General features: G+C 34.3%; 2 protein-coding genes across 5 annotated transcripts; one reads left to right on the forward strand and one right to left on the reverse strand.

Moving 5' to 3' along the window:
- The first annotated feature begins 17,260 nt into the window (after positions 1-17,260).
- LOC107948596 (uncharacterized) lies at positions 17,261-30,046 on the forward strand. Of its 3 annotated transcripts, none has more exons than XR_001697478.2 (20): positions 17,261-17,519; positions 17,634-17,703; positions 17,943-17,985; positions 18,547-18,624; positions 18,757-18,841; positions 18,934-19,016; positions 19,889-19,946; positions 20,331-20,441; positions 20,992-21,049; positions 21,280-21,376; positions 22,069-22,104; positions 23,975-24,111; positions 24,297-24,367; positions 24,467-24,520; positions 25,658-25,800; positions 26,397-26,537; positions 27,601-27,831; positions 28,039-28,098; positions 28,229-28,365; positions 28,485-28,558. XR_001697478.2 is itself a non-coding variant. In XM_016883210.2 (20 exons), exons 1-20 carry the CDS (start codon positions 17,399-17,401, stop codon positions 29,583-29,585), a joined length of 1,947 nt encoding a protein of 648 aa, XP_016738699.1. In that variant the 5' UTR covers positions 17,261-17,398; the 3' UTR covers positions 29,586-30,046. The 3 variants fall into 3 exon arrangements, 2 of the variants coding, with proteins under 2 accessions (XP_016738699.1, XP_016738698.1); XM_016883210.2 differs by lacking the exon at positions 28,229-28,365 and adding an exon at positions 29,581-30,046 and having other exon boundaries at positions 28,485-28,749; XM_016883209.2 differs by lacking the exon at positions 28,229-28,365 and adding an exon at positions 29,581-30,046 and having other exon boundaries at positions 28,485-28,745.
- A 3,002-nt stretch (positions 30,047-33,048) lies between these two features.
- Positions 33,049-36,458, reverse strand: LOC107886149 (pentatricopeptide repeat-containing protein At5g61400). 2 transcript variants are annotated; one of them, XM_041096799.1, is made up of 2 exons: positions 33,923-36,458; positions 33,654-33,789 (listed from the first exon to the last, which is right to left on the reverse strand). In XM_041096799.1, exons 1-2 carry the CDS (start codon positions 35,624-35,626, stop codon positions 33,784-33,786), a joined length of 1,710 nt encoding a protein of 569 aa, XP_040952733.1. In that variant the 5' UTR covers positions 35,627-36,458; the 3' UTR covers positions 33,654-33,783. The 2 variants fall into 2 exon arrangements, with proteins under 2 accessions (XP_016665481.2, XP_040952733.1); XM_016809992.2 differs by having other exon boundaries at positions 33,049-36,342.
- Between the last annotated feature and the right edge of the window lie 35,631 nt (positions 36,459-72,089).

Raw genomic sequence — 72,089 nt, forward strand, 5'->3', positions numbered from 1 at the left:
TCTTTTAGTTCTGATTCATGTTTAGTTTGGATTTTGTTATTTATATAATTATTATTGACCTTCTACATAGAGTCACTTTATGAAGTTTGCTTACTTTTCTATCGAATATTCTGTTTTAGGAGTAAAATTTTATTTTAGGATTATTTACTTTTATTTGGCGATACATTCGTTATTGATACGCTCTTTTATTATTGCAGATCTATTATGACAAACACTCGAGGCAAATCTAAAATCACCGTCCCTGCTTCAAAAAGTGGAAAGGTCCTGGCGCAACCTCCTCGAGTGCATCGATCGAAGCTCGCCACTCTTTACTTCGATTCTCATCAAGCTCACAATACGACTTGTTTCAGATTCTGCGCGTGCAACTGCTGGGTGTGGGCCGATGTATTGACTGGGCCGATTTGGAGCAGATCCACCTTGCTCACCTTGTTCATTTCCATCTAGATATTGCCCCGTAGGATTGGTTCTTTTCAATTATCGAGCCTACCTATGCAGAGCTGACATTGGAATTCTGCACTACTTTCCACCTACAGCACGTGATGAATACACATGACGAGGCTGGTACTATCGTTTTTAGACTTGGTGAACTTGTCAGGCATATGAGTGTACCTGAGTTTGGAGCTGCTTTGGGCCTCTACACGGAGGAATTCATGGCTTAAGAGAATTTTCTACAGCTTCACCGTCACATACAATATTTTCCATCTTGCTGTTGGATTGATCTTACGGCGAGTACGATTCCCTATGATGTAAGTCACTCGAAGGCGACTTCACTCCCTTTAGCACTACGCTATATCCATGCCATCTTGGCTCACACTTTGACTGGGAAGAGAGAGAGCACAGGAGTAGTTAGCACCATTGACGCATACTTCCTATGGAGCATGGTGACTGGCCATGTATTTGACTTAGCATATTTTATCGCCCTCGCCTTTCGCCACCGGACGGATCACCATAAGAGGGGCCTCATCTGCCTTGGCCTTTACGTGACTCGCCTCGCTCGACAGTTCGGCCTCTTCGACACTCCAGAGATGTCATCGACACTCACATTAGTCGGCCAGATGTCTCTGCCGGAATTTTCAGCATGATCCACATGCAAATGATAGAGTGACATCGTAGAGTCGACCCTCCTTAGTACAAACTCGTCCGCTCTACTAACCAGGATGAGCCAGAGGACATTACTGACGATGTCCCTCCCCCTCACGAGGACCCACCCCACCACCACCAAGTCACCGACCTCCTGCTGCCATTTTGATATATTTATCTGAACAATTCACTCGCTTTAAGTAGCAGTGTTTCGAGCGATTCGACAGCATCGATGCCATTCTCCGATAGATTTGCCACAACCTCCATATCTCTTCTCCAGCGACACCGGCTCACGACTCTAATGATGAGGACCTTTGAGTCCCTTTTATTATTTTTATTTTTATTTTTATTTTTATTTTCCTTTATTTATTTTTGAAGACTTATGTTTTATGTTCTAGACTCTACTTATATTTATGGTTATTATCGAATTATCCCTTAATTCTCTTCCACAGTGGTGTTTATTTTCTTATTAGTAACTCAAAATCTTGCATTTCATTAGCCTTAACTACAATTTTCACTCTCGCTAATCCGAGGATTTCATCCATAATTTTAGGGCAATTTCACTTCTCTCCCTCTCTTCTGATATTATATTCATATTGCTATTATATATCTTTGTACATTGAGGACATTGTACATCTTAAGTGTGGGGAGGTTATTTATGTGATTATTAGAAATCCCTGAATTTTTATCTTATTCTCAAATAATCTTCTCATATCATTATTAGAGTAAATTTTGATTGATTTATGATTTTTATTAATATATTTCTAAATTAAATCATAGGTAACTGTGCATTGATTGTTTAAACTTTAAGACATTAGAGAATCAAGTATGATAAGTTGAAACTTTTGAGAAGTAAAATTGCTAGGTTGTTTCCCTGAATTGAGGTATTATCTTCAAGTTTTGAATTTACAGGATTGACATCAAATACCCATAATTTTCGTGAGATTTTGAGCCTTTTAGAGCATATATCTTTCTTGCTCACTGATTTTATTGATTATGAGTGTGTCAACATTGATTTGTTATTCTAGAACTTGCATCGATTATACATGTCAAGGCCACATCTTTGATTTGATATACGAAAATGATAAAGGCACTTAGGTTTTAACCCATTTTTCCCATAAAAAGCCTACCTACACAATTGACCCTTAGTAAACCCCTTTGAGCTTAACAAACTATTTTTTTTAATTTACCCTAAATTTTAACCCTTTTATCATAATTTTTGATTCGCTGAGAATTTTTCTAATTTATTGAGTCCTTTTTTGTCGAGATTTGATTTGGTTGATTACCTAACTATATTCTTTCATTTGAATCTTATAATTCTCTCTTATACTTGTACTTATTCTTATTCTTTAAAAAAAACATACATACATACATAGTGGTAGTAATTCTTTATTTTTGAGCTTAAGTATTTAATTCCATACTATGAGAAGAAGCTCATGTTTCTTCAATTGATGTTAGTTATTTTTTTAGTTAGATAATTTATCAATTTAATCTTGATTCTAACTGTCTTTTTCAGCCTGTATCCACACCTTTAACCTAAAGCCCCGTTACAACCCTTCAAAGACCTTTTGATTTGTGTATCATCTCATTTATAGTGGTGGGGATTTGATTTTCATGCAAGCCTATGGCAATAACTTTTCATGTTTGACTAATGAGTGCTTAATCATTGAATCTTAAACACATTGAGTAATTTGAGTGAACCTTTAGTGAGGATGACAACCACTGTCAATTTGGAATTAAAGATAATTACTTAGATAAAGGGGGATGCCTATAATTTTATGATTAAAATGCTCAACTTTGACTATTTGAAACTTTAATGTTTTTTTAGTTAAATTTTCAATGTATGACTACTTGTGAATTATTTCGAACATTATTGATGAGAATTATAAGTTGAGAAGAATTTATTTTAATTGTGAGTTGAGGATTTTGCTTGAGGATAAGCAAATGCTTAAGTGTGGAGATATTTGATAAACCGTAATATATAAATATTTTTACCCCATGCTTGACATATTTATGAATTAATTTTCCTTGGTTTAAGTGAATTTGATGCTCCTAATCCTTTAATTTCATGTTTTATACTCAGGAGAGCTTAGGATAGCAAAAAGAGCAAGAAACGGGCCAAAAATGAACAAATTGGGCTTAAATCAGTGTTTCACACGGCCTAAGCACTTCCACACGGGTTATCCATACACCCGTGTGAGGCACACAGACAAACCACACACCCGTGTGTCATGACCGTGTCGACTAGAAACCAACTCAGAATTACACACGGCTTGAGCACCTGCACACGGGCGTGGCACACAGTCGTGTCCCTGTCAAGCCCAAGTCTAGTTCTACATAGAAAAGGGCACCTTTGAGGGTTTGGAATCATTTTAAAGCTTATATAAACACCCTATAAAGAGGATTAAAGGGGACACACAAAGTTGGAGGCAGAATATACTCAAAAACAGCCATCGGAATCACTTCGGAGCTAGGATCTACATCAAGACTGAAGATTTCCATCCAATTTCCTAGAAGTTCTTTGGGTTTCTTTATGTTTTGTTGTTCTCCAAACTTTGAAATGTTTTCCATTATTATTATGAATTAAACTCCCTAAATACCTAAGGGAGATGAAACCTAAGAGGAATCTCATTACTCTTTGATTTATATGATAAATATTTGTTCTTATTCTTAATTGTGAATTTTAATCATTGCTTTAATATTCCAGGATATTAATTTAGGTTTTGATGTGCTTATTCTGTGGAGGAAAAGTCCCTATTTAAGAGTAGATCATTCATAATTAAGCGGAGTTGCATGCCATCCTAGAGATAGGATGACATAAATCTGTCGGATTAGAGTCAAATCTAATAAAGGAATCCATAGATCGAGTTAATGCGACAATAGGGGTTTTAATTAGAAAGAAATTTCAATTAATCAACCTAGAGTCAGTTGTTTTTAGTCTCGAAGGGGGTATTAACATAAATTAGGGATTTCTACGGAATAAGTCAAATGAATAAATCATCCAAGTCAAAGGTAATAAGTGAAGTCTAGGTGGATTCTTCCTTGGGTATTGTCTTCCCCATTGGTTTTCCTAAAGTATTTTCCAACTTTAATCTCTGTCGTAATCTTAGTTAATTAGATAATGAGTTTAGTTTAAAAACATTCTCTTAAATTTTAGGCTAGATAATAAAAAGATAGTAATTACTAGTACTTTTAGTCCTCGTGGATACGATATTTTCGGTCTCACCATAACTATACTACTGTTCGATAGGTGCGCTTGCCTTAAGTCTAATTTTTAGTTAGTTTCACGACCATCAAGACTATTAGCATTTAATGTCTATTTCAGTGACCGTTAAAGTTAGTTTACAATTATACTAAAGATATTTTACCGATACTTGGTAAAAGGTATTGATACTTTTCGAAAATGTGTCGATACTTTTTATAATTTTTTGAAAAATCGTCAAGTTAGAATGCAAAAATGGTATCGATAAAAATACGATAGGTATCGATACTTTTTAAAAGGTATCGATTGTTACAGCTCATTTTTCAGTGGTATTGGAGACGGTGGTTTCAAAACTCCGTATTCCAATAATTAAGTCAGTAAATATTATTTAATAAATTTTACTAGTTATTATAGTGTTTTATTGAATTTCGAACAAATAATTTTTGTTAATTGGTCAGTTTGTCAATGTACAAGTGGTGTGTACTGAAAGTTAGTGGTTTTAAAAAATAAGGTATTGGGACCTCATTTTCATAAACCAAGCTCATAAATATTAGTGTTGAATGTCTATAGAGCTATTATATAAGTGGATTAAAATTTGGTTCAGTAATTTTGATGTTTGGGTAGTTAATTAAGGTAAAACTACTAAATCGTAAAAATTGCAAAAGTTAATTACTATTGGTTTATATGTGTTAAATGGTTATAAAAACATGAAATGAGGGTCTTAAAAGGAAATTCAACCATGATATATTATAGGACGGTATTGTGGTGAATTATAAGTTAAAATAATGTTTAATTTAGAAAGAAAAAATTAAATTAATATAAGTTAAATAATAAAATAATATAAGTGATAAAAATAAAGGAAAAGGTACCATCTTTTTTTTTATCATCTTCAACCAAAGCACTAGAAGAAAAGTTTGGAAGCCATGTTTGAATGCTTCAAAGGTTAGGCCATTTGTATGTAAGTACTATTCGGGTCCATTTTTCGTAAATTTTATATTTTCGAGATCGTTGTAATTTAATCTAGCTAACCTAGGGTCTAATTTGTGAAACTGTGTTATTCAAAGTTTTTGGATGTTAATGATAAGTTTATAAGATTGGTTGTTAAATAGGATTATTTTGTAAAGTGAATTTTGTTAGTTTTGAACTTAGGGACTAAAATGAAAATATTTTGAAATTTACACAAAAATTTATGTAATTTTTGAATGTAGAGGGCTGCAAATGAATAAAGATAAATTTGGGTAACATGTTTTCGGCTAAATTGTGATAAATGTATAAGTTTCAATTTTAGGGACTAAATTGAATAAAAGGTAAAAAGTTAAAGAAAAATGTAAAATATTATTAAAGGGTAAAATGCGTGTATTTAGATATTTTAAGGTATTTGAAATGGTTAATTGAGTTAAATTATAATATAGATTAAGAAACGGATCAACTAATCAATAAACACAGAAAAAGGGAAAATTCCCTAAAAATCTTTGGTGTAGTATTCGTTGTCGATTTTGATTAGGTAAGTTTCGTATGAGACTTAATTTGTTAATGACTATTTATTATTGTATTATTTATTTGATTGATAGTTAATTGTTGTGATATGATTATTGTTGGTATCGAAAGAACTATAGTGTAAAATACAAAATATGTTCTAATACGAATAGATATATGATATGAAATGATTATGAAATATTAATTTGTTAAGTTACAAATATAAGGTTATTTGATACGTGAATGGAAATAAGTAAGTGTATGGTTATTTGATATATGTGTGAAAATATTCAAAAGAATGGAAAGATTAAATACGTGATACAAGGCCCGTGTGAACTTAGTGAATAATTAGGATACAAATGACATGTTATTAGGGTCTTTTATAATAGGTACTATGTACTAGTGGTGGATACCTTACCGATGGCTAAGATCTTGCATATATTGCGGATTCTTCATAGCTCGTGTGAGCAGCATTGTGTAACAGTTAATGTCGCGATTTATTGGATACCTTATCGATGGCTAAGATCCTGCATATATTGCGGATTCTTCACAGCTCGTGTGAATAGTATTGTGTAACGGTTAATGTTTCGATTTAGTGGATACCTTGCCAATGGCTAAGATTCTGGATGTACTACGATTCTTCATAGCTTGTGTGAGCAGCACCATGTAATGGTTAATATCTGATTCACATCTTGTGTGAGCACTTTCATTCACAGCTTGTGTGAGCATTATTATCCCGTGGATCCAAGGTATATTCGCTATAGCTCTCCAAGTGATAAAATTAAATGTGATATAAAATGAAATTGTTTAAATAATGTAAATACTAAATCGAAAATGGACACATGAGAATGAAATGATTTAAATGTTGTACTTGTTGAACGCTTTTTATATAGATGAAATTGTATCGTTGAAAATGTTATTTGATTCATATGTGATAATCTCACCTATTTTTATTAAATTGTGATAACAGAGAATTGTTAAATAGCTAGTCCATTTAATTAAATGTGAACTAGGGTAAGTTATAATGTTTTAAGTTGTGATTGATAAATAAGCAAAAAAAATTTTGAGTTATAATTGGACAAATGTGTTTTGGATCGTATTAAAGATAAATGACCATATTATAAGATTGTGCAATCTAATGTATTAACCTTTTGAAGTGTTAAGTGATTTATGTGTGAATGAATAGGATGGCAAATGATATCCATACTTGTTACATTAGGTTTTCATAATTTAATTGTAAACTTATCAAGATAGGTTAAATGAATTTCATTCAAGCTTACTAGGCATTTGTAATGCTTATCTTGGTTACTTTTCTATCTTTGAATAGGTTATTTTTAGAACGCATAGATCGAATCAACTCGAAGCTCACACTATCCAATATTTGATTCGATAATCTTTATTTATTCCAGATTCGGTTATGTGACATGTATATAGGGTTGTATTTATGTTTAAGTTACTTTGGATGTTCATGATCTTGGTATAACGATGTTGATGATGTTGGATGATTGTGAATTATTATGAGAAATGAAGTGGTAAGTGAGTAGCTTCTTGAAATGTGTTTTACTCAAGGCAATGGATATGCACATGTAGTTGGTGTTTTAAAAGTTCATATGTATATATATTTATGTTGTGTTATGTTTTGGCTATGTAAATATTGTTGTGGTGCTTTGTTTAATTAGTACTTTTAGCTTATAAATATGTACAAGTATATGTAAGTGGTTTTGGTCATTTTTGTAAGCTTGGTTTGGAATGTGATGAGGTGCAATGGCTTTATTGATAGGCTTATGTTTGTGGGTTGGTGATTGATGAATCTGAACTTGTATATGTTTGATTTGATATGTCAATTATGGCATATTGGTTAGGCACTTAAGATTTATGAATATGTGATGATTTTGATATGTTTTGATGAGTTTTGAATAGGTTTGAACACAACACGGCCATATCCTATGGTTACGCATAGCTTCGAGCTATCATACGGCCATTAACCCTTTGTTTTACATCTTCACCCCAATTTTCTAACATGTTATAATTAAGACTCTGCTTCATTTTTAATTGTTTTATATTTATAATATGTTTTATTTAACACCGTTAGGACATGAATGACATGATTTTAATTGTGTTTAATTTAATTAATAATTGTATATGAATATTTTGATTCGATATAGCATGATTTTGTTTTGTTGTATTGTAGCATCTCGTAACCTTAATTCGGTGATCGAAATAGTAAGGGGTGTTACATAGATACTTTTTGTAGGAAACAGTTTTTCAATCGATTTTAAAATGTTTGAATTGAGTTAAAAGAGTTTAAACTATTTTTGAATTTGTCCAAAATTTTTCTTAGTGTTCAAAACATTTTCTAAGATGTTTGGAAGTCTTGAAATGATTTTTATAATTTGAATTTTATTATTTCTTTGTCTAAAAACATACTTTATTCAAAAATATTTTTATTTGTTATATCGAAACAATTCATCAAATAGAGTTAGTTCAACAGAAGTCGAATTGCATAAACAGCCTTGATGTTCTTTGTTTTTTTTATTGTTTTCACACTTTTTGTTTTGTGGTTGATACTGTGGTCACAATTCCAAACACCATTTTAGCCACAATTTCAGTTTGCCAAGCAAGTATACCCCTTCCTTTCCACAATTATTTGTATAAATTTTAAAAATAAATCCAAAATGAATCTAAATAAATAATCTTCCATGATCATTTGAATCTAGACCCTTTCTATCTAGATTCATTGTGAAATTATAGAAAAACAAAAAAAAAATAAAAAAATCATTAAAAATTATTGAATATTAGTTAAAATCATAAAATTATAAAAATATATATAAATTAATTAAAATCCTATAAATTAATAAATTGCATCATTTCCTATGATTTGGTTATTAATGAGTTAATTAAAACTAAACAAATGAAAAGAGTTATTATGTTTGGTCTCTTCTATTGTTTATTTATTTTCTTCTTTCAAAAACACGTTTATAAAAGAAATTATTTAGCAAATATGTTTATTGGTATTTCAAATTAATTAATTTTTCATATAAATATATTTAAAATTAAGATATAACATTTTTAATTGAAATATAAGAATATGAAACGTATAAATTAATGGAATGTATAAATTAATGGCATGTGAGTACATGTCACTATAAGAAAAACCAAATTTAAAATATGGGGAAATAATTAAGTGAAAAAAAAACATGAGTAAACTACATCTAAGGTTATTCTAAAATAGGGTTTATTCTATTTTGGTCACTTTAAAATTTTTTTATGAATTTAGTCACTCTAGATAAGATAATTATTTGAACTAATCGCTACCTTTAAAAATTCCATTAATCTACTAACGAATTGTTGGCGTGACATATTAGATAATTAAATGACAATACTTGTCACATTTTTTTTACTTTTAATTAAAGCTTAGAAACTTCTCTGTAATTACGGGAATAGGCCGTTTTTGATAAAATACTTTCAGCTGGTGTTGTTTTCAGGGAAAACTCAGAAAAACGCTTCCCGCTGAAAGCATTTTTCCCCTCTGACTAGTAAAGTGCTTCTAGCTAAGAGTGTTTCCCCTTCCCCAATAGTCACTTCCAATGACTATTTTAAATAGTTGTTGCCCCCTCCCAATCGATAAAAAAAAACTATAAACCCCTTACTAATTTCTCATATTTCCCTCTTAAATCTCTCAAATCCACTTTCACCATCGATAGTATTCTGTCCGCGATCATATCTGAATCCAACTTCGGATGATCCAATGATACACCTTCAACCCCACGAGTACGTTAAATTAAGTGGAACTATACCTTAAACCTTAATTAATAAAACCTTAAAAACCCTAAACAACCAGAAAACCCTAATAAAACACGGGAGAAAACACATCCATCGATAGTATTATGCCCGTGATACTATACCAGTGGCAAAACATGTATGTTAACCGGTAAACTTCTTTATCGTCCACAACCTCTTCTTTTTATTTACAAAAGCCATGATTTTCCATGCGAATCTATCGTCTCGTATTGCACACTTGGCCTTGAACTTCTCAGATTTGGATTTAACCATGTGAAAGTTAACCCTGTTCTTGATGTTGTATCGTTTCACTACGACTAGAAAACTATCTTTAGTGGAAAACTCCCTGCCCACTGCCAATTCACCCGAACCAAACGAAGAACTTGGGTGGCCCGGCCTCCTGTGTGGTAAATCTGCAAACTCCTACCCATCCTCTACCAATAGCTTGACATTATGCATGTGGGCTGGAGGCGAGTACGTCGTGAATCGTGGATCTTTTTCTTCTTCATCTTTACTCCATTCATCGTCTTCTAGTTCAATTGGAAAAGGCTCTAGTTTAGAAAATAATACAACTGCTGAATCGCCAACACTGGGTTCCCGAACTAGATTCATTTCAGATTCATTACCATTTTCATTCTCGAACCCACCAACATCTGCAGTGTTGGATGTCCCATCGCCGGTGGATATTGTAGGGAGTACATCATCCTTTCTTGTGTACGTGTCGAAACATCCAAAATCACATGTCGATTGCCAACCATTGGAAGTTACTGCCATTCCCCAGTAAGTATTCCCAGCGTTGAACATCAACTCACCGAGGTTCATGTCCCACCCACATCGTGTAGGGTTCATGTATTCTATTCTACAACCAAAACCTAATTGTTCAGTGTTTTGCCTCCAACGGTTAAAGTCTAATGTCGAGATGAATGAGTGCCTTCCCATTGATGATTTCAAGATATCATAATGGGAACTTTCTAACAAAGTGGTTGGACTATCGGTATTTTCAACTGTTCTCGCCTCTCAAACAAGAAGAGATGTTGACGACCGAATGCCCTTATCTGGCCTTAAAAATTCCACATATAACTCGAGAAATGGTGATCCATTATCGATGCGCGTCTGCACCATTGCCTCCAAGCCTCGAGCACCTTTAATATTGAAAGCGTCATATCTCACGGGATTGATCAAAGCACAAAACTGATACTTAATATACGATACTCTCTGTAACAGCCGTTTTTAGTCAAATCAAAATAGTGGTTTAGGAACCACAAATTCGAGGTTGAAATATTTATTTTATTAATATTTTGAGGTCTACAACATGATAGTATAATTGTGTAAAAAAATTTGTTAAGAGATTTTATCATTTGAATGCTTAATTCGATAAAAAGGACTAAATCGCATAACATGTAAAACTTGAGTTCTATATGATAAAAGGATCTAATGACTATGATATTAAATGATTTGAGGGTTTATGAGGTAATTAGACCATTTGAAATTTGAGTGGACATTTATGGACATTATACAGGTGTTTTCAAAGGTTAATTAAAAGGTTAACTAAGTAATTAAATAATTATGTCTAAATTAAAATGTGTATAATGGTTGTATCATCTTCAACCTTGTGATGTTTGATCGAAAATTAGAAGAAGAGAAGCCATTTTTAGGGTTCTTTCATTCGGCCATTGCTTCCTTGCGCATATAAGTGCAATTTTACTCGATTTTTAATGATTTCTATGTTTTTGGAGTCGTTGTAGCTTAATCTAGCTAGCCCAGGGACTAATTTACAAAACTGTTAAAATTATAAGGTTTTACTATTGATGAATGTGTATATTTTTTATGTTTAATGGTAGAAAATGAATGGTTGTTGTTAGATAAACAACATTTGTTAAGTGATTTTTAATGAAATTGCAAATTAGGGAGTAAATTGAGAAATGTGAAAATTATGTGGTGAAATGTGTGAATTAATGAAATGTGTGGGTTGATATAAACTTGTATAAAATTCGGCTAGCATGGGATTGTATTAAATTGCATGAATTTGCATTTTTATGAGCTAGGGACTAAATTGTAAAGAAGTTAAATATTTAGAGGTAAAATAGTAATTTTGCCATAATATGAATGTTGGGTTAAATTGAATAGAATGATATTTAAATAAGTTAAATATGATTATATATAGATCAAGAAAAGCTACATTCAGAATTAGATCGGGGGAAAATAAAGTAGTGGATTGATCGCTTGGTTTTCTCCGTATGAATTCGAGGTAAGTTCGTATATTAATAAGCATTAAAGTAATTGTGTTTTAAATGCTTTATAATTGTATTGTTAATGAATACGGCCTTACGAAAATGCTCGATGAAGATTCGGCAATGTGAAATCTCGATTGAACCTTAGGAATAGATAGGATACAAATGACATGTCATTAGGGGTTTTCGAGTTTGGGTGTTGGTCCGTAAGTTCTACCAGTGGATGAGTTTTTCGGCATGTGTTGCGAATTCTCGTCAGCTTGTGTGAGCAGCACAGTGTAGCTATGTCTTGACCGTCAGCTTGTGTGAGCAGACCGAGTGATAGCTCGAGTCGAGCATTTATATATGATATATGAGATTGAGATGGTTTCAACCATGTATTGGCACTTAGGGTACGAGATTCCCGTGTATCCGATATTATTCCAAATGGTTCAATGGGTATGTCAATGATATGAAAGAGTATGAGATTGATACGTTTCGGTGCATGTATGTACGTAAACCACGTAAGCGTTGAATACATGAAATTAAGGAGTTCCATGATTTGTTATATGAATGAACATATATATTAGCCTTGTGATTAAATGGAATTGTAGTATATTATGTTTATATTACTTAATTTGTGAATGAATAGTAAGTTATATTTATTAATCATACGAGCTTACTAAGCCTTATAGCTTACTCTGTTTACTTTTCCGTGTATTATAATGATTTCGAAGCTTGGTCGGATTGGGAGTTGTCGGAGATCTCATCATACTATCCAACTATCATTTTGGTACTTTTTAACTTGTGTATTTGGTTATATGGCGTGTATAGGTGTTGTGGTTACTACAGCCTATATGTTGGTAATGTATTTAGCCAATTGATTTGGCTTGTAAACGAAGTATGTTTTGGTTATGTGTATAGCCATGTGATTTGGCTTATTTTGGTATACTTGGTGATGTATATATATGTGCAAATGGCCTTTTGGTATGGTGTGTATAATTGCTATGCGAATGCTTGTTGTGAATTGATATTTTGGGTACCAAATGATTGAATTTTGTGATATGATATGCATGTGATTTTAGGCAAAATAATGCATATATGAAGTTAACCATTTAGATGATTTGTGAATGTGAAATTGATATGTTTTTGAATTGGCAAAACATGATCTTATGAGCATTATAGTTGTTGATATTGGTATAGTATGATTTAGGCTTGGTTGAGATTGGTTTGAATGCCTATTGATGCTATGTTATATGCCATTTGACATGTTTAGGTTGATGCAAGTTTGGGTGAGAAAGATGGCTTGGAAAATAAACTATTTTTGTCTACACAAGCAGAGACACGGGCGTGTGTCTTCGTTATGTGTGACACACGGTCAGGTGACACGGCCGTGTGTCCCCTGATGTTTATTTAAAAACTAAGTCAGTAGCTCCATAAGACCCAGCACACGGGCGTGTGACTTGGCTATGTGGCATAAGTCAGTATACCCTGCAATTTTGGTACGGCCTAGCACACAGCATGGCACATGGGCGTGTGAGGCCATTTTGAAGGGTACATGGGCTAGTCACACAGGCGTGTGGTTGGTCGTCTGATCCAGGTCAGAGAGTTACACGGGGTCAAACACGGGCTAGGACATGGCCATGTGATCTCATTTCGAATGTCCATACGGTCGGACCACACGGGCATGCGTCCCCTTTGTTTTGAAAATTTTCTATGTTTTTCCAAAAATTTCCTAAGTTCTCGGTAGAGTCCCGAACCATTTCTAATGCATATTTTGAGCATCGAGGGCTCGTATTAGGGACAATATGATTGATTGTGAATGACTTTTATTTGGATTTGAAAAATGTATGAGAAATGTATGTTTGTTTAAGTAATAAGTCTGGTAATGCTTCGTAACCCTATTCCGGCATTGAATATGGGTTGGGGGTGTTACACTCTCGTTCCTGTAGATCTAATGATTTTTCACCTAATTCTTTTCTGAAGTTCTGGCAACTCTATGTTCTGATTAAAAGTCAATCGCGTTATATTCTCTGATAAAAAATCACGTCATTCTCGGTGTCACAGACCTCACCATCATAATAAATAATAGCATTGATTCATCCACTCATTTTTAACCAAATTACCTGTCGAGAGAAGTTCGAACAAAAATATTATGCAAAAAATATAATGCTTCGGATAAATATTAATACAAAATATCAATGCTTATGTTTACTTTTTATACAAACAGTATTGTTGCTTCAACTTATGCTTTTTCTACGAACTTTTATTCTTTTGAACTTCTTCAAATTTTATTTCCACGTTTTATGCCACCAGAGGCTGAAATATAGGTCATTTATAGCCCAAAGGATAACATCCTATATGTTTCTGAAAAATGCTCCTAATAGTAGGGGTTGAAATTTGTAGAGAAAAAACGCTCCAAGCAGGACGCACTGCCAGCAGCAATACTGAAAATGCTTTAAGCTAGACGTCCTTTTTTGTACTGTCTTGCGTCCTGCTTGGAGTGTTTTTTCTCTACAAATTTCGACCCCAGTATCCAAGGCAATTTTTCAGAAACGTTTCTGATATCTCGGGATTCCCGAGATATTTTTTTAGAATCCATCTCGTCAAAATTATTTTTTCAATTCTCCGAGTTTTGATTTTTAATCAAAAATAATATACGATTGGTGTAAATACGAATATTTTAAATACCAAATTCAATTATTACAATTATTAGGTTAAAATTTTAATCAATTAAAACCATGAACCCTAACCCTAAAACCTTAAAAACCTAAAACCATAATATCTAAATCATAAATCCCTAAATTTTATAGAAAACCCTAATAAAAACACAGGAAAAAATGCTTCCATCTGGAAGCACTTTTCTGATTTTTTCCTGAAAATGACTCTAGCGGGAAGAGTTTTATAAAAAAACGACATATTCCCTTAATTTTTCAAAATACCGGCCTATTTTCGTATTTTTAAAAGGCCTTTATTTGGTAATTTAGTTCTAAAAATAAATTCTTATAAATTGAAATAAATGTTTTTTTTAAATATTATCGTCCAATTGTAAATTTAATGGTTTTAAAAATATTTTTAATAATTTTTATGTTTTTATAATTTTAATAATTTCAAAATGAAACTAGAGAAACAAATGTTCAAATTTAAATGAATTATCTAAGTTCATTTTGGATTTATTTTTAATTTTTGAGAAATTTAAAATTTTTTATTATTTTGACATGTCCCTATAGATCAACTAATGAAGTTGATGTGGCACTCATTAACAACCACATGAGCATTGCTGTTAATTTCTAATTGTTAATGTTAATCAAATGATTTAATTGGTTAAAATTGTTAGTTTAGAGCTCAATTAAGTGCAAAAAGTTGGAGAGAGACTTAATTGTTTTTTTAATTATGTGAGGGCCTTTTATACCATTAAACTAACAGAAAACTTAGAATGTTAATTTTAATGTGTTTACTTAAAATATCAAGCAAATTGACAGAATATTAGGTCTAATTTTGGTTTTAACCCAATTTGGTCCCCAAACAAAATTTTGATGTGTTTATAAGTCTAATTTATGATTTTTAATGTGTTTGAGAAATAAAATAATAGAATTTATAAATGTGAAAGGACAAAATTATTAAAATATATATAATCAAGATCAAATTGATAGAATATTCAAATATTGAGTATTAAATGTATTATTATACTAATTAAAAAAATACCATATTATCATTTTGGCTAACAATCTAATGAAAGGTGAACAAAATAGAATCAATGGAATGAAAAATGTCAGTAATGAAAGTGAAAACTAATAACAAAAATAAAAACACACTAATAATTAATTCACTAATTATATAGTTTACCCTTGAAAACCAATCATTCTCCAAGATTTAACAGCATGTTTGGTTGGCATGAATAGCCATTCCATTCACGTCAGATTCAATGGAGAACTGTAATTCAATAGTTTGGTTCATTGAATGAGTTATTCAGTGGAATCCATTCCTTCTCTATTCATTAAGAATAGCTATTCAACGTCAACACGGAATAGAAAATTTTTGTTTTAGTCAATTTTACCTAGTATATTTTTTCAAACCCACTTTCAGACATTTTCAAAAGCTTCAAAAATAAATTGCAGAACTCATTTCTGTTTCCATCTTGCTTTTACTTTAATCTTACTCCTCATTCTCTTCTACTCTCCATCAATTTCTAGAACATAATAAGAAAGAATAAAAATTCTTTTCTCAACACTTTCAACTCTTGACCAATTTCCAGAAGATAAAAAAAATTAAAACTAAAACTCGTTTCTTAATAATAGATCTGTAAAATTCTCTTCTACTCTCCATCAATTTCTAGAATATAACAAGAAAGAATAAAGATTTATTTCTCAATAGTTTCAACTCTCAATCAATTTCTAGAAGATAACAGAAAAACTAAAACTAAAACCCATTTTTTAATAATAGATCTATAAAATGTGATTTGGAGAGGGAAGCTTTCTTACTCATTTTTCTTACATATAACAGATAAATAAAGGGAAAAAGCAAGAAGATAAAAAAAGAATAAGCTTAAATTAGTGGCTTTTGGAGCAAGTGAAATAGTGGACAATGGCGCCACCGGTGGTGGACTGTCAGTAATTGATTCCATTTCATGTTAAGAGAAAAGATTAGATGAAGAAGATGAGTGGTTAAGAGTGATGATGAAGAAGATGAGAAGAGAAAAGATTAGATGAAGAAGATGAGAGAGAGGGACAATAAAAAAAAGATTAAATTTTTTATAATTAGGTGGGTGTTAAATCAATTTTAAAAATAATTTTTTTAAATATAAATACATGAATTTTTATATAGTACCATATACAAAATACCCAAAAGAAATTTTCAACAAATTAATATTTGAAATATAATTTATAAAAATATCTCTTGATATTAATTTTTACCATAATATTCTTATTTTATTTGTAAATATAATTAATTTAGATATGCAAAATATGTATCAATAAAATAAATAAATAATAATTTATCTAGTTTAAGGGTTATAATATGTATTAATTCATATTTTAGGTAAAATTTTACTAAAAATTATATTAAGAATGTTATTAAATTATATAATTTTATTTTTATTTAATTATATTTAGTAATAATTATATTAAAACATGATTAAATTATTTATTATTTTAATTATAATCTTAATAAAATTTAATAACGATAATTATGTACTTAAAAAAATCTATTAAAGGTACTCTAGTTATTTTTGCCTATTTTCTTATATTATTACAATATCATTTCATTGAATCAAATATAAAAATATCATTATAATTTTATTCCATTTCATTCAATCAAACAACTAAATTACTAATTATAACTCTATTCTTTCGTAATTCTATTGCATTAGAGCCAACCAGAGTTCACTTATTTTGGTTTAATGTATAAGAAATCTGCTTTAATCAGAATCTTTATCCTAGCCAATGATCTTACGCCACGCGTTTAATTTCACGTGCCGCTTAGATACTGCAGTTTACATAATTGTAATCGACGACTAAAAGAATTTGCTTTTTGTACTTCACTTTTTTCCTTTGTCGCTTTGGCACTTCAAACATTCAAAACTCGCTTGCTCGGCAGTGATCTCTCAGTCTCTCTCTGAAGAAACCAGAGGAATCATCGGCGAAATCGAGCGATGGCCGGAGATTCTGCGACGAAAATCAAAGCCTATGCGGTGCCTGCGGTTCTATTCTCTCTTTCCATGTTATATCAGCTCGTTCTTCTCCCTCGTGCCTTTCCCCCTTCTCATTACGATGGTGAGTCCCAACTGTGTATATATATTCGTATTTTTATCAGTATATTGGACTTTGTTGCTGGAATTTTTTGGTTTAAGAAGTATAGTGATTTTTAACTTATTAAATGAGTGGTAGTTTTGGGATTAAAGACATATTGTTCAATGGAAGAAGTGAAAGAGGCGTACGAGAATCTTGAATCCAAATGGTAATTCTTCAATTTCTTTCTACTTAAATTTTTACAATCTTTTTTTAGATTGAAAGAAAAGATTGAAGAGGTTAACATATTGATTATCTCAAAATAAATAAATATGAAATATAATATATTATGACGTTTCAAAATATATGAATATCACACGGATATACGAATTGCCAGGCTTTGATTAATTTGTTGGTTTTCGGACTTTACCATTTCTTGTTCGCATGTCTTCAATCGTATTGTTTCAGGAATTCAGGACTGGAAATTCCTACTACCACTGAATTTATCAAGGTCGGTTAGTTAAACTTCTTTCTTCAATTTTATTTACTTATTTGTTTTCTTTGTTTCTGCAAAAAAAAAAAAAGAATAAGAAGAAGTTAATTCTGTTTTTTAGCAATTTATTGCTCCTAGCATTTTGAATTATTAATAGTTACGTTACTTTCTTTGCTGCCTCACTACTTGCATTTTGCTTGCGGAAGTACAAAAGAAAAAAAATTGCATATCATACATGAGTAAATACTAATATTTCTGAAGAATTTAGAGGATGTACTCCATCGGTTTACAACCATTATGCTAGAATTAATGTAGCTTCTTTGCCATTTGGTAAATTTTAATCAATTACCATCAACTATGATTTATTTTCAACCATTTGTTTTTAAGTAACTTTTTCTAAGACACAGAAAGCAAGCAGAAAAAGCAACAATCGCATGTAGTTTTAACATTGCTCCTCCATGATTAGATGAAGTCACATTTAGCCTTAGCTAAATGAACATCGTAGGCCATTATTGAAGATGCTGAGGTCAAATTATATAGTAATTCCATGAGTATATGGTGTTTATCATCTTGTTGCAGATTCGGTATGCTTATGAGCTTTTGACAAATCCCATATGGAAAAGGAATTATGATGTATTTGGAATTAATGAGCAAGATGTAAGTATTTCTCTGCAACCTACTTGCTGTCCATAGTTTTATCTCCTGGAATCATCTCCAAGAGAGAGGGAGAGAAAGATAGCCTGGGTTTTGTATTATTTTATTGAAGGGTTTTACTCCCATGGTCTGCAGCATGTTCTGGAAAAACTCAGCCAACAATATGCAGGGGAAAAGTTCTCTAACATAGCACTCCCATTACTGCGTACTGTTGCTTCTGGTATTGAAATTTTGAATCTTTACATTTTTTTCCCCCATACTATGAAAGCTTTAAAAGTTAATGTGAAGCCAAAGAATGGGCACTTCCTGCAGATACTGGAGATGATGCTTTTAATGTTATTACTTCCAAGGAGTTTCAGTCTATGTTTCAAGATTCCAAACCATGGTTACTTCAGGTACATACAACCATTGACTGATATATGTTTGCATAGTATTGCTACTTTAATTAGATTTCCCCATATATTATAAAATCTTCAATAGTCTAGTAGCCCATGCTGCTCATATCCAAAGGATAGTTTAAACAGTCTCCTCATTCATGGAGAAAACTAAGAGTTTACATTCAGGAGAGGAAGAGAGATTCATTCTACCCTGGGACTTACCCGTGTTGAATTGGTTACTTGGCAATCTAACAGCTTAATATTTTAGAATTTTATTTGGTTTGTTTATTGGCGAATTCAGCTTAAGCTTATTAAAACTCCCTAACTTAACCAATTTCCACTCAGTACCATGTTTAATTGGGGTTAACTCAAGCAGACGGCTATCTCTTATTCTTGGATAAATTGTTGACCATGCTAACTAAGTTCTCTAATGACCACATTAATACATTCACATGTCATCATTTGAGACTTGGTTTGCACCAAGGTACTCGAAATCCCTCGCTGATCTGGTACTCCCTCATTCATATAATTTCTGCTCATTATGTCCCCGTAGGTACAGTTGCTCCCTCATATAAGCCCTTTGGAAATGGAAAGAACCTTCTTCATCCAACTGTCCATTCTGTTGAGCGTTAGTGCAGAAAGGTCCTTTTTTAGTGCCATACTACTATGGCATGTTTCACATTCAAGAATGAAATGCCCCATATACTGTAAAATTTATCTCAGCCTTTACACTGGTGAATATGCATGTTCTGTTTGCTTTTGGTTATGGATTTTAGATTTATTATTACCAGTTAGTGCCTACGCAATTTTATCATGGATTATCTGCGGTTCACCCCCCCCAAATAATGACTTACGAAATCATAATAAATTCTAATGATATTTGCGTTTAGGTGTATTCATATGGCAGCAATCAATCTGCTCAATTTGCTAATTCGTGGAAAAGAATTGGTATGCTCTTTTGCTGAAAGTTTGGGATCTAGTAAGAATATTTATTTGCTCATTACAATGTAGATGTGACAGTTCTTAGTTATCTATGACATATGGTAAAGATATTGATTGTAGTATGATTACTTATATTCATTTTCAACTCAGATATTAAATTAATAATTTGCTATGATACTTTCGAGTTCTGATTAAGGGCTTCTTTGATATCTCTTTTTCTCTGAATAGGTGTAAGAAAATAAGATATTTCATTGAAAAAAAATATTAGAATTCAGTAGTGTAATTTGTGTTGGTTGATGTTTTCTCACATAGTAGAATTGTTCAGAAGTTGAAATCACGGTCATATTCCTTTAATATTTTAATGAATTTATGTCTTCCCTTCATATTCAGCTGCTTTGTTGAATGGGGTTGCAAACATTGGCATGGTAGAACTTGGTGAGGTTCAAGTTGCAGCCTACCTTTCTGAGAGAAAGCCAATGGGCCGGTTCTTCTTCAGGAATGGTTAGTGGTACTCTTATAACCTGCTAAAATATAACTTTGCTCCCTATTACTGTTTTTGGTGTTAATTTTAAGACAATTTACTGGAATATAGAGGGAGTTCCCTGATTGGTAGAAATTGTTAGATGAACATAACTTCGCTTGATTTTCTTCAATGAAGACTGAACTTATTTATATTAAAGTTGTCAGTTGCATTAATATTAGCAGTGTGTATGCCTTATACCTAGCGACAAAGTCATGGTTTTGTGATGAAGATGATATAATCCCCACTATTGTGCTGCCAATTATGCCAATTATTGAGCGAAATGTTGGTGCCATGAAGCAGCCAAATGATGGAGGAATTCAGATTGTATTCTCTGAATGGAAGCAATTTATGTTTCTTTCTGTATGAACTAGCTGAGTTCTCTTCGGCATACTTTTCTTCTCCCCCCTAGTAGATGCTGTACCACCGACAACTGGAAACTGCTGTTTTTTCATTTATCTTTTTGAAACTTTAACTTCAGCATGACCAAGCACTTCTACCTTCAGTTTAACTTAATAATAATGTATATAGGTCTTCCTTCAGTGGTTGCTTTCCCATCAGGGTGTAAAACTTCAGACTGTCTTATCCGGTAAGTTACATTTGAGGTTCGAAATCAAAAGAGAAAAAGGATAAATACTAATAAAGAATAAGTAAAATACATGAAGCACAGTTTTTTTATATAGTGAAAAGCAATATCTTTGTTTTTATGTTTACATTATACATTTTTCTATATCTCCAATTATTGTAATTAAATGTCTTCTGTACTTGTTACAATTTTTTTCTGTACTGCTGATATCTTAAATTGACACTATTGTATAGGTTTGAGGGAGAGCTCTCTGTTGATGCAGTAATAGATTGGTTTGCAATGGCCGTACTTAACTTGCCTCGCATCTTTTACTATTCAAAGGAATCATTGGTAATGTATAGCATCTCTTTGCTGACTTTTTATTCTTAACTAAGGTTTTTTTTTTTTTTGCCCCCACTTCTATTCTAAATCATGGTTCAAATTTGATTGTCATTAAAGTTTTCTTAACTAAAGATATTTTCTGATATCACTGGAAAAATAAATTCCTATGAGGAAAGAAAAACAAAAACAATTATCATCTTTTTGCAAGTTTAATCTGTTTTATTTAATGCGTCAGTAAGATGAATTGTCAATTGTCTTCGTTGTTATCCTGATAAACTTTACTTCATAGTCATAACATCACTGGCACGTTGTTTGTTGCTATTTCCATGCCCCACTGTTATTCTTGTTAAATGCATATGGGAATGAATTCTTAATCTTATCCATTTGAAGTCAATGAAAAGAGTAATTTCAAAATTATGCATTTATTTTGAGCTTATTTAGGTTAACTTGGGTGTTATGCTTGACATACTAGAACTAGATGCCCTACTATATCTCAGGTCCTCAAACTCATTCCACTGTCAAATTAATAGTTATTCATTTCTTTTTTTCTCTTTTTTGATGAAACTTTTAAGTGTTTGCATTTCTTGTTATATTTTTCCTTTTGAGTTCTGTTAACTTTGTCGTGTTTGTGTCTTGCTGATTTTCCACAAATATTTTTCTACTATTGGAGAAAATAATCTTTTGTTTTTTAATTATATCAGGGGCCAAGGTTTCTGGCAAAAAGCAGTCCCCATAAGGTATGTTTTTTTCTTTCTTTCGTCCGGTTTCATTTTTCATTATTCTCTAATATGGTCAAGATGAATTTATTTCCTTTAATCTCTCTAGATTTGTTTGTCAGTCTATTTGTGCCACTCCCTTCTAGGTTGAATCTCTGCCTTTCTGCCCTAGAGTATTCCAAAATATTTCATCTTTCTTTGTTTAAACTCCTAAATTTAATTATTTTTCTATATTCTATTATTAAAAACATTTTGAAGTTAGAAATTACTACTATTAAACATCAATGTCATCATCCACTAACCCCTAAATCTAAGATTTCTATTTGAGCATTCAATATCAAATGGAAATGGTATGAATAGGGATGGAAACAGAGCAGGGAGGGGTGGATGTTGCTAAATCCACCACCGCTCCACAGTTGGCACACTTTGCGCCACCACCTCCATGGATGTATAATTTTGAAATCCGCTACCACCTTCATGGATGTTGGATGCATCCATCCTTGCTCCACTTCAATTTAATTTTTACCACTTATTTTTAATATTTCCAGTATTTTTAAAGCCAAGTAAATATTTATACATAATTCTTCAAATAAATATTTGAACATAAAATATATGATTTTTCTATAATAAATTATTACATTTTCACCCTTTTAATAGTTATATATATGTAAGGATAAAATGGCAATTTTATATAGTGGAGTGAGGTGGGGCCAGCTATAAACCGCTCCATACCCACTATTCAAAGAAAATTCCACATCGTTCCGCATCCACTTTTAAAAAAATAAAATCCACACTATATGGAGCAGATCAGTTCAGAATCCATCGGACGGTTTGGGTTTTGCCATCCCTAAGTATGAATAAGATCTTTTTTGGTTATTAATTTAACAGAAGATCTAATATTATTACCAGACTGCACTTCTCTAATGTTTTTCTGTTTCCCCTTCCCACTTTTTCTTGGTTATTGAATAGCTTGTGTTTTGCGACTTTAAACAGTTCTTTATTGCTTTCTCAGTTTGTTAGTTGTTATATATCATTCTTGTTTGGGCTTCGGTCCTTTAGTAGATCATTTGTGTACTGTACTTTTATCCTTGTAGATTCTTTCTTTTAAATTTTCACCAGATTTTCTTATTCAAGTTGTTCAAGTGGTTTGTGTGTTTATATATATGTAAGGGTTTTCCCGTTCAGTGCTTGTTGAAAAACTACCCATGTAAGTCCTGTTGCATCTCTCTTCCAAATTATATTAATCTTCCTCCTTGAGTATCAAGTAGAAAGAAATTTCAAACAGAAAGGAAAAGATAAATATCCTCATTCATACTTGGATTTGATTTTTGTTTTTTCGGAAAAGCTTGGATTTGATATTCAGTAAGAACAAGAAGGTACCTGGTAGTACTGTATAACAAATCAATGCTAGAGTACTATACTAACAAATTGATTATAATGGTGTCTTGAATGGACAATGCACAAGTTTTTGCTGGAAAGGGTTCTCAGAGAAGAGGTTGTTCCATTTTGTGTTGTGTATTCTTCCATCATGTTTTAGCTTTTATTTGAAAGCTTTCTATAAAGTTTTTGTGATCCTGTAATATTGATTGGAATCTGTTTGTTTGTTTCTTAGGAGCCCTTTCTACCTATTAGCATAGCATAGATTTCTATGCTGTAATTGTTGATATATTTTGCTAGTAACGCCTTATGTATATTTCACAGTTGATATTCATGACATGTAAGATATTATTACATGGGCATTCTTGTCCTTGTTAGTTTTTCCCCTTTTTAGATAAAAATTATCAACATTTGAACGTTTTGAATGTTGAATGCTCTTCCATTTTGTTAACTAACCTTTGATTTTTATGTTTCCCATTGTGATAATGGATTGTTACATGCTTCGGAATTGTAGGTAAAAGTAATTTTCTTCTCAAAAACAGGGGAGCGTGCAACTCCAGCAATTCGTCAAGCTGCAAGGGATTATTGGAACTATGCTACTTTTGCTTGTGTCCTATGGCGTGAAGAGGAATTTTCTGTTTGGTGGAATACGTAAGTAGATGGTTTTTCCTTTTCACTTGAGTTGTATGTAAATTAGATATGAATACTATATATAGTTACATATATCTCTGATTTTTTTTTATTGCAATATATAGTATTAGTTGCTGTTTTAGTCTTCTTCCACTGTCTATGATAGATAGCATTTCCCTTGACAGATTTTTATAAACTAATAACAGGTTTGGAGTGGAGTCTGCCCCTGCTGTCGTCTTCTTGAAAGATCCAGGTCTAAAACCTCTTGTATACCATGGTATGTTAGTGCATATTTGTTTATTTATTGATGTCTATAGAACATCAATTTAATTACTGTGGATCATGTACAAAGCTGAACTTTGACTACTACACGCAGGATCAGTAAATGATTCATGGTTTTTAGATGTCTTGGAACAGAACAAACAGCAAGGTATATTTTAGCATTACTTTATATTTGTAGGACTTTTCTGTATTTTGATATAAAAGAAAATATTTTGAAGAATTAGAAAATAACATTTCATAATGAACAAATGCATGCATTTATTTCTCAATCAAATATAAAAATGACCCCTTTTTTTCTAAATTTTGTTTGTAAATAATATGAATTTGCTTTTAATGTTATCTTATTAATTTCTTTTGATCTCTTAATGACAAGGACTCTAATTACTCACTAGCACCCCCTGTTGATAAAAACTGATTCGTGCATATTTGTTTCCCCATGCATGTCACCTTAAAGAGGTAAACAGGTCAAAGATTCAAGACTAAAACTGTGCAGCGTATTGAAATTCAGGCAGCGGAGAAGCAAAGACATGCCCAAATCTATTTTCTCTTTGTTTTAAAATGGAGTTCAATAATGTCCTATCTTATTATCCTATATACATCATCTAGGGACCACTAGCCTGTAGTTCTATGTTGCATAGTGTTGTTACTGGTGCGCATCGGATAGCAGAGTAGTAGACTGCATTCTGTTTCTCAAATAGGTTGTGAATTTATTTTGATTTGCTAAATGGAATGCTTTAGAGAGTCTAGATGCACAGGTATTCGGCGTATATCTTAGCAAAGTTTTGTGATCCATCAGTTGCATAAATTTGACAATAGTTTATTGGAGATGTTATCAGAACTTATTTTGCAGTAGGTTATAGACGTGCTTGTAGTTTCATGACATGACTTAAATATCTTGTTCCAAGATCATTATTCCATTCAACTTTGATGGTAAAATCAGAATAGAAATGACTGATTTCTGCCATTACGTGGTGGATCTAGCATTTCTGGCATATATCATCTATGGAATGAAGTTCAGTATAATACAAAGCATGCAATGAAATGTTGGAGTTTTCTTACTTAGCATGGAGTATGAACTGAAGTTAATTTGTAAGTGGAAAGGAAAACAAAATAACCTGGCTGATTAGAAAATTTCTTGTTGAAATATTATGTGTGACTCCTCAATTTGTGTAAGCTTCATATTGATCTTAGCAATTTATTCCAAGCATCTAATAGCTATCTTTTATTTCTTTTTCTTTCCTTAAGAAAGGGTGGTAGAGTGGTATCTCATTTTCTCTTTTTACAGAGCTCCCTCAGTTAAGGAGTTTGACTTCAGAGGAACTAGGTTGTGATGCTCGTGGCTATTCTCGTGCTGGCCGTGATACCTTGACCTGGTATTGTGCTATCCTAGCTGGAAGGCTGGGGCCAGAACTTGATAGCATGCGAGAAGTAAGCTTTTTTGCACTAGATTATATTCCATACGTTCTGTTCTCTTCATATATTTTTCCCCTTGCAATATCTGCCTCAGCATTTCCTTCAACCTCTTATAACAGTTCTAACATTGTATAATTCTGTTTTGTCTGGGTTTAATTTGTACATATTGCTTTTTACATGGAAGAAGTTAATTAATTTTGTAGGATATATAATAGTTGTTTTCTTTGAAAATATGATTAGCAGTTCATATTTCATTTGTTCTTTAAATCCAAATGACATTCCGGGTTATTGTTACTCGATTAGGTATTATTTTTCTTAATGAGAAAAATCATACACAAACATGGAAAGATGGAATCATAAGTCTTAAATGATTGTAAAAAGATTTGTTACACTCCAAACAGCCATATTGGAAAGAAAGAAAGTTGAATAAAGGATAATACACAAAGAATTATGTCTGTGTTCATGTGCTTATCTATGCATGTGTATCTATTTTGTATCTATTTTCAATGTAATACAATGATATACAAATTGTATTTAGCATTTCAACGGAGAACAATATGATGGCCACCTCATTGATTTAAGGAAATGGGGTGAACTAATCTAGATTATAGACCATGCGCAGGGTCCAAGAAACATTATCAAAATCTAGTGAGTTGAAGGCTGCAAGTGAAGATGAGCACTCAATAACAGCTGCTGTTGCTTTAAAAAGTAAGCGATTGACATTAAGCTGGCTTGATGGGGAAACACAAAAGGTGTGTCTTTATTATTATTGTTGTTGTTGTTGTTGTTGTCGTCGTTATTATTATGATGTTGATGATGATAAAATATGCTTAAGTCCCTGTACTCTTCGTAAATTTGAAATTTAGTCCCTACATTTTTATTTCTTGGAATTTAATCCTCTACTTTTCCGATTTCAAAATTTAGGTTCAATTGTTAACACTGTTAATTATTTTGTTAAATTCAGGTTCATTATATCATTTTTTTAGTTACATTACTACCAATGTAGTATTTTTTTTTATTATTTCAAAATGTCGCACCAATCAATTTAAAAAAAAAAATTAACAATGTTAACAATTAGACCTGAATTTTGAAATATGAAAAATAGAGGGACTGAATTCCAACTTTGTGAAGAGGATAAGGACCTATGGCATATTTTAATCTTCTTCTTCTTCTTACTAAACTTAAGGATGCCTGAGATTTTAAGGTTAAAAAGAGCCCTTCTGTAACTTGCCTAATTCTTCTTTCTTCCGTTTCCTTGATGGGAGCATCTTTCATATTATGTTTAGGGTAAGAGCCGAGTCAAGAGGTATGCGAAACTGTGGGAACTGAAAAGGGCTTATAATAAGATCTAAATTTAGATAACAATGCTTATGATGGCTGACCCCAAGCCTGGGCCTGAACACAGTGATTGATATCGATATTTAAAGCAAGCCTTGAAAGGCTGAAAGTATATTAGTCATCAGAGATCACAAAGCTTTCTTTACCAAAGAACTTTAGCTGATAGGTTATCAAACTAAACATTGTAACTCCTATTACTGTCCCTATTTTACATGAGCAAGCCCAATGGGTTTGCAATTGATTGAAGCTTAAACCATCGCTATCTTTTACCAAAATTGATTCATAGCATGACAATGGGTGCCAGGCTTCAAAAGCTCAACCAATTCGTCATGTGGGCTCTCATACCATGATAACTAATAATTAAATCTCAGATTGTCCAAATTGATATTTTATCTCCTAAGAATTAGTTTATTTTTAAACAAAAACTTTATTCTATCCATCTTACAGGTTTCTAACCTCTGATTTGTTTTTCTCCAGAACTACTGTTTTTTCTACCTTAATATTGAAAGTAGTTATGAAACATGTGGACCAAGGAGAGTTCCAACTGATGTCCCTCGGTTATTCATTATCCGCTATGAAAGGAATGCTACTGAAGATACTTTTAAGGTAGATAAGAAAGCAAAAAGTATATGGGAATTCCACCAACAGGAAGTTGATCCTGCTGCACAGCTTTCAGTGACTTACAATGGGTCAGCTGAAGTTTCCCGGGTATAAGCATTTATCTTGTGTTTAGCTACAGAGTCAGCTACCTTCATGCTTAAGCTTTCATCAAACTTCATAATTTTGCATCATATATTTTCTGATGTTCTGTCGAGGATTCACGCCCTGTAAGAGATCGGAGATATTTGAACCCTTCTGAAGCCAATATATAGGCATTTCCTGATTGTCCATCAATGTTGTTTGCCACTTTTGCAGATCATCCAGTGGATGTCAAACATAATTGAGGATGGTGACTCCAGGAAACTCCCCTTCTATGTAAGCACCATATTGTTCCTTTTGAGAAATTTCGGAAAGGCTTATATTTATGCATATTCTTTGTTTCAATTCTTTATGTCTACGTTTCTTATTATCAACTTATGGTTTGGGGCAAATTCTACACCAACAGGTAACCTTCTCTCCACGTTCATAATCAATATATATGGGTCAATTCAGAAATTTTTGGCAAGTAACATTTCTGTTGTTTATGTAATGTTTCGGAGAGGGGAATTTTCTTGCCTGGCACACAGTACCATAAGTGAGAGAGTTACGGTTGCTTCTTTATGTTTATGACTGAACTATAATATGGTTAAATTATTACTTTGTTTTCAGTTTCCTTTGAAACCTTGAACTTACCGCACAGACTAAGATTTATTCCATTGCAGAGGGTAAAAACACCAGAGCTAGTTCCTGAGGATGCAGAGCCTTTCTGGTCAAGAGGTCCACAAGGCTTACTTTCCAAAAGCATGGGAACAAAGCAAAAAATCCAACGCACTATAATTCGAATATATGATTATCTAGGTGATCCAAGGATTGGTCCAGCTTTGCTTTTGGGAGCCTTGATGTCCTTTGGTAGCATCTGGCTGATGAGGACTCAACAAAATCGTTCGGTTCAGTCAAGCCAACCGAGCCAAGCAGATAATGGTGTAGGTGATAATTTAAGAATGCACCTCTTTTACAGTCTTCAAGTAATGTAGCTATTACCCTAACAGGAGTCGGTAATAATGACCATTTTCATGCTATGTTATCTAGACTTCAAGCAAGTGTCAGGTACAGGCATGAATCTAACATGGATATACTCAAATTTTCAAGTTTTCCTAGATATTTAGAGGATCCTACATCCACACTTATGTCTGAATAGGGGTATCAAACATAGGTGTCAGATATGGATATTTTAGGTAAAATTAAGAGTCCAGTTAACATTGGCTCCCATATGCATTCACAGGAAGCTAGACACTAGACACAAGGGGCACATTGTGTTTCATCTCAGATGTGCTACATGCCTTAAAGTAGTTTGATTGGCAACCATGGAAGCTTTTAACATTCATCTGTCTTTGTTTGTTTGCCTTTTTCCTTGACAAAGAAGGAATAGATTAGAAAAACCCGTGTTACTCGGTCTTAGGTTTGAATATTGGATATAGATGAGTGTCTAAGATCGAGCATGTATAATTTTTTAAAACCTCTCCATATATTTGGAAGGTCATAATCCTTTACCATGTCTAAATATATGTCGGACTGACACATATATTGGATACGGGTTAAAAGAGTAGATAACAAAAGCATCAACTAAACCGAGTCTTCATAGAAAATTTTGCTGGTTAGTTCTACTTTACTAATCCCAGTACATGATTTTTTTAGCAAGAAGAACAGAAAGATATCTAGTTCATTGTGTATCTTTGCTTTCTGCAGATGAGATTTTCCTCTTTAGTCCATTTAATTGTAATTATATTTTGACCACTAGCTTCTATATCTTCTTTCCAGGATAAACTGAAACCAAGAGAGAGATGCCGGGAAAGGAATGCATCGAAACGCAACTTACCTCCTTCAATAACTGATTTTGAGCCAAAGGATTCATACCAGATGCCACTGTCGGACTCGGACTAAGTCGCTTAACAAAAAAAATGCAAATCCAAAAGTAGAAAGCATGCAATGTAAGTGGCTACCAGGTGACATAAATACATACATGACTAGGATTTGTGTGCCTTTAAACGAACAGGCTGTCAAATGGACACATCTTGAGGCACCCTTGACACTAAATAGAAATGCTCATGCAATAAATTTTCTCCCACTTCATTTTGCTTAAATTGAGTTAGGGTTGCTTAAATTGAGTTAGGGAAAATTGGTTTTTGCAGTTTTCTGTTAATGTTTGCAAAAACAAGATGACAATATCTATGAAGACTGTGTAGCATATCTTTTAGTTATTATACTATTGAGGAAAATTAGTCAATTGAAGGAAAAAAAAAATACATCACTAACCAGTGTAGGCTGACGTGGTATTTAATTTTTATTAAAATATTGATGTAATGTACCAATACTTATTTATGACTTTAAAATAAATATGAAAGATGCTTTAATTATATAAAAAAAAGGGTAAACTACACCGGTCACTTTACTTTTAAGTAGTTGACAAAACAGTCATTCAGGTTTTAATTTAGTCACTTAACTTTTGAAAAATAACAAATCATCACTAATCAATTTCCATTGGATATGTAACGGAGGTAACATTTTCTATTACAGACTTTCATTTTTCATCCCTCTTTTCCATCCCTCTCCCGCTTCCTCACTAGCCCTCCCCTACTCTTGATTCTCTTTACCTCCTCTTTTTCACCACCATCCTTTTTCCTACTCTGATTCTTTTCTTCTACCCCTCCTTCCCTTTGCTAACCCTCTTCACCTACTATGATTCTTTCCCTCTCTCCCACTCTAAGAAAAGAAAAAGACCTACCCATCATGTGTAGAACATTTGAGTTCAAAAACATTGGAGACTTGGTAAAACCAACTATGATGGATGAAAGACAGTGACAAATAACAAAAAGCTTAGCCCAAGCAGAAATGAACATTGCTAAGCAAAAACACCAGAAACCTAGCAGGCTAAAACCTTTACGAGGAAGGAAGAAAAGATTCTCTAAAGTCCAGAACCTAGTAGCGACTACATTCCCAGGGAACTTCGGCCATGAAAAAATCAACACCCATTATTGGGATTCAAAACTTGGGAATAGATCTCTGATGTAAAGAGACCTGCAAAAAAAGAGAAAAGGAGAATGGTCGTATGCCCTGGAAAAGGGGACTGAGTATCGAACCATGGAAGACCCATAGCTGATGGACCCAAAAGCTACCCAAATTGACACAAGCTATTCTGAAGCTTCTCGAAGGGTCAAAACCCGAGTTGTTGATAATCCTATATTGCCACATTGTTTAGAAAAGGATATCACAGCTCCTCCACTAGTAGGTCAACTGTATCATTGCTGATTGCCTTGCATTGCTCTAGATTTAATCCCAAGAGGGTCTGACCCAATTTTCCAAGTGATGGTAGGCTTTTGTTAGAAAGCAAATTGCAACCCAACGTTTTAGGCGATTTTTACTAGCAGGGGAGAGAGAAAGAATCAGAGTAGGGGAGGGATGGTGGGGAAGAGGGAGAGGGATGGAAAACGGAAGTCTGTAACGGAAAATGGTTAATGGTGACTGTTTTATTATTTTTTAAAAGTTGAGTGATTAAATTAAAATCTGAATGATTGTTTTGTCAGCTATTTCAAAATTGAATTACTATTGATGTAATTTATCTATTAAAAAAACATAAATATGAAATATGGGTACGACTCTAAAATGGCATGGATAAAGTAAATAACTTATTTTTTTGTAAATGCCACAACAAATTTCTTCTATTACGTGATATTTCTCAATTGGAAAATGCTACCTGTCAGACGAAACTAACAGAGATGGTAATAGGCAACAGCTCGGATCAATTTTAGGAAAAAAAATAGTTTGTAATGCTATAATTTTTAAAAATCCAAATCGAAATTAAATAATCCCAGGTTGAACTTTATTGAATTAGATCTGTTAGGACTATTAGTTTGTTTGGTTATTAGTATAATAATATAAAAAATTTATTTAATATATATATTGTAATATGAGGAAAAACTAGTGAACATGATGAACAAATAACCCATCTTTCAGTAGGTAGATTATTAATAGTGTAATAAACATATATTATTTTTGTTTGGTTAAAGTGTTAAACAAGTAAAACATAAGTATTTTATAAAATATCAAATTTGGCAATAAACCAATCACTTATTTAAAGAATTACGATGCAACAAATAAATTGGTACGTCATAAATCTTAATCCAAGAATTCAATTATAGGCATAAAAATGTTTGCTCCAAGACATAAAAATAAATGGGTACACCATAAATTTGGTTATCAATTTATCTCTCAATTATTTAAAAATACTTAAATTAAATATAACTTTTAAAAACAAAAAAATGAGTCAACTAATATTTAAATTCAATACTTAAAAGAGTTTGATTCTATATTCAAAATCAATGCTCAAAGACTTAAAAACTAAAATATGAATAAACTAGTATTTAAATTCAATAATAATTTATTAGAAGCAAATTGATGAATAGCAAGAGAAACGAGGAGAGGAAAGAATTCAAAATAAGATATCTTTTAAGATGTAGTTTTTCAATAAACCAAAATGATTTTGTATGCAAAATAGTAAAAAAAGTTAAAAATATAAAACCTTTAAACATACCAGGAAGAAAAAAATTTGGAAACCACATACCTAATTCAAGAAATCAAGGTGAGAGTGAAAAGAAAAAGAGTCTGGAAATATATGGATGATATTTTTGTAATTTGGTTATTTTATAAAAAAAAAAAACACGCTATGAAAATGGTAAGGGTAAAAAACATAAGTCCCACCCAAATGAGGTAAAATTTTTTATTTTAGTACAAAAAATCACGTGTATTAAACCATGTGTATTAAAACAGAGGCGTTAAGTTTTTAGAAAACAACTTTTTATTTTTTATTTTTTATTGTGCTTTAAACTTTATGTTTACTAATTTAAATATAAAATATAAATTATAAAATATAAAATAATTAAAAATGTTTGATTTGAGTAATACTCAAAATGAAATTAATCTGAAATATTCATTTATTTATTTTTCTGTTTAAAAAATGGGAAATAAATTTGAAGGCAAGGCAAGGCATATAATTTAAAATCGCAGTGTCACATTATTTAACCAACAAATCTAAATAGTTTTATCGCATCAAATAAATCCCAGTTGCTGTTGGACACAGCAATGAGCATTTGTTTCAATTTTTTAGGAATTGGGCAACTTTAGTTCAAATGGAAATGACAAAATTATCCTTAAATCTTACTACCATTTTATCTTTATAACCTTTTTATATATTATTTTATTACCCTCAAATATAAGCCTTTCATTTTTCAATTATACTCAATTCAGTATTTTGCTTCTTTAAAGAGCATAATAGCATCAACTATTTCACAAATACTACCCACATGCAATTTCTGTTTCTGTGGGCGCAAACAACACAAATTCTTCATTAAATAATTTAATTGTTTCACTTTGGCTCCTAAATAAAGCTAAAAACTTACCAAAATTTTCATTGGTAGCACCAAAGAATTTGAGTTATTTGGTCATTGACAACTTCATGTTTCTTCAGCCAAGGAACTCAACTTAGCTGGCTTGCTTTCAGCATCCAGGACTTCAGATATGAACAATACATGTAATGCCTAGATTCCAGTTCATCAAGTATCGAACAACAGTCCGGCATCTCTCCGGTTCTGAACATTTCAACTAGTATGATCAGTGATCACTGGCAGCAACCATAAAGTAATTGCAGAACCACTCCTCTGAGCTGCAAACAAGCCGATGCAGTGCCAAAAAATATTGCACTACCTCAAGCTTCGAGGTCAGAGAGTGAGCTAGCCATCACTGCAGGGAGAAATTCACCCATCAGACTGATTGCTAATCACAAACATATCTTACAGTCCTCTTTCACTTTATAGTTAGGTTCATTTTCGTCCCCTTGATTCAAAATGCCCGAGCACTGAACAGCTAAATCCTCAGAGCACCTTAGAGCTGACCTAAGGTCTCCAATCTCTTGATAACCCCTGGCTACAACCGCATTGATGGCAATGCTTGGCATGATGCCCATCTTTATCATATCTGCGAGCAACATCATCACATCAATCATATGCTTGGCTTGAAAATGACCCTTTAACATGACAATGTACAAGGGCGCATCTACCATCAAACCGCTGCATCTCAAATCCGAGAAAATTTTACTTGCTTCAAATACCTGGCCTTCCTTGCACATGGCTTGAATTAAGCTTGTATACATCACATGATTTGGGGAGCAAAATAGACCATCAAACTCATCAGTTACTGTTTCACCAATACCAGCTTTACTCTTCTCCAAGAAAAAGCTGAAAGCCTCCGAAACTCTTCCATCCTTGCAAAGGCCATCGATTAAACTACTTAACGTGAAAACATTGGGCATTAATCCTGATTCCAGCATCTCTTTATGCAGCCGGAATGCCTCCTTGATATTACCATTTTTACAATACCCATTAATCAAAGCAGTGTAAGCCACCACATCCGGAACAAGACCTTTGATAACCATTTCGGAGTAAAATCCCATGGCAGCTTCCATGTTTCCAGTCTTGCAATAACCATCAATCAATGTAGAGAAAGTGATAACATTTGGTTCTACACCATTTTCGTTCATTTGAGAGCATACCTCCAAAGCCTTCTCCATGTTCCCCACTTTACAGTACCCATCAATCAGGGAATTGTAAGTCACAGAATTAGCCAAAACTCCATCTTTGTTCATTTTCTGCAATAAAAAGCTCCCTTCCTCCACTTTACCTACAGTACAAAGACCCTTAATCAGTATGCTATATGTGATAACATCAGGCAACATTTCCAACTTCTCCATTTCTGAGCTCAACTCCACTGCTTCAGAAACATTGCCTGCCCTACAGTAGCCATCAATCAAACAATTGTAGACAAAAATATTGGGGAAAACACCATACTTAACCATACAAACAAAGTAGCTCCTAGCTACCGTCAGTTCACCCACCTTACAAAGTCCATCAATCAAGATACCAAAAGTAACAATATTTGGTCCCAACCTATCACTGATCATCATCCCATATATTTCCAAGGCTCGTTCGACTCTATCCATCTTGAAATATCCATTCATCAAAACATTATAAGTGTACAAATTTGGAAGGAAATAACCCTCTTTAATCAATCTAAACATACGTTCTGCCTCCAGCATCTTACCTTCATTACAAAGTAACTTTATGACAGTTGTGTAGACGACAACATTGGGTGGAATTCCTTTCATCAACAGTTCATAAAACAAGTTGTGTGCCTTTAAAACATCACCTTGACAACAACAACAATTTATCAACACCCCATAAGTAACAACATTAGGCAAAAACCCCCGTGAAAGCAATTCCTTGTAAAGATCCCACATGGAGTCAAACCTGCCCAACTTAATTAACCCATCTAAAAGTGCATTACAAGCCTGCATTTGAGGGAAAGTTTTGATATTTCTATAAACCCACAAGGCATCTTCGATTAAACCCATCTGGGAAAATGCAATGATTAATGACCCAAACACATTGGGAGTGAATTTTGAGGTTTGAAATCTGTTAAGGGCGTTGAAAATTAAGTGGCAAGCACGAGGGGGTTCCAAAGAGCTATGGAGGGCTTTGATGAGGTATTTTATCAAACACCTGGCGTCCTCGTAAAGTTTAGCACTGGCCAAAACGTGAATGATGGCTGAATAAGGCTCGAGATTCTTCAAGGGGTTTAAGAGATTGGCATTGGAATTGAAAAGCTTGAGAGCTTGGTGAGGGTTTTGGGTGTTGAGGATATCCTTTGTCAGATGATGGCATGACGATGACGACGAGGAAGATGCCATTTTACAAAGGTTTGAAGGGTATTTGGTGCAAAGAAATGGCGTTTGTTTACGCGGGAATAGCTTCAACATTTTCAGTTTATAGGTTTACATGGCCGAATCCTAAAATTATAAATTGCTATCCATGTTGAGATGGAACACCAAACCAAATAAATTCAAATTGTAGGTTAAACCTACAACTGGGGCATTGTTCTTGCATCTCTTCAATAAACGGGGTTCGCCATGTTTATGGGCTAAGGCTCTCCTACGAATCATGTAACCCCCCCTCCCCCCTAAACATTAGAATTTTCCTCCCGATCATTTTAGTTCATTTTTTCGTGACAATTTGCACCAATTAGATTTAGACATTTTGCATAAATGGTACCTCATTAATAAATTTATCTATGTAATAATTTAATTAGCCCACATCATTTAATTTTACTTTTTTTTTTAAAATGGCTTCCATTGAAGTAGAGAGAAAAATAGAAAAACAAATCCGCATGGGTGAGGCCCAAATCCAAAGACAAAAGCAACAAACTGCAGTAGGCCCCCAATGCAATTAGAAAAACACTAAAGAAGGAACAGAAGACAAAAGAAAAAGAAATCCTAAATGTTGTCCCAAAAGCAACTGATGGAATCCAAAAATCCCAAAGCCAAATCTGAACAGCTTGCAAGCACGACAATGGAGAAAAAGAAATCACAACAAGGAGAAGTAAAGAGATGCAACTTTTTTAACCCAATGATTGTGGTGAAATTAAGGCGAATGAGTGGTCGACCTTCCTTTCTCAGCTACTGTGCCTGTCACCTGAAAAGGATCCTCCACGACCTAGAAACGGTCCGATGTGCAGCGAAATCCCAGCATCGCGAGCTAGTGAGCAACCCAATTTTACTCTTGAAAACATTTGCAGACTGTAGCCACTGCAGAAAAGGTATGTAACTGCAACCTCCCCTTTGTAATCAGTGCCCGAATCTCTGACTGGTCGACTTGTACATTATTGAGTTTACGTATCACATGCAGAGAATCCCTTTCGAACACAACTCGAGATAGCCCAAGGTCCGAGCCAAATCCAACACTGATAAGAGAGCCAACGCTTCCGCAGCAAAGGTCGATGAGACCTGACCATGGATCCTATTCCAAGAGACAAGCACCTGGCCCTGGGCATCCCGCACCACCACCTCCGAGCAATAGGAGTGTGACCCTTCTATGTATGTAGTGTTGAAGTTGGCCTTAACTAGAGGCGAGGGCGGAGGACACCAACGTGCAGTACGCAAAACCACCAGAACCGCTCCTGGCGCGTCCAGCACCAACAAGCCACCTAAGTAGGAGCGAATAAAGGAAACCAACTTAGGAGACGTGGAACCAAGGCCCTCATGATAGTACCTGTTACGCAACCACCATAGTGCCTAAATTGTTGTAAGGATGAGTGCTAAATTGTCCCTAATATATGCTTTACAAAGAAAACCCAACCAACTCATAAGATCTGAAACATTGTAGGTACCAGCCCAAGATATATCCAATAGATTCCAAACCAAAATGGTAAAAGGGTACTCCCGAAGCACGTGAATAGGCATATCAGGTATATTGAGGCATCTAGGACAGTATTGTGTAGTAGAGATGTGTCGATTGTAAATGATGTGTAATGTGGGTACATAATTGCAAAGGAATCTCCAAGCAATCATGTGAACTTTAATAGGGAACCAAATCTTCCATATCATTGTAAAAAAATCATGCGAACTCAGAGGGTTGAAAAGACTAGAAGGAATAGAGAGTTGTTGCATAGGCTAATAAAGCAACCTATATCCACTACGAATGAAGTAACAACTAGTTGGATCGCATTTCCAAACCACTAAATCATCATCATCTGAACGAGAGAGAGGAATGCTAAGAATGCGATTTGCCTTAACGACCAAAAGCAACTCACTGACCAAGGTATGATTCCATTGGGCCGAATCCTGTAACATCAAATCACTCACCCAAGTAACATTAGTATTAACAGATAAGTGCACAATACGACAGAGAGCTTTGCCTAGGAGCCAAAGGTCTTCCAGATGGAGATGAAGTGACCATTGCCCACCCGCCAACCAAGGCCCTTTTCTATCAGGCCCCGAGAGCACTAGATATTGTGCTAAGTATAAGAAGGGTAAAACCCTAAGCCCACTCTAAAAAATCAACATTAGAAAAGTAATGTGCTTTAAAACCCGGCTCATAAGACAATCCGAATATGTTAATAAGCACTACCCCTGCTTAGGCAAGAGTGCAATATTAAACTAAGCCAAATCACGAAAGCTCATACATCACACTTAGTTGCGCTTAACGAAGACCAAGAACACCAATGAATTCCCCAAAGACTCCCTAATTTCTGTCGTTAGAACCGACTTATAATAACTTCAAGTGTGCGACAAATGGAAGAAGAAAATAAAAAAATTGCATTGCAAGCGTTGGAATTGCTTACAAAACAAAACGTACAAAAACACCCTAACCACTCTGAGATAAGTAACATAAGTTCCAACTATCAACACATCGATGAAATTGATCCTTAAAATGCTAGAAAGTCTTCTGCTAACTCCTTTCAACCATTAGGGGAACTCCCAAATATTTATCCGTCTGATGGATAGTGCGTACACCCAATACTGACCCGATACTAGAATCGATAAAATACTCCACATCGAGCTGAAAGAAATAGCCGATTTATCAAAATTCACACCTGTCTAATGCATCGCCCATATTCCTGCAAAATAGAGTGAATTGTGGCAGCACTCTTAATAGATGTCGAATTGAAAATCATACAGTTGTCTGCAAAAAGAAGATGTGTTAGACGATGACTTGTTTTGCCAATGGACTCAGGGGATCCCCTTGATGGAGTCCTCGTGTCAGCTGAAAAGATCTCTTCAATTTCCATTAAGAACCACGAAATAAGAAACAAGCCATGATCAAGGAAACCTATTCCGAACCGAATCCCATATATAACATGATAGCCTCTAAAAAATCCCACTCGACCCAATCATAGGTCTTACTTATGTCAAGCTTGAGTGAAAAAGAGCCTACTACCCCATTGCACTTGTGCTTAAAAGAATGTAGCACCTCATAAGCGATAAGAAAGTTTTCAGTGATAAAATGGCCAGGAACAAACGCACTCTATTCCTGGTCAATATAGACAGACAAAAACTTTTTAAACCTGTTCACCAGAACTGTAAAAATGATCTTGTACAGGACAGAACAGAGACTAATTGGGCAGAATTGTGACATTTGCATAGGGTTGTGCACCTTGGGAAGGAGACTAAGATTTGTGGCATTGATATCAAAAAGAGGAGGCTCCCTTCGAAGCACCTGTAAACAATAATCTGTGGCATTAGTGCCAATGATATGCCAATATTTCTGAAAGAACAAAGCCGAAAATCCATCTCTGCCCAAAGCTTTCAAATGAGATATCACGTCAATGGTCGACCTAATCTCCTGAAATGTAAAATCAGAGAGCAAAAACCCATTCATCAGAGGAGTAATACACACCTTAATGCCCTCCAGCAAATGATCAAAATTCTCTGACTTAGACGAAGTAAAAAAGCCTTGAAAATATCTAGTGGCAACCCTAAACATAGCATCCATGACTGGACAAGTATGACCATCATCATCCACCAAAGAAGATATCGAGTTCAGCTGCTTTAGAAAAGTGGCAAACTTATGGTAAAACAATGTGCTACGATCACCTTAACGCAACCAATTCACCCGTTCCATTTGGCCCCAAAACAACTCCTCTCAATTAGCCTCCATATTAAAAGCCCATTTTACTTCAGTGACCTCGGCTAAGATGTCATCGGAGGGATCAGCCTGATGTAATCTTTTCAACCGAGCCGTAGCCTATTGAAAAAATCAGCACCTATGATTATGAACTGTTCGGCCCCAAGTAGACAAAGCAACCCCAATGAACCCAACCGAATTGGAACTGACCTTGTACTTGAAGTCCATACCCCCTGATCTCATATTCACAAGAAGGCTCAGATACCCAACAAGACTCAAAATGAAACATTGTATCCAGCTGTCTAGAAATAACCCCCGAAAGCGAAGCAACAACTGTAAAACCAAAGAAAAATAACTAGAAACGGAATGAGGAGCATAAAAAACCCTCGAAGTAGGAAAACAAACCCTCCACAAAAGAGTAACCACACAACCTTCGATTCATTCCCAAATGCTAGTGTTCAAAAACTGACCCCGTTCCCAAGTGAACCAACGCCTCTCAAAACCCAGATCATGAAGCTCACAATTATCCAAAACTGAACGAAAAGGCCTCAATCTACCAATCATAGTGAAGGCGCCCCCTCACTTTTCAAAGGCAACAATCTCGTTGAAATCATCAGCCATCATCCACGGTAAAACAGAATGTCTCTCTAAATCCCGAAGTAAACACTAGGAGTCAACTTTGTCCTGTTCCACCGGAGACTTATAAAACCCTATGAATCTTCAGCTCGACCCAATAACATCATCAATAACAGCCACATAAATATGGAGACCCAAATAACTCTGTAACTGAACTTGACAGCCCGATTTCCAACCCAACGAAAGTCTACCCTTACTAGCAAAATCCAAAATATCTATACCATAGAGAAAACCAAACTGGCAACACACCTGATCCATCCGCTGAGCGTCAAGTTTCGTCTCCATAAGAAGGAGAATCTGTGGATTGTATTTACGCAGCGTATGTTGTTCCAATAGGGTCGGAAGCGTGTAAATTGTTGTACTAAAAAATCACACAAAGTTCAATTCCCAGGGAAGAGAGGTGGATCACATGGATCTCTTAAATACCAAGTCTTTCCTTAGACAGAATATCCCTTCTATAGTAATTTAATAGCACAATTAAATACTACTATTATACCCTCAAATATTGAAAGAAAAATAGGACAAGAAAGAACACAAGAGTTTTAACGAGGTTCGGTAAATTATACCTACGTCCTCGGGCACTAACACCAGATGATAACTTTACTATCTCCAAAGTATTACAAACAAATAGAATTCCTTAAGAATTCTCAAATAGGAGAAGAGAGAAAACTAAGAGAGAAAGATTGGTTGGGATGAATTGAAATGAGAAATGAGAAGGCCTATTTATAGTTGAGGTTTAAGGACCAAACAATAAATAGCCCATTATCTCAAGGACCAAAAAAAATTATCCCATGCCACTTTTTCAAAGTCAACTTTAGGGTGCTAAACTTGCACCACTTTGTATTGTTTGCCATTAATGTTGTCTCCCATTAATGTTAACAATCTCCACCTTGAAGATTTGATTAGGATAATCACATCTTCACACACTTCCTTCAACTCCCCAAATTCGATAAAGCTATCTTTTGTAGTGCCTACAAATGCACTCTCGAGCGCCATACACCTGAAGGTGCTCAAATTCTCAGGATGTTAATCAAGTTCAAACAATGATTAAACTTGATTGTTGTTACCACCTTGGTCATCATATCTGCGGGATTATCTGCTGTTGGAATCTTCTGAAGTAGAATTTTTCCTTTTTCAAAGACTTCCCGCACAAAGTGATATCTTACGTCGATATGCTTGGTTCTTGAATGATAGACTTGATTTTTCGCTAAATGAATAGCGCTCTGACTGTCACAATATAAACTTATGTGACTTTGAACAACTCCTAAGTCTTTCAACAATCCATTAAGCCAAATAGCCTCCTTAACAGCTTCTGTAACTGCCATATATTCTGCCTCTGTAGTAGACACAGCTACTGTAGACTGTAAGGTAGACTTCCAACTCACTGGGGCTTTCGCAAGAGTAAACAGATACCCCGTAGTTGAACGACGTTTATCTAAATCACCAGCAAAGTCGGAATCAACATATCCAACTACAAACTGACTAAGTGCTTCATCTTGTTCAAAAATTAAACCAACATCTACGGTTTTTCGAAGATACCGTAGAATCCATTTCACAGCTTGCCAATGTCCTTTTCCAGGATCATGCATATACCTGCTCACAACTCCAACAACTTGTGAAATGTCAGGCCGCGTACACACCATCGCATACATCAAACTCCCAACTGCATTAGCATATGGGACTTTTGCCATATATTCTCTTTCTTCTTCAGTTTTCGGAGATAATTGAGCACTAAGTTTCAAATGAGAAGCAAGTGGGGTACTTACATGTTTTGTGTTTTCATTTACACCAAAACATTGTAATACCTTTTTCAGATATTGCTTCTGATTCAAACAAAGCTTGCCTCTCGGTCTATCTCTACTTATCTCCATGCCGAGAATCTTCTTGGCCTCACCTAGATCTTTCATCTCGAACTCTTGATTCAACTGAGCCTTCAGCTTATCTATCTCATTTTGGCTCTTCGAAGCGATTAACATATCATCAACATACAAGAGTAGATAAATGAAAGATCCGTCATGCAGCTTCTGCAAATATACACAATTGTCATATTTGCTTCTTGTGTACTTCTGCCTTCTCATAAAGCTATCAAATCGCTTGTACCACTGCCTCGGGGATTGCTTCAATCCATATAGCGATTTGTTAAGCTTACAAACCCAATTTCTACCACCAGCATCTGTGTATCCTTCTGGCTGAGTCATATAGATCTCCTCTTCTAACTCACCATGCAAGAAAGCCGTTTTAACATCAAGTTGAGCTAGCTCCAAATTCAACTGTGCTACCAAGGCCAACAAAATTCTAATGGAGGAATGCTTCACAACAGGGGAAAATACATCATTGTAGTCAATTCCCTCCTTCTGAGCGTAGCCTTTAGCTACCAATCTTGCCTTGTAGTGAATATCCTTCTTGCTAGGAGATCCATCTTTCTTTGCGAATACCCACTTGCATCCGATTGCCCTTTTACCTTTCGGTAATTGCGCCAACTCCCAAGTATTGTTCTTCCGGAGAGACTGCATTTCTTCATCCATGGTGTTTTTCCATTTATCACTTTCTAAGCTTTGTATTGCTTCTTGATAAGTGATAGGAATATCATCAACAACGGGAAGGGCGTAGGCCACCATTTCAGTAAATCGAGCAGGTTTACGAATTTCTCTCCGTGGCCTTGCAACTACAACTGGTTCTGGTGTACTTAGTGGTTCTTGGGTCAGAACCTTTTCAACCTCTAATTCCTCCATTGTGGCTGGAGAATTAGACTTATTAACTGGGCAAATCCCCATCTGCTCAAACTCCACCTGTTTTGGAGTACACTCCACCTGCTGTGGAGTATTGCTCATCTGAATATCTTTATCTGCTACCTTTTTCAATGTGGCAGATTCATCAAAGGTAACATCTCTGCTACAGATCATTTTCTTTGTGCTTAAGCACTAAAGTCGAAATCCCTTCACTCCAGAAGTGATTCCCATAAAGAGAGCTTTTTTTGCCCTCGGATCTAACTTTGACTCCTTCACATGGTAATATGCAGTGGTTCCAAACACATGTAAGGAATCATAATCTGTAGCCGGTTTTCCAGACCATACCTCCATAGGAGTTTTTCTTTCTAATGCAGATGATGGCAAACGATTAATAAGATGGCCAGCGTATGTCACAGCCTCAGCCCAAAATTGCTTGCCCAACCCAGCATTGGACAACATACATCGAACTTTCTCCAGCAATGTTCGATTCATACGCTCTGCCAATCCATTCTGCTGTGGTGTATCCCTAACTGTGAAGTGTCGAACAATACCATACTCTTGGCACACATCGAAGAACGGATCACTTTTATATTCCCCTCCATTGTCCGTCCTAAGCCGCTTGATTTTCTTGCCAGTCTGGTTTTCGATCATAGTTTTCCATTTAAGAAAAACTCTAAGCACTTCATCATTAGTTCTCATGGTATACACCCAAACTTTTCTGGAAAACTCATCAACAAAAGTAACAAAGTAGTGTTTTCCTCCCAATGAAGGTATCTTGGAAGACCCCCACACATCTGAGTGAACATATTCCAAAATACCTTTTGTATTATGGATAGCAGTACTGAATTTCACTCTCTTTTACTTTCCCAGAACACAATGCTCGCAAAATTTTAATTTGTAAGCCTTTGCACCTTTCAACAATCCTTGCTTTGCCAGAATTTGCAAGGATTTTTCGCTGGCATGTCCCAACTTCATATGCCACAACTGTATTGAGTCCAATTCTTTGTTGCCGGAAGCTGCAGCGACTGCTCCAATAACTGTACTACCTTGGTAGTAATACAAGTTATTTTTCCTGATGCCCTTCAATATCACAAGTGCGCTAGATGTCACTTTCAAAACCCCATCTCTCATAGTAACAACTGAACCATTGGATTCCAAGGCTCCCAATGAGATGAGATTTTTCTTCAAACTGGGCACGTACCGAACATCAATCAGAACTCTGGTTGATCCATCTTTATTCTTTAATTGGATTGAACCTATCCCAACAGTTTTACAGGCATTGTCATTGCCCATATAAACAACTCCTCCATTTAGTTCTACTAAATCAGAGAACCACTCCCGGTTAGGGGACATATGATAGGTACAACCCGAATCCAATATCCACTCATCTGAATGGAACGACGATGATGATGCAACCAGTGATAGTTCAGAGTCACTAGTATCATGCTTAGCAATACAAGCATCTACAACAGCTTTTCCCTTATTCTTCAGCTTTGGACAATTTTTCTTCCAGTGGCCTTTCTCATGACAAAAAGCACATTCATCTTTCCCGAGTCTGGACTTTGACTTTGATATCCCCTTTTGAGTTTTCTTCCGAGTGTATGAACGACCTCGGACTACTAAAGCTTCTGTATCTCTGATTGAGTTTTTCTGTTTGTCTTTCTTTCTCTGTTCATAACTGTATAAGGCCGCACAGACTTCGCTCAGAGATATATCACTCCTGCCATGAAGTAGAGTAGTTTCTAGGAACTCAAACTCCTTAGGAAGTGACCCCAACAGCATCAAAGCCAAATCTTCATCTTTGAATGTCTCATCCATATTCAGCAAATCAATGACTAACTGATTAAATTTGGTGATGTGATCATTCATTGTGGTACTTGGGACGTATGTGAAGCGAAACAGTCTTTCCTTCAAGTGGAGCTTATTTTGACTGTTTTTCTTCAAAAATTTTTCTTCAAGTGCCACCCACAACTTATTTACAGAAGTCTCCTTTGAAAAAGCATACCTCTGCTCTCGAGAAAGGCATGATCGAATTGTGCCACATGCCAACCGATTGATCGCCTTCCAATCTTTCTCCTGTACATCATCTGGTTTCTCTTCATCAATGGCAATGTCTAGACCCTGCTGAAAAAGGGCATCTAGAACCTCACTTTTCCACATACCAAAATGGCCCGTGCCATCAAAGATCTCCACGGCCAATCTTGCATTTGCAATTGTCGGTCTTGTCCACATGGACGATGTTGAAGCTCCTACACCGACTGTTTTCTCCATAATCTTTCAATATACCTAAGGAAATCTTTTCTGATGTGGAAGATCAGTTCAAACTGCAACCACAGAGCATACTACGATTAACCTTCGGCTCTTGATACCACTTGTTGTTCCAATAGGGTCGGAAGCGTGTAAATTATTGTACCAAAAAATCACACAAAGTTCAATTCCCAGGGAAGAGAGGTGGATCACATGGATCTCTTAAATACCAAGTCTTTCCTTAGACAGAATATCCATTCTATAGTAATTTAATAGCACAATTAAATACTACTATTATACCCTCAAATATTGAAAGAAAAATAGGACAAGAAAGAATACAAGAGTTTTAGCGAGGTTCGGTAAATTATACCTACGTCCTCGGGCACTAACACCAGATGATAACTTTACTATCTCCAAAGTATTACAAACAAATAGAATTCCTTAAGAATTCTCAAATGGGAGAAGAGAGAAAACTAAGAGAGAAAGATTGGTTGGGATGAATTGAAATGAGAAATGAGAAGGCCTATTTATAGTTGAGGTTTAAGGACCAAACAATAAATAGCCCATTATCTCAAGGACCAAAAAAAATTATCCCATGCCACTTTTTCAAAGTCAACTTTAGGGTGCTAAACTTGCACCACTTTGTATTGTTTGCCATTAATGTTGTCTCCCATTAATGTTAATAGCGTATGCTGCACACGGCAAACGTTTCGTGGGTTCCCCAAACCATAAACATTTCATGGATTCCCCAAACTACGAACGTTTCAACTGATCAGATTCATAATGATCGGCTGCCCTACGTAGCAGTGCTAGTTGTATCAGGAGTCGAAGGAGTTTGTGTCAAATTCAAATCTGTAGCAACAACAGAGATTGTAAAAGAGAAACGAGCCCATTTCTTCCCACCCAAATCAACTATAGGTGAGGAATGTTGTTTTGCGAATTCATCCATAACTACATACCGATCATTTACATCTTTAGACCCAGCCGAAATTCCCTCAAAACGGGGCTTATCTAAGGTGAGACCCAAGGTATTGCTAACTTTTTTCACAAAGGTCGAAGTAGAAACAGTCGAAAGATGTGTACCATGCAAACTAGAACCCTCGCCTAAATTCAATCCTCATTCCTCTAGTGCAGGACGCAACCAAAAACTAGGTTGGGGTTGTCAATGGCGGGGTTGTGCACACAAAGAAATATCCCAACCCAAGCGGATATATTTCATGAAAATAGTCAACTGAACAATGCAAAAGCTTTCACTGTGTCCCAATTTCCCATAAAGGAATAAAAAAAGAAAAAATTGTTTATACTGAAATTGGACATAGACATTCTGTTGAGAAGACAAAGAAATTTTTTTTTCGCTTCAAAGGAATTCAGACATCCAATTTCACACGAACCCGAAAGGAGTGATGAGAAACAAAATTAAAATTGGTGGAATCAAATGTGAGAAATGTCCCAAGGAAATTCCTAAATTGCCTAGCCATATCTTCAAAATAGTATCCAAGAGAAACATGATGAACCTGCACCCAAAAATCAACAAAACAAAGGGCACTTGAAGAGGATCCTCCCTTAACAACAGACAGTGAAACACAAGTAAATGATTATTAAAATTTCAGGGAATAACCTAGAGAACCCATTCTGTAATAGTCCGTTTTTAGTTAAATCGAAACAGTAGTTTCAGGACTACAAATTTGAGTTCAAAATATTTATTTTATTATTATTTTAAGGTTTAAAACATGAATATATGATTGAGAGAAAGTTTCATTTAGAAATTTTATCGTTTGAATGCTCAGTTTAGTAAAAAGGACTAAATCACGTAAAATACAAAAATGCTGTTCTATTAGTTAAAAGTATCTAATAGTTATAGAACCTTAAATTTAAGGTCCTTAAGTAGTAATTAGACCATTATTATAATAGTGGATGATAGTGTCTTGTTAAATTTGAAATAATTAATGTTTATTAAGGTTATTTTTGTAATTTAGTTATTAAAGGTTAAATTAATAAAACAAAAATCAATTTTTATTCATTTTCATGTTCTCCAAACCGATTGAGAAGGAAGAAAAGCCAAAATTTCTAGGTTTTCATTCGGCCATGGTTATATAGCTCATTAAGGTACGATTTTTATCCCGTTTTTAATGATTTCTATGTTTTTGAGATCGTTGCAACTAGATCTAGCTAGCCCAGGGATTATTTTGCAAAACTGTTAAAGATTTTAGATGCTGCCATTGATGAAATAGCATGTGTTTTGAATTTTCTTGATAGATTACGAATGCTTGTTGATTGATATACAAGTTTTGTTAAGTGATTTTTAGTGAAAATACAAAATAGGGATTAGATTGAGAAATGTTGAAACTTTGTGGTTAAATTGTGAAATAAATGAAAAATATGGGCTGCTAGAGGCATAATAGTAATTCGGATAGGATGAGTTTATTTTGAATTTCACTAATTTGTGATTTTATAGAATAATGACTAAATTGTAAAGGTGGTGAAACAATAGGGGAAAATGTGTATATGTGCTTAAATGAGTATTTTGGATTAAATTGAATAACGAGATTATTATATGAGTTAGTTTTGAATATATTTAGATCAAAAAAAGCAAAATTCGGATCTAGATCGGGGGAAAACTAAAGTTATCGACTAATCAAATTATTCCATCATTTTCACTTCCGGGGTAAGTTCGTATGTGATAAATTTCATTGTAAGTGTATTTTAAATGCTTTGATATTGTATAAGTTGTGAATACGAGATTTTGGATAAGTTCGACAATGACTCGATGGTAATTCAGCATTCGAAATCCTAGTTGAACATTAAGAATCGTTTAGGATACTAGTGACATGTCATTAGAAGAGACATTGAGTTGGCTTCGGGCCATGATATTAGCACTTCAGGTGCGAGTTATACCGATTTGGCTTCGGGCCATGATTATAAACTGATTTGGCTTCCGGCCATGATATCAGTACTTCAGATATAAGTTATCTTGATTTGGCTTAGGGCCATGGTATAGGTACTTAGTGTGCAAGACTCCCGAGTATCTGACTTCTATTCTGAATGGTTCAATGGGTAAATGAATGATACGGTTGAAAATGAGATTGGTACGAGATGGTCAGGTATGTGCATAAACCATATTTTCTTTGAATCAAAGAAATGATGAAGAAAGTATATAGTTTTGTGAATGAGTAATTGAAAGGTTTGTTAGCTGATGTGAATTCATATATCTATAATCAATTGTTGAATTATGTGGATATGATTATATTGAGATTATTTCTTATAAGCTTACTAAGCTTTATAGCTTACTTTGTTTATTTTTCCCATGTTTTATAGTGTTATCAAGCTAGTTCGAATTCGGGGATTGTTGGAGTTTGCTTCACACAATCCACCTATCACTCGGTACTTATTGTAACTGCCCGATTTAGACCTTAGTCGGAATAGTGGTTTCGAGACCACAAATCCGAGTCAAAAAATATTTTAATATTATTTTTCATGCTTATTATATGTGAATTTATATTTGTGAAAATTTCGTATGAAAATTTGATCGTTTGAGTGCTTAATTTGATAAAAGGGCCTAATCACGTAAAATGTAAAAGTGGCTTTCTATTAGAATAATGGCCGAATTGATGTGTCTGTATATTTGACAGGTCCTTATGTGGTAATTATACCTTTATGTATGTTAGTGTACATTTATGGACACTTATTTAAGTGTTATTAAAGATTATTACAAAGGTTAAATTAGTAATTAATATAATAAAGGTTAATATAATATAACATGAATTTTGGGTATCATTTTAACACCACCTAGCGGAAACTACCAAAGAAAAGGAAAGAAAAACTCAAGCTAGAGTTCGGCCTTTGTCTTCTTTGATTAAGGTATGTGTTTTGCTCGGTTTTTGATAATTTCTACGCTTTTGTGATTGTTGCTTTGTTTTTTATCAAACCCATGCCTAAATTTCTGATTTTGATGATGAATTTGAATTATTCCATTGATGAAATTGTAAGCTTTATGATGTTAGTTGTTGAAAAATGAAAGATATGTGTTGGGTTAATATGTTTTGTCTTTGAATTTTTGATGAATTTGAGTATTTTGGACTACTTTATGAAAATGTGAAATTGAGGGACTAAAATGTGAATTAAATGAAATATATGGGCTTATATGAGCTAAGTGAATATTCAGCCAAGTATATGTATAAAGAAATTATGTGTATTTTGTGATTTTGAGAATTAGGGACTAAAGTGTTAAAATGTGAAAATATGAGGGCTAATTTGTAAAATGCCATAAATATGTGTATATGAATTGGTTAGAATGATTTTTTGAATAAAAGAGTTCAATTTAAATGTGTTTAGATTAAGAACCAAAGAAAACGAAATTAGATCGGGGAAAGTTGAAAGTCATTGAATAGCCGTTCATTTTCGATCAAAATAAAAATAAATGTGTTAAATTGAATTATTATTGCTTATATGATATTTGAATTATGGTGAATGGATATGAGAGCTGAATATATGAAATCTGAGAAAGTTTCGATAATGTGACGACGTTGGAAAAGTCTCGTACGAACCATAGGAATAACTAGGATACATATGTCATGACATAAGATTTCTGATGTGTTTTCGTGTAAGACCACATCTGGGACATTGGCATCATTTGAGATTTAATGTAAGACCCTGTCTGGGACAGTGGCGTCGATATTTGATTACATGTAAGACCACATCTGGGACATTGGCATTGTACGAGTTTTTCGAGCTATCCGCGTATCCTATTTTATTCAATACGGTTCAATGGGCATTTCAAGAAACGAATAACTATGTGAATGTGTATTTGATTCAGGTACATTTGAAACATATAACATGGTTGAGAATGAAAGGTAGGTATTTGTACAATTATGGACTTATGATATATGTAATTGAATTATGAACAAATGAGCAATAGGAGACTTATGGATAAGTGATTATATTTTGCTATGAGTTACATGAATGATTTGTGTTATGTGATATGTTTATTTGTATATGGCTTACTAAGCTTTTGAAAGCTTACTTTGTGTGTGTTTTCAATTGTTTTATAGTTATCAAAGCTATTGAGAGCTCAGGGATCGTCGAGGATCATCACCACACTACCGAACTTTATTTTGGTACCTTTTTTGGAAATGTATATATATCAAAGTATGGCATGTATAAGCTAGAATTATTGTGGTATATTTGGTGTATATATATGACCTAGTGAGAAATGGTCAATTTGATAAGTTTGGTAAGTGATTTTGGTATGTTTTAGTTTGGATAAAATGGATGAAATTGATTGGTAATTATATGACATAAGTGATGTATGTTTTGTGTTTGAAATTGGTTAAAATTATGGTGTAATTGAGGCTTGTAGTTATAACCCAAAAAGGGTGGCAAAATTTGACTTTGCAAATGGCTTATTTTTGTCCACATGGGCAGAGGCGCGGACGTGTGTCTCAGCAATGTGCGACACACGGTCATGTTACACGGCTGTGTGACCCTTGGGGTAGTCCTACATTTTAAAGTTAGTCTTGAGCACGGCCTAGACACACAGGCGTGTCTGGTGGCCGTGTGAGGCACACACCCTTGGCACATAGGTGTGTGTGGCCATTTCGAAGGGTACACAGGTTGGACACATGGGCATGTGGTTAGCTGTGTGACCCAAGTCAGTTTTGACCACGGCCGAGGCACACGGGCATGTCTCCGGCTGTGTGGTATAAGTTAGTATGTATGCCCTCTTTTGCCACGGTTTAGACACATAGGCGTGTCTAAAACTGTGTGAGGCACACAGCCTGTTCACACGGGCGTGTGACTTTTATAACTTAGAAAATTGTTAAGTTTCGTAAAAATTTTGTATGTGTTTGGTTTAGTCCCGACCTCTTCCTAATGCATGCTTAAGGTCTCGTTGACCAAAGAAAGGGACTTTATGTTGGTATTTGATTATGATTTAACGATGTATGACTTTTGATTTTGAAATGTTCTGATATGTCCGGTAATACCTTTTAACCCTAGTCCGGCAATGGATACGGGTTAGGGGTTTTACATTTGGTTGGTATCAGAACTACAATTTAGTAGATTCTAGGACTAACGTAGCTTTTGTGAGTCTAGCTATAGATGCCATATTTGTAAACTGTGACAGTATGATGATTCTTGATAATAAAATGTATTTTTTTATACAGTAAATGGATCCCGAACGAGCCGTAGCTGACGATGTTAAAAGTAATGCGCCTGGTCTCGCTCAAGGGGCATCACCATCTGATTCTATACCCGTGACTAGTAACCACGAAGGAGAGGCTCAGTAAGCCTTTTACCAAATGATGAATGATTGGTTCACTCAATATATTAGAACCAATCCGGCTATGCCACAACCTTTACCCCCGCTAAATCCTCCACAAGTTTCAGTTGTGCCACAAGCTGTAAATTTGATTCATCTGAATAAGCCTCCAGTTGATAATATTAGAAAATATGGGGCTGAAGAATTTCGAGCTACTACCAATGATGATGCTGAGAGAGGTGAGTTTTGGCTCGAGAATACAATACGGGTGTTTGATGAAATGTCATGTACTCCCGAGGAATGTATAAAATATGCCATTTCACTTCTGAGAGATACGGCGTATCATTGGAGAAAGACGTTGATATCGGTGGTTCCGAGAGAACGAGTCACCTGGGATTTCTTTCAAGCTGAATTCCGAAAGAAATACATCAGTCAGAGGTTGATCGATCAGAAATGTAAAAAGTTTCTTGAGCTAAAACAAGGCCATATGTCTGTTACCGAATACGAGTGAGAATTTGTGAGATTAAGCCAGTACGCACGAGAATGTGTCTCGACTAAAGCAATAATGTGCAAGAGATTTGAAGGTAGCTTGAATGAAGACATCAAGTTGTTAGTTGGGGTTCTGGAAATAAAAGAATTTGTAGTACTTGTTGAGCGAGCGTGTAAAGTTGAAGAGCTTTGGAAAGAGAAAAGAAAAGCCGACTTAAAAGCTAGAGATACGAGAAAGAGATTCGCAAGTAAGTCATCTCAGACTACATTAAAGAAATTATGAGATGATTTTAGCCGTTCAAAGGCTAATGTGGGACATTCGAGTAAAGATCGTGCTAGATCGCATTCGAGTTTCAGAGCTCTAGATACTTTTGTTACAAGTATTGGAAATGTCCGATCTGATCGACCCGAGTGTAGACATTCTGGTAAAAGACATCCGGGAAGTTGTAGATTGAATGACCGAGCTTGCTTTAGATGTGGATCCCTAGATCACTTTATCAGTGAATGTCCTAAGTTTGTAGAGCAAGAGATTGTGCAAAATTTGAGCCTGAGCGGCAATACAACTCGAGGTAGACCGCCTAGAAATATAGGTAATGTAAGTGGCAGCCAGAGGGGAACTAAAGATAAAACTATTCGATCTGAGGCTAGAGCACCTACCTGAACCTACGCCATCCGAGCTTGTGAAGAAGCTTCGTCCCCTGATGTTATAACTGGTACTTTTACACTGTATGATACTTTGATTGCATTGATAGATTCCGGATCAACACATTCTTATATATGCATGAACTTAGTGAGCAGTAAGACTTTGCCTGTGGAGTTTACTGAATTTGTAATTAGAGTATTAAATCCCTTAGGTCGGTGTGTTTTGGTTGACAAAGTGTGTAAGAATTGTCTATTGATGATTTGAGATTCATGTTTTTTGACAGATTTGATGTTATTACTATTTGACGAATTTTATATAATTCTGGGTATGGATTGGTTAACTTTGCACGATGCTATTGTAAACTGCAAACGGAAGACTATTGATTTGAGATGTCAGAATGATGAGATTATTCGGATTGAGTCTAATGATCTGAATGGTTTACTGGCAATGATTTCTTCGATTTTTGCTCAAAAATATGTGAGAAAGGATTGTAAAGCTTACTTTGCTTATGTGATTGATTCGAAAGTGACAGAAAATAAAATTGAACTAGTGCCTGCTGTCTGTGAATTCCCCGATGTGTTTCCTGAAGAACTTCCGAGATTACCTCTGATTCGAGAAGTTGAGTTTGGCATTGAATTAGTGCCAGAGACTACTCCGATTTTGATAGCTCCGTATAAAATGGCTCTGACCGAGTTAAAAGAATTAAAGTCTCAGTTGCAAGAATTGACTGATAGAGGATTTCCACGATCGAGCCTTTCTCCCTAAGGTGCTCCTATTCTGTTTGTGAAAAAGAAAGATGGTACGAAGAGAATGTGCATTGATTATCGTCAGTTGAACAAAGTGACTATCAAGAATAAATATCCTCTACCCAGAATTGATGATTTGTTTAATCAGTTGAAAGGAGCTACCGTGTTTTCAAAGATAGATCTCAGATCGGGTTATTATCAAATGAGAGTAAAAGATTCAGACATTCCGAAAACTACTTTCCAAACGAGGTAAGGACACTATGAGTTTTTAGTTACGCCTTTTGGATTAACGAATGCACCTACTATTTTTATGGATTTGATGAACAGAATTTTCAAACCGTATTAAGATCGATTTTTTGTTGTATTCATTGATGACATATTGATATATCATCGTAATGAATCTGAGCATGCTGAACATCTGAGAATAGTGCTACAGACTTTGTGTGATAAGCAGTTGTATGTGAAGTTTAGCAAATATGAATTCTGGTTATAAGAAGTTGGTTTTCTGGGACACGTTGTATAGTATCTGGTATCTGAGTTGATCTGAGTAAAATTTCAGTTATCTTGGATTGGAAGCCTCCGAGAAATGTTTCTGAAGTTTGCAGTTTTCTGGGACTTGCCGGTTATTATAGACGATTTGTGAAAGGCTTTTCTATGATTGCTATTCCGTTGACAAAATTACTTCAGAAAGATGTGAAATTTGAATGGTCTGAAGAGTGTCAGAAAAGCTTTGATCAGTTGAAAGCCCTATTGACAGAAGCTCTGGTGTTAGTATAACCAGAATCGGGTAAAGAATTTGTAATATATAGTGATGCATCGTTAAATGGCATGGGCTGCGTTTTGATGCAGGAAGACAAAGCCATAGCTTATGCCTTGAGGTAGTTAAAGCTGCATGAAAAGAATTATCTGACACACGATCTGGAATTGGCCGCTATTGTGTTTGCTTTGAAGATTTGGCACCACTATCTGTTTGGTGAGAAATGTCATGTTTATTCTGATCATAAAAGTTTGAAATATCTGATAATTTCATGTTTATTCTGATCATAAAAGTTTGAAATATTTGATGACTGAGAAAGATTTGAACCTGCGATAGAGAAGTTGGTTCGAACTGCTAAAAGATTATGAGCTTTTATTGATTATCATTCGGGAAAAAGAAGATGTTGTTGCTGATACTTTGAGTTAGAAATCATTGTTTGCATTGCGTATGATGAATACCCATTTAGTTATGTCTGATGATGGTTCAATTTTAGCCAAATTGAAAGCGAGACTGTTGTTTTTACAACAGATTATTGATGCTCAGAAAGTTGATAATGAGATAATAGCAAAACGAGTTCAGTGTGATTTGGATTCTGATTTTGAATATCGAATTGATATTGACGATAGTTTGAGATTCTGAGGTCGGATTTGTGTTCTGAGAAATTCAGAGTTGATTCAGATGATTTTGAATGAAGCTCACAATAGTCGTTTATCTGTGATCCAGGTAGTACGAAAATGTATAATGATCTGAAGCAGTATTACTGGTGGTCTGGAATGAAAAGAAATATCTCCGAATTTGTTTCGAAATGTTTGATCTATCAGTAAGTTAAAGCTGAACATCAAGTGCCATCTGGTTTGTTACAACCGATTATGATTCCAGAGTGGAAATAGGATAGAATAACGATGGATTTTGTTTCGAGTTTGCCCTTATCTCCAAGAAAGAAAGATGCAATTTGGGTTGTAGTTGACCGATTGATGAAATCAGCTCATTTTATTTCGATACGATCTAATTACTCGCTTGATAAATTAGCTGAGTTATACATTTCCGATATTGTAAGACTATACGGGGTGCCATTGTCTATTGTGTCAGATAGAGATCCGAGATTCACATCACAATTTTGGAAGAAACTACAAGAGGTTTTAGGTACGAAATTACACTTCAGTACTGCTTTTCACCCGCAGATGGATGGTCAATCTGAGTGGGTTATTCAGATTCTCAAGGATATGTTGAGACGTTGCATTCTTGATTTTGAAGGCACGTGGGAATTGTATTTTTCATTGATTGGATTTGCTTATAATAATATTTTTCAATCGAATATTAAAATGGCACCGTACGAAGCCTTATATGGTAGAAAATGCCGTACACCATTATATTGGTCAGAGCTTAGTGAGAATAAGATTCACGGGGTTGATTTGATAAAAGAGACTGAACAGAAAGTAAAAACAATCCGAGATAGTCTAAAAGCAGCTTCCGATCGTCAGAAATCATATACAGATTTGAAACGAAAAGATATTGAATTTGAGATCGACGACAAAGTATTTCTGAAAGTGTCTTCATGGAAGAAAGTACTTCGATTCGACTGTAAAGGAAAATTGAGTCCTAGGTTCATCGGGCCGTATGAAATTATAGAGCGTATCAGATCGGTTGCATATAGATTGTTTGTAACACCCCTAACCCTTATTTGTCGCCGGACTAGGGTTACGAGGCATTACCGGACATATCGGAACATTTCGCAATCATTTCACAATTTAAAAGTCATACATCATCATATCATAGTCAAATATCAACATAAGGTCCCTTTCTTAGGTCAACGAGACCATAAACATGTATTAGAAAGAGGTCAGGACAAAATCGAACACATAAATTTTTTTTCCAAAACTTAACAATTTTTTTTCTAAGTTACAAAGGTCACATGCTCGTGTAAATAGGCCGTGTGTCTTGCACGGCATTAGACACGCCTGTGTGTCTAGGTCGTGGCAAAACAGGGCATACATACTGACTTGCCCACACAGCCACAAGACATGCCCATGTGTCTAGCTTGTGCTCGAAACTGACTAAAATTTGTAGGGCTACCCCAGGGGACACACGGCCGTGTAACATGTAACACCCCTATCCCGTAACTGTCGCCGAAATAGGACGAGACGTTACCAGAAATTAGGAATCGGATCAGAACAGTAAAGTTTTGAACCCTTTCTTAAATAAAAGATCATTTATTTATATAACTAATAGACACAAACAAAGATCGAATTTAAAACTTATAAAAGTAAACTTCCATAAGATGCCATATTCGCATGGCTTATATACAATAGTCAAAATATCATTCTACTTATAGTCTATCCTATACATGCCATAAGCTAAGTCCAAATCACATGATTACTACAATAGTAGATAGTGTGACGAAGTGCTGACGATCCCCGAGCTAATAGTAAGAGTCAACGCTCTACAAAAATAACATTCAAAGTAAGCTTTCATAAGCTTAGTAAGTCTTAAGCAATTTAAACAGTTGAACTTAAAAACAAACCAAATGTTTGAAATCACATAACACTTTCTGAGTACAATACTATTTGGCCGATTATGCACAAACACATATCATTTTACTCCGTTTATACTCAAACTCATATAAACATAGTATTTACAAGCTTCCGGATTAACTTTAATTCTTTCAAATTTCACTAGTGTATCATTTCTTACCCACACTTACTTTCAACATTTATAGTTAAATGGCATATCGAAAACTATCTTGTAACTTTACATAATAACTGAATGCACACATATACAAATATACATATGAATTTACAACATCTTTTCATATGCTTCTCATTACACATTCTTAATTCCCGTTAGATCAATCTCACATATAATATATATATCACATACCAGGATCACTTAATGTGTAATACGAGTTCAATTTATCATCTTAGCATAGGATCTCGTAGTCATATACTTTATCAAATTCACTAACACTTGGCCTGCGAGGTATAAAACCAGAACATAACACCAGCACGAAGCCTACGGGACTTTAAACTCAGATATAATACCAGCACTAGGCCTGCGGGATTTAACCCGGATATAATACCAACACGAAGCATGCGGGATTTAACCCGGATATAATTCCAGCATATAGCCTGCTGGTCTTTAAGCTCGGATACACATCAAATATCATGCATATTTAATCATATATTAACACATCTCATTCAACATATCACATTAGTAGTCATTTGCTACATTCGGATATAAGCTACATATGAACACTATCATTTACATTTCGATTCACACCAATCATCAAATTCATTTAATTCACATGTACTTGATTAGGTTGTTCGTACCTGAATAATTTACTTTAGGAACGAATCCACATATCGTATTAGCCCATAGTCTTATAGCACCACACTCTTAATTTTTTACCTCATCGAAGTTCACATTTAATCACTTTAGTGCCAAGCCATATTCGGCTACCACAAAGGACTAATAATAATAATTTTATACACATCATGGTTTCCTTTAGATATTTAATAATCACAAATCGTGATATCTCTACCAGCACATATACGGCATAGTTTATTTATTGTAACACTCATTTAGTGCATCAAATTTCCAAATCCAATTCAACTTAAGCATAATAGTCATAATCGGCTTATAGCCTTAAATCATTACATATTCGGCACATTAACCAAATAAAATTTACATTCTCCTTGCCATATTAATTTAACTCTTAGGCATATAAAAGGGAATCAAGCTTAAAAACTTAAGAACTTACCTTGAAGGTTGCCGAACGATTACAACGGCTATTCGATTACTTTCTCTTTTCCCTTATCCGAATTTGCGCCTCTATGCTCTTGAGCTTCAATTCAAAGATTTTAAACTAGTCATTATTCGACTATTCAAGCATCACTTTCAAAATATAATATATATATACACATTCGACTTTCACACCTACTGATCATAGTAAGTTTATAAGAAATCAATAAGCAATTCATTAACAAATTTTTTTTTGTCAATGTTTACCACATAATCATAATTCCACTGCAAGCTATCTTTCTGAGCAACAGTCACTAAATCATTTATAACTGGAGCTACTAAACTCCAAATCAAGTGCCGTTAATTTTATCTGAAAATAGACTCATATATATTTTATCCATAAAATTTTCAGAATTTTTGGTTTGGTCAATCAATACCATATATTTCTTAAAGTTTCCCTTGTTTCACTATTTGACTAATCTGACCACTCTTCACTATGAATCAAATTTCTCATTGTACAGAATTCAAAATATTTTCTCGTTTATTTCATTCGAAACTAGACTCATTAAGTAGTCTAAGCATATAAATTTCATCTTAGGACCATTTTTTTTACAATTTGTAATTATTTTATAAAAAAAGAACAGGGGATCTAGAAGTCATTTTGACCCTGTCCCACATCACTTCAAATATCTCATTATCGGAAATTTTTTTGTTTACACGGTTTATTTTATAAGAAACTAGACTCATTAAGATTTAATTATATAATTTATTATGCTTCTAACTCATCTCCCACAATTTATGGTGATTTTCCAAAATCACGTTACTACTGCTGTCCCAAGCAGATTTATTACCAAATCACTCTTTCACACATACCTTGCATGCATGTTATTTAAACATGTATATCACAAATCCATCATCACATACCTATAATTTCACTTAAGCTTAAACTCCATTTCATCATTTTAAAGCACAAACATTACTCAATATTATCCAAGTTCACACACAACATGTTAGCCGATTTTCCCCCTTAGCATCTAAGGCACATGCATGCTCATTTGCTTGGCTCAACTTCACCTATCTTTCATTATTCATCAAAAGAACATGAAACAACAACCATTTCCCTCATTTCAATTCATGACCGAATGCTCACAACACAACCAAAAATCAAAAATATGCTTCATGAGTTAAGGTATAATCAAGAAGAACCCATGAACATCAAAATAGAAGCAAAGTACCAAGAACTTACCTTCAATTTTCCTCCTCCTAGTGACCGAATATTCAAGGGTTTCCTCCGCTATTTGCTCTCTCAATTTTCGGCTATGAAGAACCAAGAATGAACAAAAACCTTCCTTCACTTCCCTTTTGTTATTCTCATTATTCTTTATTCCTCAACATTTTATGACACAAAATGGCATATATTAATTTGTGCCATACCTATGCCATAACTTCAATAAAAAAAAATTGCACATGTTGTTCATCATGACCATCATCCATTATAACTATTATAATGCTAAAATACATATATTATCTAATACCCATCACCTTGGCCAGCCACTACACATAAAATGGGAGGTTTGACATGCAAATCCTCTTATTTTGCACTACTATTTATTTGGCCAATACAAATTAACCTATAGCATTTTCAGAAATTTTCACATAAGTCCAATTTCATAATTTCACTCACAAATGACAAAATCAAAGAATGAAATTTTCACACATGCATTTTTACATGTAATAATCACAGAATATAACATTTAATTATATTTGTGACTCAATTTTGTGGTCCCGAAACCACTTCCTGACTAGGGTCAAATTAGGGCTGTCACAACTCTCCCCCCTTTAGGGATTTTCGTCCCCGAAAATCTTAGTAGCGACTAGGTTAGGATAACGTCCTCTTATTGAATTATGTCCATATACACATTAGCTCATCAATAACAATTGTAATTCATTACTGCTTTCACATCGATCTATAAAATCACTTTCTTATCTTAAAACAAATACATAAACATTTCTACAAGTGTACACATACATCGCATTTTCTTGATTTCATAAGCAATAATCACTTAATTGAATTTATACTTGCATTTCAAACACATATAAATCACATATTAACATGTATAATACATAACATCAAGTCACATATTCATAACCCCATTTTCATTCATGTATAAGCTGTAACCTGGCCGAAAGTATACATATTCTCAAACATCCCAATGAATATCTTTTATAACTTTATCACATCTCAATATTCAACTTAACTTATTTCCTAAAGAAAAGTCAACTTCCACGTACTTGAACATTTAGTTCATTTACCACATTCAATCATAGTTAACGTTACCCGTATACAGTCGAATAGGAATAAAGCCTAATATAATACACTGGCATGAGATTTATTCTAGCGCATAACTCGTATATCCAAAATTATCAACATTCATCAAAAATTCTTACAAACTTTCGAATGTCGGAACTTAATCAAAATAATTTCTTGAACAAGATTAACAAAATAGTGTCCATTCAGCAATAGCACATATAACTTCATATACCGAGAATCTCATAGACTAAATCCATAACACATTTTCAACTAAGCACTTAAGTGTACATATAACATAAATCCATTCCTTAACAACATATTTGCCACTTTTTTTTTCGTATCCACTTATAACAAAATTACAGCCGAAACAATAATCAATCGTCAATTTATATCTATTAATCTCGAATTCAAACTCAAATACCGAATATCAGTATCTAATTAAAATTCAACATCTAACTTCAATTCTACTTCCTAACATTTGTCAATATAAAGAGCGTCGTACTTGTCTGAGTATGTCGTTTACTTTAAGCCATAGTCCAACCATGGTCTTAGATGTTATCACATATCGAGTCGATGCCATGTCCTAGACATGGTCTTACACAACATCTCAAATCAATGCCTTCGTCTCAGACGAGGTCTTACATGAATCTCATTTCACACACTTAGTGCCCACTGACCGATCTCGCACACATAGTGCTCGGTTGAAGAACTCGCACACACAGTGCCTCAATTACCGGTCTTGCACACATAGTGCTCGGTTAAAGGAATTCGCACACACAGTGCCTCAATTACCAATCTCGAACACATAATGCTCGGTTGAAGGAATTCGCACACACAGTGCCTCAATTACCGATCTCGCACACATAGTGCTCGGTTAAAGGAATTTGCACACACAGTGCCTCTAATCATTCGCACACATAATGCTCATATTCATTCGTTATTACACATTGAAATGACTTAACCAAGTCTATAAAACATCATATATGTACACTTTAAACGTATTCTTTCATTTAACTTTGAATTCATATAGTAATGAACACTTAAACCTTGCTCGAATCACCGGCATTAAGCTTGCTAGGCACGAAGGCCCGAATACACATCACCGGCACGAAGCCTGCTAGGCACGAAGGCCCGAATACATATCACTAGGCACGAAGGCCCGAATACACATCACCGGCATGAAGCCTGCTAGGCACGAAGGCCCAAATACACATCACCGAGTTTCATGCATATTTATTCACATATTAATACATTTCATATAGCATATCATATTTGTAATTCACTTACTTCGTTTCAATATATACATATCATATACACCTTGACATTATATCATAGATATCATTTACATGTAGACTCATTCCAAATACATTATTTCCTCTTCAAAGTTCTCATTCACATATTTAAAACATAACATCATATATAGCATTAACAAAGCATAAACTACACAACAATTCCATCTCTAATAGATGACATATATATGTATATATTTCGCCCATTTACATAAAATCCTGAACCAAAATATAACTTCTCAAGCATACAATATACATCACTATTATCCTAATATAGTTTTCCATATTTATTTCATAACACTTTCAGCAAAATTACTTTGCATTTCAATACTTCAAATATATATCATACTTCTATTCATACCTTTCTCAATTTTGATACATCATAAGCATGTTTCAATCCTCTCAATACCATCTTCTACAGCTTGATCGGGATCGGAATTCATTATATTACGAAAAACACATTTTAACTGTCAAAAATCATCACACTATCATTTTATCACTTTATGGCATGTATAGCTAGACTCACACGTGCTACGTTAGTCCTAGAATCGACTAAACCGTAGCTCTGATACCAATAAAAATGTAACACCCCTATCCCGTAACCGTCGCCGGAATAGGACAAGACGTTACCAGAAATTAGGAATCGGATCAGAATAGTAAAATTTTGAACCCTTTCTTAAATAAAAGATCATTTATTTATATAACTAATAGACACAAACAAAGATCGAATTTAAAACTTATAAAAGTAAACTTCCATAAGATGCCATATTCGCATGGCTTATATACAATAGTCAAAATATCATTCTACTTATAGTCTATCCTATACATGCCATAAGCTAAGTCCAAATCACATGATTACTACAATAGTAGGTAGTGTGGTGAAGTGCTGACGATCCCCGAGCTAATAGTAAGAGTCAACGCTCTACAAAAATAACATTCAAAGTAAGCTTTCATAAGCTTAGTAAGTCTTAAGCAATTTAAACAGTTGAACTTAAAAACAAACCAAATGTTCGAAATCACATAACACTTTCTGAGTACAATACTATTTGGCTGATTATGCACAAACACATATCATTTTACTCCGTTTACACTCAAACTCATATAAACATAGTATTTACAAGCTTCCGGATTAACTTTAATTCTTTCAAATTTCACTAGTGTATCATTTCTTACCCATACTTACTTTCAACATTCATAGTTAAATGGCATATCGAAAACTATCTTGTAACTTTACATAATAACTGAATGCACACATATACAAATATACATTTGAATTTACAACATCTTTTCATATGCTTCTCATTACACATTCTTAATTCCCGTTAGATCAATCTCACATATAATATATATATCACATACCAAGATCACTTAATGTGTAATACGAGTTCAATTTAGCATCTTAGCATAGATTCTCGTAGTCATATACTTTATCAAATTCACTAACACTTGGCCTGCGAGGTATAAAACCCGAACATAACACCAGCACGAAGCCTACGAGACTTTAAACTCAGATATAATACCAGCACGAAGCCTGCGGGATTTAACCCGGATATAAATGCTGGTCTTTAAGCTCAGATACACATCAAATATCATGCATATTTAATCATATATTAACACATCTCATTCAACATATCACATTAGTAGTCATTTGCTACATTCGGATATAAGCTTCATATGAACACTATCATTTACATTTCGATTCCACGAATCATCAAATTCATTTAATTCACATGTACTTAATTAGGTTGTTCATACCTGAATAATTTACTTTACAGAACGAATCCACATATCGTATTAGCCCATAGTCTTATAGCACCACACTCTTAACAGTTTACCTCATCGAAGTTCACATTTAATCACTTCAGTGCCAAGCCATATTCGGTTACCACAAAGGACTAATAATAATAATTTTATACACATCATGGTTTCCTTAAGATATTTGATAATCACAAATCGTGATATCTCTACAAGCACATATACGTCATAGTTTATTCATTGTAACACTCATTTAGTGCATCAAATTTCCAAATCCAATTCAACTTAAGCATAATAGTCATAATCGGCTTATAGCCTTAAATCATTACATATTCGGCACATTAACCAAATAAAATTTACATTCTCCTTGCCATATTAATTTAACTCTTAGGCATATAAAAGGGAATCAAGCTTAAACACTTAAGAACTTACCTTGAAGGTTGCCGAACGATTACAACGGCTATTTGATTACTTTCTCTTTTCCCTTATCCGAATTTGCCCCTCTATGCTCTTGAGCTTCAATTCAAAGATTTTAAACGAGTCATTATTCGACTATTCAAGCATCACTTTCAAAATATAATATATATATACACATTCGAATTTCACACCTACTGATCGTAGTAAGCTTATAAGAAATCAATAAGCAACTCATTAACAAATTTTTTTTGTCAATGTTTACCACATAATCATAATTCCACTGCAAGCTGTCTTCCTGAGCAACAGTCACTAAATCATTTATAACTGGAGCTACAAAACTCCAAATCAAGTTCCGTTAATTTTATCTGAAAATAGACTCATATATATTTTATCCATAAAATTTTCAGAATTTTTGGTTTGGTCAATCAATACCATATTTTTCTTAAAGTTTCCCTTGTTTCACTGTTTGACTAATCTGACCACTCTTCACTATGAATCAAATTTCTCATTGTACAGAATTCAAAATACGTTCTCGTTTATTTCATTTGAAACTAGACTCATTAAGGAGTCTAAGAATATAAATTTAATCTTAGGACCATTTTTTTACAATTTATAATGATTTTATAAAAACAAAATTGAGGATCTGGAAGTCATTCTGACCCTGTCCCACATCACTTCAAATATCTCATTATCGGAAATTCTTTTGTTTACACGGTTTCTTTTATAAGAAACTAGACTCATTAAGCTTTAATTACATAATTTATTATACTTCTAAATAATCTTCTATAATTTATGGTGATTTTCCAAAATCACATTACTGCTGCTGTCCCAAGCAGATTTATTACCAAATCACTCTTTCACACATACCTTGCTTGCATGTTATTTAAACATGCATATCACAAATCCATCATCACATACCTATAATTTCACTTAAGCTTAAACTCCATTTCATCATTTTAAAGCACAAACATTACTCAATATTATCCAAGTTCACACACAACATGTTAGCCGATTTTCCCCCTTAGCATCTAAGGCGCATGCATGCTCATTTGCTTGGCTCAACTTCATCTATCTTCCATTATTCATCAAAATAACATGAAACAACAACCATTTCCCTCATTTCAATTCATGACCGAATGCTCACAACACAACCAAAAATCAAAAATATGCTTCATGAGTTAAGGTATAATCAAGAAGAACCCATGAACATCAAAATAGAAGCAAAGTACCAAGAACTTACCTTCAATTTTCCTCCTCCTAGTGACCGAATATTCAAGGGTTTCCTCCGCTATTTGCTCTCTCAATTTTCGGCTATGAAGAACCAAGAATGAACAAAAACCTTCCTTTACTTCCCTTTTGTTATTCTTATTATTCTTTATTCCTCAACATTTTATGACACAAAATGGCATATATTAATTTGTGCCATACCTATGCCATAACTTCAATAAAAAAAATTTTGCACATGTTGTTCATCATGACCATCATCCATTGTAACTATTATAATGCTAAAATACATATATTATATAATACCCATCACCTTGGCTGGCTACTACACATAAAATGGGAGGTTTGACTGGAAATCCTCCTATTTTGCACTACTATTTATTTGGCCACTACAAATTAGCCTATAGCATTTTCAGAAAATTTCACATAAGTCCTATTTCATAGTTTCACTCACAAATGAAAAAATCAAAGCATGAAATTTTCACACATGCACTTTCACATGTAATAATCACAGAATATAACATTTAATTATTTTTGTGACTCAATTTTGTGGTCCCAAAACCACTTCCCGACTAGGGTCAAATTAGGGCTGTCACATAACATGACTGTGTGTCGCACACGATGAGACATACGCCCGTGTCTCTGCCTGTGTGAACAAAAATAGGCCATTTACAAAGCCAATTTGCCACCCATTTGGGTCCTTCCTACAATTCCAAAATTAAGTATCATATATACAACATTTTCAGCCAAATTCAACTCCAAACATGTATCAATTAATCCATAATATCATCAACCAATTTCATGCTCATTCTCTATACCAAAACATACTAAAATCACATTTCAAACATTACCAAATTCTCAACTATGAACATACCAAAATGACCATTTCACTTGGACATATATATATATCTCAAATCAAAATAAACCATCTAAAAACTAGTCTATACATGCCACATAACCAAAACTTAGAGATTTTATTTACCGAAGTGATAACTAGATAGTGTGATGACGTCTCTTACAACTTCCAAACCGAGCAGGTCTCTGAAACTCTATAGACATAGGAAAAACACATAGAGTAAGCTTTGAAAGCTTAGGAAGCCATAAGCAAATAAATCATTTCAGTGATATTTATAAACCAATATCACTAAACCAAATTTAACAAATATCAATCACATATACATTCATTGTTCTCATAAATTCGTATAACCATATTAAATAACTCCATTTATGTTATTTATCAATGAACGTATAACCATGCTTTCAAATTTGAATAACATTTGTTAGCTTAATCATATAAATCAAGCTCGCACATATTCATTACATCACCAACCAAACCATGGTCATTTATTACAAATCATACATAATGTTGTATCAACTTCTTTATAATCACTTCCAAACTCGAACATCCATAATTCCCTTATTCACATAAACCAAATTCGCATACATGAATCATATAGCTAACCAAGATCGAATTTATGTTACTAATTATATATTACATACAAAGCATACACCAACTCAACCATTTTAATTTCATTATCTGATCAAGTTTTTGAACCAAGCAGTCATACCTCAAAGCCCTGTTTCATGTTTCATAAATCTCATGTCCGAAGTATAGGACCACAATTCCATATAACGAGTATATATAACAAATTATTTATTTATATACATTCATATCATTCGTTGACATATATTTCACATATGGTCATATGATACATGCTCACCTTTCATCTCTGAATTTCATAAAAAAAATCACACATACCTAAATCAGATAAAATTTCACATAGTTATTCATTTCTCAAAATGCCTGTTGAACCGTTTGGAATCAATAAGGTTACTTGGATAGGTCATAAGCTCGTACAATGCCAACGTCCCAGACGTGGTCTTACCTGTAATCAAATATCGATGCCACTGTCCCAGACAAGGTCTTACACGAAATCAAATACGATGCCAATGTCCCAGACATGGTCAAACACGTAAATCACAAATTGATGCCAACGTCCTAGACGTGGTCTTACACGATAACACATATCGAAATCCTATGTCATGATATATGTATCCTAACTATTCCTATGGTTCATACAGGGCTTTCCAGACGTTGTCACATTATCGGGACTTTCTCAATTTCACACATTCAATTGATCCATGGTCGGAACAAATTCTCCCAAGCTCGATTCAATTCGGTATCACATATATATTTCTTTAAAATTAAATTCAGCACATATAATGCACATATATTTCAATTTAACAACATTTATTTACTTATGAACTTACCTCGTACTAACACGAACGGACCGAAACGACTATTCGGTAATTTTTGACTTTCCCCGATCCAAATCCTATTTCCTCATTCCTTGATCTAATTCAATACAATTTAGACTTATTTAATCATATATTCAATCAAATTCATCCAAAAACACATAAATGGGCTAATTACACTTTTGCCCTTGACATTTCACATTATCACAATTTAGTCTTTAATTCAAAACAACACAAATTATTCAAAATTTCATTATGCTCAAGTTAGGCCGAATTCACCTTGGGTCCCTAACAGCCCATTAATTTCATTTATTACACATTTTGACCCCTCAGATTACAAATTTCTCAATTTAGTCCGTAATACATATTTTTATCAAAAATCACTTAATTTAACATGAAAATCAAGCATCAAAGATTTATTCTTCATCATTAAACAAAAATTGCATCACATTATCAACAATGGAAAATCTTGAATTCATCATCAATTCCAAAAATTAAAGCACGGGCCAGCTAGTCCACGAAGCAACGATCTCAAAAATGTAAAAATTATCAAAAATCGAACAAAAATGAACCTTTAATTTAGCTTCCAAAGGTGCAAAACTAAAAGAAACCTCCATGGCTTTCTTTTTCTCCATATTCGGCTATTAAAGATGAAAATGCATGTGATTTTTTTTATGTTTTGTTTTATTTATTTCATAATAATATATTATTTACCTTTTTAACCTTTGTAAATTAATATGAAAACCTTATAATATAATCCCATAACCGTCCATCCCATAGCAATGTAGCACTTTAACAATTAGCTAGCCACTTTTACAATTTATACGATTAAGTCCATTTATAAAATTAAGCAACCAATCAGTAAAATTAATTCACGAAAAGTTCACCCATGCATTCTAACATGCTTTAAACACATAAAATATAATTAAAATATTTTCCTAACTTAGATTCGTGGTTCCGAAACCACTATTCCGACTAGGGTCTAAACTAGGCTGTTACATTGTTATTGCCACCTGAGTTAGAAAAGATTCATAATGTGTTTCATGTATCGATGCTTCGAAGATATAGATCAGATAATTCACATGTGATTTCTCCATCTGAGATAGAAATTCAGTAAGATATGACCTATGAAGAAGAACCGATCCGTATCTTGGCTCGCGAGATTAAAGAATTAAGAAATAAGAAAATTCTGTTAGTAAAAGTAATGTGGCATCGACATGGTGTTGAAGAGGCTACATGGGAGCCCAAAAATGCTATGAGATAGCAATATCCGAATCTGTTCAATGGTAAGATTTTTGGGGACAAAAATCCCTAAGGGGGAGAGTTGTAACAGCTCGGTCTAGAACCTAGTCGGAATAGTGGTTTTGAGACCACAAATCTTAGTAAAAAAATATTTTAATATTATTTTCTGTGCTTATTATATGAATTGATATCTATGAAAATTCCGTATGAAAATTTGATCGTTTGTGTGCTTAATTTGATAAAAGGACCTAATCGCGTAAAATGTAAAAGTGGCTTTCTATTTGAATAATGGCCGAATTGATGTGTCTTTATATTTAAGAGGTCGTTATGTGGTAATTATAACTTTATATATGTTAGGGGACATTCATGGACACTTAAGTGTTATTAAAGATTATTATAAAGGTTAAATTAGTAAATTAATATAATAAAGGTTAATATAATATAACAACATGAATTTTGGCTATCATTTTAACACCACCTAGCCAAAGCTACCAAATAAAAACAAAGAAAAACTCAAGCTAGGGTTCGGCCTTTGTCTTCTTTGATTAAGGTATCTGTTTTACTCGATTTTTGATAATTTCTACGTTTTTGTGATCATTGTTTTGTGTTCTATCTAGCCATGCCTAAATTTCTAATTTTGATGATGAATTTGAATTATTCCATTGATAAAATTGTAAGCTTTATGATGTTAGTTGATGGAAAATGAAAGATATGTTTTGGGTTAATATGTTTTGTCTTTGAATTTTTGATGAATTTGAGTATTTTGGACTAATTTGTAAAAATGTGAAATTGAGGGACTAAAATGTAAATTAAATGAAATATTTGGGCTTATATGAGCTAAGTGAATATTCGGCCAAGTATATGTATAAAGAAATTATGTGTATTTTGTGATTTTGAGAATTAGGGACTAAAGTGTTAAAATGTGAAAATGTGAGGGCTAATTTGTAAAATCCCCCAAATTTGTATATGAACTAAGTAGAATGATTTGTTGAATAAAAGAGTTAAATTTGAATATGTTTAGATAAAAAACCAAGGAAAATGGAATTAGATCGGGGAAAGTTGAAAGTCGTCGAATAGCCGTTCGTTTCCGTTTATTTCCGTACGAGGTAAGTCGATATACAAATAAATGTTTTAAATTGAATTATTATTGCTTATATAATATTTGAATTTTGGTGAATGGATATGAGAGCTAAATATATGAAATCCGAGAAAGTTCCGATAATGTGACAACGTCCGAAAAGTCCCGTATGAACCATAGTAATAGCTAGGATACATATGTCATGACATAGGATTTTCGGTATGTGTTTTCAGTATGACATAGGATACATATGTATATCCGATTCAGGTACGTTTGAAACGTATAACATGGTTGAGAATGAAATGTAGGTATTTGTACAATTATGGACTTATGATATATGTAATTGAATTATGAACAAATGAGCAATAGGAGACTTATGGATAAGTGATTATATTTTGCTATGAGTTACATGAATGAATTATGTTATGTGATGAGTTTATTTGTATATGGTTTACTAAGCTTTTGAAAGCTTACTTTGTGTGTGTTTTCAATTGTTTTGTAGTTATCGAAGCTATTAGCAGCTCGGGGATCGTTGAGGATGATCACTACACTATCGAACTTTATTGTGGTACCCTTTTTGGAAATGTATATAGCAAAGCATGGCATGTATAGGCTAGAATTATTGTGGTATATTTGGTGTATATATATGACCTAGTGAGAAATGGTCAATTTGATAAGTTTGGTATGTGATTTTGGTATGTTTTAGTTTGAATAATATGGATAAAATTTATTGGTAATTATATTACATAAGTGATGTATGTTTTGTGTTTGAAATTGGTTAAAATTATGGTGGAATTGATGCTTGTAGTTATGACCCAAAAAGGGTGGCAAAATTTGGCATTGCGAATGGCCTATTTTTGTCTACACGGGCAGAGACATGGGCGTGTGCCTCAGCTGTGTGCAACGCACGGTCATATTACATAGCCGTGTGTCCTTTTGGGTAGTACTACATTTGAAAGTCAGTCTTGAGCACGGCCTGGAGACACAAGCGTGTCTGGTGGCCGTGTGAGGCACACACCCTTGGCACATGGGTGTTTGTGGCCATTTTGAAGGGTATACGGGCTGGACACACGGACGTGTGGTTAGCCGTGTAGTCCAATTCAGTTTCAATCACGCCAAGGCACATGGGCATGTCTCTGGCCGTGTGGTATAAGTCAGTATGTATGCCCTGTTTTTCCACGATTTAGACACACGGGCATGTCTAAAGCCGTGTGAGGCACACAGCTTGTTCACACGAGTGCGTGACCTTTAGAACTTAGAAAATTGTTAAGTTTTGTAAAAATTTTATATATGTTCAGTTTAGTCCCGACCTCTTCCTAATGCATGTTTAAGGTCTTGTTGACCTCAGAAAGGGACTTTATGTTGGTATTTGATTATGATTTAACGATGTATGATTTTTTATTTTGAAAAAAAAATTACAAAATGTTTCGATATGTCCGGTAATACCTCTTAGCCCTAGTTCGGCAACGGATACGAGTTAGGGGTGTTACACCTATGAACTTTGGTATTTTAAGTATATGGCATGTATAGGGACTTTGGTCATGTTGGTTATGTTTTGGTAATGATTTTGGCCATTTGAAATGGCTTATAAATGTATATGTCTTGGTTTGTATGTAATAGCTATGAGAGTTGGCTTATTTTGAGTAAATTTTCTTATGTATATGTGTATGTGCATATAGTTTATGATATGTAAATTGAGGTTGGTTTTGATGATGCTTATTAGTAGTTGGTATTATGGAAGTGAATGTTGATATTGGGGATGTTATTTGTTTGTGAATCAAGGTAAAGAATTCATGTGCTAGGTTGGCCATGTGACCCAAGTTAGTGAGTTACTCGAGGTTGATCATAGGCTAGGATACGGCTATGTGCTCCAATTTCGAATGTCCACACTGCTTGTGAGACAGGTTTGTCTGTTAGCCGTGTGAGAGACACGGTTGGGCCACATGAGCGTGTGTCCCCTATTTTGAGAAAAATTTTCTAAGTCTCGTAAAAATTTCTTGAGCTATCGTTTTAGTCTCGACCCACTCCCAAAGCATGTTTAGAGCCTCGTAGGCTCGTTATAGGGACATTATGCTTGAGTTTGAGTAATGTTTGCATGAAATGTGAAATTATATGTGAATTGAAAGTTTAAATGTTTTATAAGTTCAGTAATACTCTGTAACCTATTCCGACATTGAATACGGGTGAGAGGTGTTACATTTATTGGTATCAGAGCTACGGTTTAGTCAATTCTAGGACTAACGTAGCGTGTGTGAGAGCCTAGCATACATGCTATATATAAATTGTGATAGTGTGATGACTCTTGAGATTTTAAAATGTGTTTTCATATAGTAACTAGATCCCAATCGAGTTATAGCTGATGAGGTTGAAAGTAATGCGCCAGCTCCCGCTCAAGGGACAGCACCTTCTGAATCTAGACCCGTATCTGGTAGCCAGAGAGGAGAGGCTAGATAAACCTTCTTCCAAATGATGAATGAATGGTTCACGCAGTATGTTCGGACAAATCTGACTGCTCAAGCCCCACCTAATCCTCAATCGATCCCTGTAGCCGCTCAAGTTGTGGAATTCTAATAACTAAATAAACCTCCAGTTGATAAAATTTGTAAGTACAGGGTCGAAGAGTTCAGAGCTACCGTTGATGATGATCTCGAGAGAGCTAAATTTTGGCTTGAAAACACTACTTGGGTATGTGATGAACTGTTGTGTACTCCAGCTGAAAGTTTAAAGTGTGGCATTTCATTATTGAGAAATACTGCGTATCAGTGGTGGAATACATTAGTATCTGTGGTACCTAGAGAATGGGTTACCTGGGAATTCTTTCAGACCGAATTTAGGAAGAAATATATAAGCCAATGGTTTTTGGATCAAAAGCACAAAGAGTTTTTAGAATTGAAATAGGGTCATATGACTGTAATTGAGTACGAGAGAGAATTTGTGCGGTTGAGCAAATATGCTTGAGAGTATGTTTCTACTGAAGAGATCATGTGCAAGTGGTTTGTTAATGGTT

This window comes from Gossypium hirsutum, chromosome A03 (assembly GCF_007990345.1).
Source record: "Gossypium hirsutum isolate 1008001.06 chromosome A03, Gossypium_hirsutum_v2.1, whole genome shotgun sequence".
Taxonomy (NCBI): domain Eukaryota; kingdom Viridiplantae; phylum Streptophyta; class Magnoliopsida; order Malvales; family Malvaceae; genus Gossypium; species Gossypium hirsutum.

Excerpts from the sequence above, each read along its gene's own strand:
- LOC107886149 (XM_016809992.2), bottom strand. The coding sequence starts at position 35,626 with ATGTTGAAGCTATTCCCGCGTAAACAAACGCCATTTCTTTGCACCAAA.
- LOC107948596 (XM_016883209.2), top strand. The coding sequence starts at position 17,399 with ATGGCCGGAGATTCTGCGACGAAAATCAAAGCCTATGCGGTGCCTGCG. Across the intron at positions 18,625-18,756 it reads TTGGAATTAATGAGCAAGAT|CATGTTCTGGAAAAACTCAG; the intron begins GTAAGTATTTCT and ends CATGGTCTGCAG. Across the intron at positions 27,832-28,038 it reads GGTCAGCTGAAGTTTCCCGG|ATCATCCAGTGGATGTCAAA; the intron begins GTATAAGCATTT and ends CCACTTTTGCAG.